The 54,157-nt window shown below is 37.7% G+C and overlaps 4 protein-coding genes across 5 annotated transcripts; 2 read left to right on the forward strand and 2 right to left on the reverse strand.

Moving 5' to 3' along the window:
• Positions 1 to 4,841: 4,841 nt before the first annotated feature.
• On the forward strand, positions 4,842 to 13,525 carry LOC110707822 (VIN3-like protein 1). The gene is made up of 6 exons (XM_021885871.1): positions 4,842 to 4,975; positions 6,343 to 6,488; positions 10,789 to 11,417; positions 11,510 to 11,820; positions 11,934 to 13,118; positions 13,239 to 13,525. The coding sequence occupies exons 3-6, from the start codon at positions 10,960 to 10,962 to the stop codon at positions 13,250 to 13,252; spliced, it is 1,968 nt and encodes a 655-aa protein (XP_021741563.1). The 5' UTR covers positions 4,842 to 4,975; positions 6,343 to 6,488; positions 10,789 to 10,959; the 3' UTR covers positions 13,253 to 13,525.
• Positions 13,526 to 14,314: 789 nt separating this feature from the next.
• On the reverse strand, positions 14,315 to 15,934 carry LOC110707633 (EG45-like domain containing protein). The gene is made up of 3 exons (XM_021885659.1): positions 15,798 to 15,934; positions 14,621 to 14,891; positions 14,315 to 14,514 (listed from the first exon to the last, which is right to left on the reverse strand). The coding sequence occupies exons 1-3, from the start codon at positions 15,892 to 15,894 to the stop codon at positions 14,508 to 14,510; spliced, it is 375 nt and encodes a 124-aa protein (XP_021741351.1). The 5' UTR covers positions 15,895 to 15,934; the 3' UTR covers positions 14,315 to 14,507.
• A 9,601-nt stretch (positions 15,935 to 25,535) lies between these two features.
• LOC110707823 (fe-S cluster assembly factor HCF101, chloroplastic-like) lies at positions 25,536 to 31,933 on the forward strand. Of its 2 annotated transcripts, XM_021885873.1 has the most exons (16): positions 25,536 to 25,732; positions 25,818 to 25,928; positions 27,987 to 28,129; positions 28,206 to 28,256; positions 28,502 to 28,657; positions 28,896 to 29,039; positions 29,114 to 29,256; positions 29,437 to 29,506; positions 29,613 to 29,708; positions 29,846 to 29,935; positions 30,064 to 30,117; positions 30,459 to 30,582; positions 30,684 to 30,808; positions 31,023 to 31,145; positions 31,378 to 31,455; positions 31,543 to 31,933. In XM_021885873.1, exons 1-15 carry the CDS (start codon positions 25,660 to 25,662, stop codon positions 31,444 to 31,446), a joined length of 1,572 nt encoding a protein of 523 aa, XP_021741565.1. In that variant the 5' UTR covers positions 25,536 to 25,659; the 3' UTR covers positions 31,447 to 31,455; positions 31,543 to 31,933. The 2 variants fall into 2 exon arrangements, with proteins under 2 accessions (XP_021741565.1, XP_021741564.1); XM_021885872.1 differs by having other exon boundaries at positions 31,378 to 31,933.
• Positions 31,934 to 32,050: 117 nt separating this feature from the next.
• LOC110707824 (protein ROOT PRIMORDIUM DEFECTIVE 1-like) lies at positions 32,051 to 34,911 on the reverse strand. The gene is made up of 3 exons (XM_021885874.1): positions 34,455 to 34,911; positions 32,560 to 34,161; positions 32,051 to 32,388 (listed from the first exon to the last, which is right to left on the reverse strand). The coding sequence occupies exon 2, from the start codon at positions 34,012 to 34,014 to the stop codon at positions 32,956 to 32,958; it is 1,059 nt and encodes a 352-aa protein (XP_021741566.1). The 5' UTR covers positions 34,015 to 34,161; positions 34,455 to 34,911; the 3' UTR covers positions 32,051 to 32,388; positions 32,560 to 32,955.
• Positions 34,912 to 54,157: the final 19,246 nt, after the last annotated feature.

Raw genomic sequence — 54,157 nt, forward strand, 5'->3', positions numbered from 1 at the left:
ACCATGCATGGAGAAAATTGAAAAATAATAATAATAATAATAAAAAAAAAGGCATAAATAATGCATGTTTATTTTTTTGGTGGCACCAAAAAAAACGTACATAAGAGGACCTCCTTTTAATAATTGATGAGGGCCATCCTTTAATCTGTCAACTATTTATTACTCCACTTGTCCGATTCTTTGATCATTCCCTTTCTGATTAAGGGATAATAACTGTTCAAACTAATCATAATAACAATGTAGAGAAAAATTAGAGAATATGATATAGATTAGACCTCAATATTTGCTAAATAGTTGTGTTGTATTAAGTTCATTGTCTTAGAAGCAAAATTTGTCGTCATTATTATAATAGTCTCCATTTCTCCAAGGGCCGAGTGTATAGGGTTATACACTTCCACAACTTCTTTTAAATTTGTGCTCTTAAACTCAAATGATGGAATTTCTTAGAAAAAAAGCTAAAGTTTTTTTTTATTGAAGATGGGGTTTATGATTTTTTTGTTTAGGGCCTACTATTTCCTAGTAATCAAGATGGTTTAGAATAAAATGAGAGTATTCATATGTTTTATGAAATTAGAAAAAATAAAGGAAAAATTGTCAAAAATAATACAAACTTTGAGCGGTCTGCCAAAAATAAGTCAAACTTTTGATTATTTCTGAAAAATACAACCTTTGGTGAGTATCCGCTTTAAACAAGTTATTTTACCTACAACCTGAATGACCGGTTAAATTATTATTTTAATTAATAAATTTGTTTAACAATGTAATTAACTCTTAATAACAACTTTAATTATGGTTGATTAACGATTAAAACTTTTCAAAAAAAAAAAATTAACAATTAAAATATTTTTTAAAATTTTCTTTAAAAAAAAAAAGCATCTCCTGATTCCTCCACCAGCCACCCACCACCGGAGCCCCCAAACCCTCCCAGTCCCCCGGCGTCGGCCGCTTTCAGATCCCCTTCCTAGAGCCGACGCCGACCATCTCCCCTACGCGTCACCGTACCCCTTCCTTCCTCCCTGGCAACCAACAAAAACCCTCCCTCCCCCGTAAAACCACCAAAAACCCATCCCCCACCCCCGAAAAACCCTATTCGAACCCCTAGCGGTGGCTGGGGAGGTCCGATTAGGATATTTCGAGGGTGGGAGATGGGTTTTTTGTGGTTTTGTGGGGGAGAGAGGGTTTTGGGAAAGGGGGTTCGCTGGTTACCGGGGAAGAGGGAAGGGGGATGACGAGCGGGGGAGGGGGGTCATTGTCGGCGCCGGGGAAAAGGGATCTGGGCGCGGCCGACGCCGGGGGGCTGGGAGGGAGGCTGTGCTGGTGGTGCTGGTGGCTGGTGGAGGAGATGGGTGGAGTTTTTTTTTTTAAAAAATAAAATAATAATAATCTTTAAAAATTAAAAAAAAACAAATTAAATGGTTAAAGCAATAAGATAATGATACGCGTCCCACATAACCTGTTAATTAGGTTATTAACCGGTCATAACTTGTTTAAAGCGGATACTCCCCAAAGTTTGTATTATTTAGAAATAATCAAAAGATTGACTTGTTTTTGGCGGACTGCTCAGAGTTTGTATTGTTTTTGACAATTTTTTCAGAAATAAAATGTGAAACTGGACTTGAATTTGGTGTGAGCAACATTGAATAAGGAGATTGAATTCCGATTTGACAAAGTTGTTTGGTGAAGGTTAAACGATAACAATTTAATTGTGTAAAATTCCAACAATAATTCAATCTTGGAATTGAGTTAAAACTCACAAGCATTCTATAATCTTTTATAGTCCTTGTATATGTAGCGGTATTATTATTTTTCTACATGTAAAAGGTATTATTAAAGACTTTTCGGTCTTTAAAATGATAATAACTCAGCCACTTTCCATTTATCAATTGGTCTGTCCCCTTTAGATGCATAAATTCAATTGGTGCCCTTTTATATTGCACTCGTACAATATAGATAAGATAATACCTTGAAAAATAAGGCCAAACAAGTCACTTCTAAAATGATCTTGAGTAAAAGGACAAATTAGGTCAATTTTTTTTATATTACTGTCTCTTTCTTTGGTAGCTAGCAGGCCAGGCTAGCTTAGACTAGCACATTGGAAAAGGCATTTTATTCTTATTGATTAATTGGTAATTCTTTCCCAAATATTATAAGGTTGGTATTAAAGTTAGTGTGTTAGTGATACTAAATTTGTGCTATTTTGGTGAAAGTGAGGTGTCAAACAATTAGGGCAAATCGAATTACTTTCTACTACTAAAATATACAGTACAATTTAGAGGAATTCAAAGTGTCACAAACTTTAATTTATAGCTAAGGCCTAACATATAAAAATAATAGGCATTACAAGCTTGCTTTGTTTGACCATTAATTCTAAAAATACGATTAAGTTGTTAACTTTCTATTAACATAAGAATATACAACCATACAAGCAAAAATTCCTCCTATATTAAAAAAAAAAGAAAAAAAAAAAAACCTTTTAAACTTCAATTAACCCTTATCATAAATAATTTATGTTAAATCCCATGCTACATTTATTTATTTAGTCATGTGATGAAACTATAATATGAATGTTGTAATTGTCTTTTTATCGTATTATAAAAGTATCTTGCTAACAAGCGTCTCGGGGCGTTAGATAACTACTTAATATATTACTTAAAATAGTATTAAGTTCAGAATGCATGACAAAATCAGGCGTTGATCGGTGTAATGAATGTAAATTTTACTTTAATATTTTTATTTTTAGTTCTCTTACCTAACATCCCGGGGGTGCTTGTTAGCTTTTTCCATTATAAATTATACTCCGTATTTCTTTTAAGATTCAATTCATATTAAATACATCACGTGGATTTATTTGCAAATTGCAATCAAAGGTCAACTAAAAGTGAATATGAGAGTTATTGTTGACGCCAATAATTGATAATTAAGTGCTACTCATTGTTTTGAAAGTAGTATACTGTTTGCATACAAAATGAATTGAAGTTACGTGCTATTTATGCACACTTGAATTGATTAGAAGAAGTGTGAAAAACTTGGAATACGACATATATCTCTAAGTAACTCAATCGGCTAAATAAAGAATGTGATTGAACCAAAACTTTATACTACTAATAGAAGATTCTTATGTGTTGCACCAAGACATATAAGACTCTCTAGTCTCTTGTCTCTATATATAGTATGAACACTACCCGTATCATTTAATTGAAGCAATATAGGTGAACGGATTTTGATCATAATAACTTCTTGAACAGATGTATTGATCGGAGTATATATGAAGACGTAAAGTGGTTTAGTTATTAGCTATTTTCTTTGTTTTATTTTAGTTGGTACACTAAATTATAGTTTAGAGCTCTAATTAAAAGTGTAAATTTTTAGCTGTACTAGTCCTTTGACAATATTCAATCCGTACATTTACACTATTTACTTACAAAACTTATGATTGAAAACGTTGAAACCAAATCAAACCATGTAAACTTTTTATCATTAGAAAAATTTCCAAAATTTTAGCAAAGCTTTTATAATTTTAATTATTGCTTAGCTTTTTCAATGATTACATATTTTTCAAGCTCAAGAAAATCAATAGAAGAAAATATTCACCCCAAAAAAATAAAAATATAGATGGTTACTAATTTATTAACTATGCAATTGATATTCTCAATTGATAGTTGTGTTTATTAGACTTGTAACATTTTTTTTTTTATTTTTACGATTATAAGTAATCTATGCTATATAAAGTCATTTCATGGTTGGTAAGAGAAATATTACATAATGTTGTGTTCTCCTTGATTATTGAGCAAAAAGTTTGTGACTCTAATGCTTTTACCCTTGAATATACGAGTGTGTGAGAGTATTATTAACACTGGGGAGCGAGTCGGCCAAAACGTTTTGTACCTTGAACTAACTTGAACATCGTTTTCAAGGCATCGATTTTTCCTCGCGCGACATCACATATCCAATATCTCAAAATTATACTTGTGATTTCTCCACCATTCCACTCCTTTTATCGGTAACCTTGACTGCCCATATTTCCTACAAGGGGATAACATATCAGTAGGTATAGTATAGTAACATTTAGCAATATGTAGAACTTAATTATAAGAACATTCATCTAGAATTTTAGATGTACTCAATTCCCACTTTTGCCTTTACAAATCTTTCGAGGTCTAAAATGAAACTCGCTGCATCTCAAAATGTTATTCCCATTTTAACTTTGGCCATGTTTGATAAATGGTTTTTTAGTGGCTTTTAGGTTAGCTTTTGGCTTTTGGTTTTTTTTATATAGTTAAACAGCCAAAAAAAGTGTTTGATAATTGACTTTTTATTTAGCGAAAAAGCTGGCTTTTAAGCCAAAATGAAAAAAATGCTATGAGTAGCTTTTTTTGTTGGCTTTTGGCTTGTTGGCCAATAAATTATCTAATAAACAGCCAACAGCCACCGACTAAATTTACCAAACACTTTTATAAACAACTAGCTTAAATAGCCAATTTCAAAAACCATTATAAACAGCCAAAACATTCCAACTGGTCAAACGAGCCAAGTGAACCAGCCAACCGCCAATAGCTATTTGCCAAACAATACCTTTATATAATCCTATATGATCTTAGTTAAAAACTTGAGTACGGAGTAAGAATTTTGAAATGCAATGTCAAAGTAACGAGCCAATCAATGTAAAAAATGTCGTATTTCAATTTACGGAGTAATTTTTCCACTTCAGTATATTTTTAATGCGTGGAACGAGGAAGTACAAAACTTAACTGAAAATTTATGACCGTAATAATACTCCGTATTTAGATCCGACGGTTGACATAAATCTAAATTTATGCGTGTAATTAATTTTCTCGTACGTATTTATTAAATTTCCTTTTGGAGCTTTTCACTTTTACGCTGCACCCTTTCTCTCTCCTCCATTGAAGCGCGTACTCTAAATGCTCCATTGAAGCAGCTTCGGAGCTTCCTCTCCTCCATTGAAGCAGCTTCTGAGGTAACTTATTTATCTCTTTTAATTCATCGAATATCAATTTCACAATCTAGGGTTTAACTTTGATTTAATTGCAGTATAGTCAATTTAGGGATCTTTTATGCTGGAATATTGAAATTTTGGTTGTAATTACTCAATTTATGAAAGATTTTACGATTGAGTTTATTGCTAGAGTTTTGTTATGTGCAATTTACGTTGATATTGTTGAGCGAGATGGAATCAATGTCATTCATGGAGCCTAATTTGGCAATTCAGTCAAATTTGATTGCTAATGTGTTGAAGGGTGTTTTTTTTTTATAATCCTGTATTATATGATGGAAGTATGATAATGGAACTTTTCTTCCCGGACCCAGTCGCCCGCCCCAGCTCCAGGGATGGGTCTTCTTGAGTTTAAGAATTAAGGGTATTATGTGAGATTGTGTTTAAATCGAATTGGGGTTGTGCATTGTTTGACTGTGTCTTGATTTCAGGAGTCTTGTGTTTCTATATTTGACCTGTTTTAGTGGCAAGAAAAAGCTTGAAATTATAGCCTTATGTTTATTTTGTAGCATGAATGCATGAACCAATTATATTGTTAGCATGTATGTTTGTTTCTTATGGAGGTGCATTGGGACGAAGCTTATTTTGTTTCTATGACTGTGATAAATGTTTCCAAGAGACTGCTTTTGCTTGCTAACTATGGTTCAGCTTGATTTGTTTCTAATTTAGTCTTTGGATGGAATAGCATGATCATGTGATGTCTTGGATTTAAGGGTTAGGTCCACTAATTTAAATGGAATTGTACATTTTTATTAGATATTTATTGATCATGCTTTTGAGAAGATAGTCCTTGAGGAAGGAAGGTAGAGGGTTAGTTATTTCTCCTTCTCTGAGATTGAAATTCAAGGGACATGGGAATTTAACAAAATGCTTCCTTAAACTACTTTATTCGATGAGTAATGTTTTTATTTTTTATTTTTTATTTTTTTTTGTGATTTTTCCCTGCTTCATACTTCTATTTTGAGAACCAGAAAATTGTATTCAATTTCTTTTCCCTCAAATCTGAATTGTTTTGTTTTGTGAGTGTCTGATTAATATGTTGGACTTTAATATATACAAAGTTTGTTCTTACTTGTCTGATTTCTAGTGAAATGCTTAACCCATTGTATCTAATGCATGTTTCATGTTGGGATGAATAGTTTATAATGGGAAATATAATAAATTCATCTTCTTTGCTCTCTGTGTTTGTCTTTGCTGCTTGCTGGAACAATATGCAGGCTGTTTTATCATAGTTCTTTCTTTCTAATTAGACTCTCTCCTGTTATAAATTCTTGGATTTGGGTTCAGTTCTTGTGTGGTCACCGCCTTAACACAGTTTTCCGTTCTTGTAGTAAAGAGGAGGAAGGAAAGGAAAAGGAAAGAAGGAATGACTATTGAAGGATATCAAACAGATCCATTATTCAATGGATGGGTATTAGTTGGAGTTGAGAACCTGAAGTCTAGAGCATGAGGTTGGAAGATCAATTCCCTACTCTAGGTACAATGCCTCATTGGTTTTGCTTCATATGATTTATGAATTTTGGAGAGGATGAAGCCACAGAGTAATTTTTTGTTTGTTTTGGTATCCGTAGTCTAGACTCTAGAGATGTGAAAGCACCAACAGGAACAATAAAATGATAAGACGATACTCTTGTTACTCAAATATCTTGTTCTGATAGGGTTGTTTGGAGAGAGAGAGAGAGAGAGAGGGGGGGGGGGAGGCAGTTGGTTACCGAGGGAAAGGAGATGTTGCCACTTATGATTGGAATTCAGCAAGAGCCTCGGTAGGCATGCCTATATCTATGGCCTTGTTCTTCTAACATTAAAAATAAAATAAAATTTCCTTCTATGTTTGTAAGTTCAGATTAGGGATTCTAATTTTTAATTCACAGATAAGTAAGTCCTAACAAAGGTGAATAAGCTCACTTTAGAAATGTTTAGGTAAGGAGTTTAAGTGTTTAGAATGAAGCCTTAGGCCTTGTTTAGTCACCTTAATATTTATTTTAGACTAGATTAGAAAAGATAAGTTCAAGTTAAATCCGAAAAAATAGATTAGATAAAAAAACTTATTTTTACAAAATGGTACTAATAAAAGTATATTGGGAATTTTAGGTGGACACTACTCTCTCCCTCATTCACTTATACGAAGTTATAGTAATGATTTTTATTATTTAAAGTACTCCTTTTATTTCTTTTTGGTGCTATAGTTTGAAAGACACAGAACTTAAGAGTTAAAGTTGAATTTGTTAAAATATTAAGTAGTACTTTTAAATAAGCGGGGTTGGTTTGGAAATTAAAAGTTATAAAATATTGAAAGTGAGTGAATAGTTTATCCAAAAGTAAGGGATGAGATGTGAGAAAAATATCGTAAAAGTGGGGACCTTAAGTGGAGAAAAAAGATATTAAAGAATTATTCTGGATTTCAATTTTTAAAAGTATTGTACTAAAAAAAAATTCCGATTTAGGGAAGTATTGCCTTTAAAAAAAATGGTGGGAGTATTATCTAAATTTTTTGGATAATAATTACTGAGCAAGTTGGTCAAAAACATAACGTCCTCCATTGTGAAGTTCATGTTCTGACGGCAAACACGAAAACAATAAAAAAACTTGCATAAATAGCATTATAAACTTGTTGAACAATGCAGTTTAGGTTGGTTGGTTCATTTGGGACAAGGTTTAAAAGATTTAGTAAAGTGGTTCCCGCAGTATTTGAATTTTTTTTTGCCAATTTTTGCTTTTAAACTTTAGACTAAATTTCTCATAAGTTCAAATAATGTTTCTAAATTTAAATAGGTTCGAAGGTTTATACACACAGTTGAACAAGGCTCACACCATTTGATTTCATTGACGGAATAATAGTTTGCTTTTGAACCTTCACTGTGTGACCACTACTGTGTAAATCCTTCAAACCTATTTAAATTTAGTAACATTGTTTGAACTTATGAGAAATTTAAACTCTAATTTTAAAGCAAAAATTCCTGGAAGAATAAATTCAAATGGTGCAGGGAGCACTTTACTAAGACTTTTGCGTGTTCCAAATGAACTAACCAACCTTCAAACTGCATTACTCAACAAGTTTTTGATTCAGGTCAATCCCGCACTAGATTTCTATTGTTTTCATTTTTTTCGGTCAGAACATGAACGTTGGAGGACGTTTTGGTTTTGACCAACTATTGCCCAATTATTATTATCCAGGTTAAGACACTGATTTTTTAAGTGCAATGTTTCCCTAAGTCGGACTATATTTTATTTATTTATTTATTTATTTTTATATATATTTTTTTTTAATTTTTTTTAAAGTACAACACTTCTAAAAATTAAATTCCTCAACAATTTTAATTATTTCTCTCTCCACTTAAGGCCCCCCAGTCTTACGATCTTTTTTCTCAAATCCCATCTCTTTACTTTTGGATAAACTATTCACTCACTTTCATTATTCTATAGTTTTTAATATTCCAATCAACCCCACTTATATACAAGTACTACTTAATATTTTAATAAATTCAACTTGTAAGTGTTGCTATGTAAAATATATTTTTCCACATATATTTTCATTGTATCAACCTTTTAAATTTCTTATTAATATATAGTTAAGGTTGTGCATTGACACGTTAGTTAGTCAAACTGTTGCGAGTATTATGAAATGGAGGAAATATTACGTTATTCATAAGATCACTTTTAAGAGTCACTGTAAGCATGTGACCCTATATCAGTTTCTCTTTTTCCTTTTCCCACCCTCCTACAAACTAGTCTTGATAGTAAGGCAGTTTTATTAAAAATTTATATATTTTTGCTTTTGTGCACTAGATTTACTTTTGCATAAGCCAGTCACCAATTTTGTTGTCAAAAGTCAATGTCTTAAAACCGTTTTTATTCTTTTAATTTTGGATTACTTTTTTGTTGGTTGTCTACCAAAATATGGAGTAAGAATTAGTCACAAAAACACATATTGAGTACAAGATCAACCGGATTAACCCTAACATGGTGCACAAACATACAAGTTGCACAATATTATACATCAAAATTAATTAAAAAATGCACATAATGAGACATTTTATTTATTTATTTATTTATTTTATTTTATTTTATTTATTTTTTACCTTTTGTTTTATATAAGTGTGAATAGTGTGATGTAACATCCATGACATGTTGCTTCCCCTGTTATTGTGGTCACGTCCTCTACCATGCTCATCCCCTCGCTCTTTGCCCAATTCTCGTGTTTGGACTCATAGGAGGTGACGGGAGGTTTGCAATGAGCTGTCAATTGATTACCTTTAAGATGTTTCAGTATATATATCTTACCTTGTCCAGCCATTTATGCCGTACCAATATTACCAAATCGTCCAATTTGAGTAATGTTGTCTCTTAATTTGATAGTTTCAATTTTCACATGATTTCTCTCTCTCTCTCCTTTAAAAAAAATTCTCATTTTCATCATGTGTCGCATAGTAACATTATTTTTCTTGCAAATTTCGTGATTTGCTAATAATTTTGATTGCTGTAAGGTACATTGTATATGTCCTGTAAAACATAGGAGGATATTTACTGCTTTTTTAAATAAGATATCAGCTAATCATAAAAATCATGACGCTTCAGTTTCTTGGAGTGTCTATAAGAGCCTCGTTTTCTCCGCTATTGCTACCCTGTGAAGAACTTCCATTTTTTAGTGCCTTCTCTGGGGTTGTTTGATTACTGTCATTTCTCTAAATTCCTCTTTCAGGTACACTTTGTTTTTTTTTTTTCTTTCTTTTTTAATCCTGCCTTGCTGAATCTCTGTTTTTTTTGGTTTTCCTTGCTAGAAATACATATGTAAAATTCTTCTTGTCCTTCCTTCTTGTGGAATCTGTTTGTTTTTTCACACTTGTTGCCACCCCCCACACCCCCTCCGCTTTTGGTTTGAGCATCAATTCACCGTTCACAGATATGAAAACGTCAAATTACATTAATCGGAAAATCTCCTTTTCTTTGAGAAGAATTAGATCTGTTTGTATACCAAAAAGATGTGTGCTATTGCTCTCAATTTTTTTAATTTTTTATATATTCTGAACAAATGATTGAGATATGCAGAGCATGTTGGCTAGGTTTTAATGGTTCATTGCTCTTTTGGTTTGGAACTTTTGTGGGTACCACTTGAGTTTGGCCTTATTCTGTGTGACTCCTAGGGGTGTCCATTCGGTTTTTGATTTTCAAATCCTATCCGAATCAAAATTCGGTTATTTGGATCCGATCCGAATCAAATTCGGTTATTTGGATCCGATCCGAAAATCCGAATTAAATGCGTTGCATATTTTTAGGGCCTAATGCGATTGTGAAAATTAAAAAGCAACTATAAAAATTCAAGTTTTGAAAACGTAGTTGTACATGATTAATAAAAACGTTCTTTAATTTGTAAAATCACTGTTTCATATTTCGGTTTTTTGGACCAAACAAGGCCAATCCGATCCGAAAATTGGGATTTTTATAAAAATGCAATCCTATCCGATCTGATTTAAAGTTCGGTTCCGATCCGATTCAGTAATTTGGTTTGAATTGGATTGATTTATCGCCTAACCATGCTTCATTTCTCATAATTATAACAGAAGGTGGCTTGGGCTGAGTGGGTTGATATATAATATTTGTCTCCTCTCTTATCCAGGAGTGGCTTGCCCTGATTAATAGTATAAGTCACATAGGAATGAGGATGCCACATCTGCATATCTTTCTGTTTATGGGAGGAATTATGCATAGTGAATGTTCATTTGTTCCTGTTGCTATTGTTCAAGTTTGACTGACTTCATTTTCCTTTTTTTTGCTCTTAGGTATTAGTCATTCATCTAGTGTGCAAAACACTCCGGTGAAAAAGGGAAATACATGTTATGCTTCTAGAGGCCTAGACCTTCGAAAAGAATATCTGAAATCTGGTTTAAAGAGAGCTATTGAAGACTTGCTTTGACAAAGAATAGAAACTAAGATCCTCTTTGAAAAGCAGTATGATAGAGCAGCAGCTGAAAGCATGCACCAAAAATGTGAAAAATCCAGAGAGCAGGAAGACTGCGTCCACTTCCTATAATTCTGCTTCTAGGAAGCAAAGTAGGAAGGGAGAAAATCCTACTCGATTCATGCCGAAAACAGAGCAATCTTTTGAATTTGGTTGTTCTAGTACTTGGATATGTAAAAATTCTGCGTGTAGAGCTGTTTTGTCCATAGATGATGCGTTCTGTCGGAGGTGCTCTTGCTGCATTTGTCACCAATTTGATGATAATAAAGATCCTAGCCTTTGGTTGGTTTGCGAATCTGAGTCTGGGCAGGGTGATTCTTGTGGATTATCATGCCACATTGAGTGTGCATTTCAACAAGAAAAACTCGGAGTTGTGAACCTTGGGCAATACATGCATTTGGATGGGAGTTACTGCTGTGCTTCTTGCGGCAAAGTCTCTAGGGTACTTGGGTAGGTACTTTGCTTCATTGAGTGAACTTTTAAGTAATTTATTGTTTGCTGGGCTCAGCTCAATTGATATGCTTAAATTTTACTGTTGGCAGGTGTTGGAAAAAGCAATTGGCTATAGCAAAGGATGCTCGACGTGTTGATGTGCTTTGTTATAGAATATACTTGAGCTACAGGCTCCTCAATGGCACAGCTAAGTTTAAGGACCTCCATGATATTGTTGCAGAAGCTAAGTCAAAGTTGGAGGCAGAAGTGGGTCCCATGAATGGAGACTCTGTCAAAATGGCTAGAGGCATAGTTAGCAGGCTTGCAATTGCTGTGGATGTACAAAAACTCTGTTCACATGCAATCGATAAAGCTAATGAATGCCTCTCAAAGGTTTCCAGTATGAGTCCAAATTACAAAGGTCAGAACCCATATAACCTTCATTGTATTCCAATTACTTGGCTGAGGATTGTCCGAAGTCTATCATAATGAATTATTAATTTTTAATTTTTTTTTTTGGGACATACTTGGCAGTGGATTCACTTCCAGCTGCATGCAGGTTCCTTTTTGAAGAAGTTGCTTCTTCTTCACTTGTAATAGTTTTGATTGATATCCCCACACCAATAACTGAGTCCATCAAAGGCTACAAGCTATGGTACTGCAAAAGCAGGCATGGGACATTTTCGAAGGAGCCTCAATCCATCTTTACAAGGGAGAAAAGAAGGATTTCTGTAACACATCTCGAGCCTTGCACTGAGTACACCTTCAGAATAATTTCCTACACGGAGGCTGGTGATCTAGGCCACTCTGAGGCTAAGTGTTTTACCAAGAGTGTAGAGATACTTAATAACAAAAAGAATCCCACCACAGGAGGCTGTAAGAAGGAAAACACCACTGTTGAGGGGAGCTCCTCGACTGCAAAGGACCATCCCAACTCAAATTTGGCTGGGTCATCTTCTGGATTCAAGGTGCGGGATCTTGGGAAAGTCTTGCATCTAGCTTGGGCTCAAGAACAGGGCTATCTTGAAGGCTTCTGCAGTGCTGATGTAGAACAATGTTGTCGAGTGACAAGTTGTGAATCTCCTAAAGATCACCAGTCACCTCCACCCGTCTCTCGTGAGCTTGACCTAAATGTTGTTTCAGTTCCTGATTTAAATGAAGACCTTACCCCACCTCTTGAGTCTTCGAGGGATGAAGATAATGGATGTACGCTGGAGCGTGGTACTGGGCCTGACGATGATGCTGCTTCTCATGATGTTGAAAAGAATGGGCTTGGGCTGGCTAGGTCAAATGGTAGTGGGCCAAGTGATGATTCTCTGGCTTGGGCTACCATTCGAAACGGAGATGTGTGTGCTGTTGATTCCCTGACAGACAATCACCGGAAGAGGGCCTCAAGTGCAAATGAAGAGATCCATGATTGTGACAGCGCTCTGATAAATGGGTCGCCATTTCGGGCCTCTGGAGGGCCTGGTCCCCTGGATGGTAATTTTGAGTATTGCATAAAGACGATGCGGATGTTGGAGTGCCATGGTTACATAAAACCGGAACAGAGATTGAAATTATTGACTTGGTTTAGCTTAAGATCCACCGAACAAGACCGTCGGGTTGTTCACACCTATATTCAAACTATAGTAGATGATCCAAAGAGCTTAGTGGGGCAGCTGTTTGACAGCTTTGGAGATGTCATATTTAGCAAGAAGCCCAGGAATAGTTTTACTAGTAAGTTTATGTCCGACGTTATTCAAAATTAAGATGTTTGAAGCTGTTTTTATTCTTTTAAATTCTCTTTATCCTTGCCTTCATTTGGAGTTTAGACTGATTTTTTCTCGCTCTTTGCAGGCATTCCTCCTTAAATCTTAATTATATGGACCGGAGAATATCTTGGATACATTTCAGATGTTTAGGATACAGTTCTTAGGAAGCAGTACCTGATTTCCTCCAGAAGGGGATTCCATTTCAGTGGATAATTGCACATTTTTAGGAGGTATTTGTTAGATTCTCCTTGACCTCATTTGTAGAAAAATTCACATTGAGATAATTATTATTGCCTTCTCTCATTGAAGGAAGGATGGTTTAATGGATGCGTTAATTCTTGTTCAATTTACTAATTAATTAGTCTGTTTTCACAAGTGTCAGAGAATTATTTTTTTCATTTGCTGGGTTTTGTGAGATTCAGTTTTTGGTACTAAAACCCATAATCTTTCTTTCTGCTCTTTGATACTAAAAATTGTTACGACAAATATTGTTTGCAAAGTTGAATAATTGGTCTGTTCAGCTCATTTTTTTTGGTCATTAGTTTTATTTAGATGGCCGACTCATAAGATTGAACTAATAGCAGCAAGAATGCGTGGCATCCAAGGAGCGATTTCTATTGTAGAGTATGCCATATACAATTTTTAGCTCATTTGGAAGAGATCCAAATGATCAAAGCGCTTATGGGTGTACCGTGTGCATGGAAAAAGGTGAAGGCTACCAGTCACCTAGCACAATGAGCAGTATCTTTGGCAATAACACTTGCCTCCTTTGCTCAGGCCGGGAGCTAAATTTGCTCCGATTCTGTTCATGCTTTCCCACATGCTCCTCGATTGAGTTTTGGTATTCACCCCAGTCATCCATTGTTCGTTAAACTGATTCTCATAGCTTGCGAATTGTCGATGTTGCTCATATAACTTTTAAAGGGTGTCATCTAGTTAATCTACGTGCCTATGTTGGAAGCATCATGCTTTGTGCGCAATCAAGCAGTTAGTGAGACTTATTATTTGGGATAGAACCGATATAATTTAGATGACATAATAGAATAGCTTAGGTTAAAGCTTCTTTGGTATCTTTGGTATCTTTGGTGACTGATACTTCATGTTTTAACATAAGAAATTACAACCATTTTTTTTTATAAATTTGTCATCACACATACTATATAAATTTGAAGTATAACAACGGTTTATAATTTGATTGACATTCACACACTTCAAACATTACCAATATAGCATGCTCTTTGTGTTAAGCTTCTGCATTACATTATTTTTAACCATCATGATTACTGCATTTGATATGTTTGTATGATAATCTCGGTATAGCCTTCCGCCTTCGATAAGCAATGTAAACTTCTAATTACACTCTGCAAATCATTAGACAAAACAAAATTAATCACAGGATATGTGTATATTCCAAAAATTCAATACATATATAAATTGGTTAAGCTGATAGTGTATGTGTATGCTTACGGGTCGTATCGAACACGAACTTTGCCAGCTCTAAGATCAGCAATTGCATTGAAAGCCTCTTGAGAAAGGTTAAGATCACCAGCACAACTAGAGCATAAGTCAGTAACTTTGACAGTAACACTGCCTCGTTTGCAAGGGTGAGGAGCTAGATTTGCTCCTCCTATGCAAGTAACCTTGAAATACCTTCCACATGCTCCTCTATTGTTCCAATGAGCATTACTTACTCCTGTTATCCATGGTCCATTGTCCTGGCTTCCGTAGCATGCCGAGGCTGTTTGTACACATTTCAGAGACCATAAAAATATATTTAAGTTTCACGCTTGCATAGCTTCAATCATTAATATATTTTTAGTCATTGTAAGTAAATGTTACTTATTTATAAATATTGAGAGTTTGGGATGAGTCTATCCCACAGGACTACGTTTTTATGTATAAATTGCCAAAGAGGCAAATATAGTTGAACAATCAAATTAGATTACGTGAATAGTGTAAAAATTGAAACTTTGCAAGTAAAATATTACTCCATCTATTTCGTAATAATTGTAATAGTAGGTTTTGCACCAAGTTTTAGGAAATTTATAGGGTAGGTATCATAGGGTGAATTTAATAATATAAAGTGTAGTTAGCGGGGATATATTTAATTGTTATGAGCAGAGAGATAATAAAAAAAAAGTACTCCCTCCGTCCTCAAAAGTTCGACCCTTTTGGCCTAATTTTAGTCCTAAAATGTTTATCCCATTTCCATTTTAATACCCTCTAATTTGCAATAATATTTGTGCAAAATTAGCTTCCCCATGCAAATTTTGCCTTTTCTATATACTTTTATTACTTTCTCTCTCTACTTTTTGCAATTCCAATGTAAATTTCCCTTTTCAATTTACTTTTCTTAGCTTCCCCATACACTCTTATACTTCCAATAGCTTTCTTAATACCCGCGAAATCAACCCAGAAGAGTCATTCTTTCGGGGACGGAGGGAGTAGTACATATGGGGTTAGTAGGGGAGATAAATAATAAAATATTGATGACGTAAGTGGGGTTAGTGGGAGAGAGATAATAAAATAATAATGGATCCATGCCAAAATAAAAAGTGTTGCAATTATTATAAAACGAATGTAAAAGAAAAGTGTTGCGATTATTACGAAACAAAAGGAATAGAGGAATAGTAAAAATACTTACGAGTACGGTGAGTATGATAAACAGCAAACCCGGTATCAGCATTTGCAACATAGACGATAAGGCTAATCACTAAGCTCACGAATAAAACTGCCTTCATACTCAATTTCTCTCTTATGTTTGTTCGCTTAATTCTAATGCTTTACAATTTGCCAATGGTTCATCCTCTATTTATAGGCAATAGCAAAGTTTGTTTCTTTAGCAAGTCAATGCCCACTATATTACGACCCTCAATAAATTGGACACAATTTTCTCACAAATTAATTAATCATTGGAAAATAATAATGCCATATTGCCAAACATCCATTGCATAAATGAAATTGTTGGTCTTTTGGGTCCTTAATTTCCATTCACCTCCCTTAGTGTAATTGTGTTGTGGAAAAAGAAGCACTTATGTCACCAAAAGCATTTCAATATTTCTACTATGTGAATAGTAAACACATTCAACTTTGTCACATATATTACATCTTTTAAACCATTGTAATATTGACTTTTGAGAAGTTTTCATTTTCCTAAGAAATGCGAAAATCTATATGGTGATCGTCAATAATGGGGGATTCTGAAGGGGTTCGCAAAGAGAAATTTTAAGATATAACTCTGAAAGTCTAACTGGCTAATACAAGAGGGGGGGTGAATTGTATTTGAGGTGAAATCTAAAAACTTTTTGCGGAATTTAACTAAATGAAATAGTGACGAGAGAAGATATAGGCTTTTCTAAATTTCCACTAAGTAATCAAACTCTTTACAAGTGAAGATTCAAACCCGTTAACAAGTTCCACAAATTAGGAACTTGTTCCCAACTCTCACAGAAGACTTCAGCAACGAAGCTTCCTTGACCTCACTTTACAAACTCACAATCCCAACCCCTAAGTACTTGAATACAATCTGTGATTACAAATACCTATTGCACTCAAGAATATATGAAGGAAAATAACTCTCTTTATGTTATTAGATGGCTACTGGAATTTTTATGCTCAAGAGTTATGTTTTTCTGAGATAGTTTGCATGAGTATTTATAGAGAAGGCTTAGTCATTAACCTCCACCATAATCACGTCCACATGTCAACAACCCACTAACAACTTGTGGAGTTATCTTGACAGATTGTGATCATGAAGAGGTTTCCTAGCCTTATCTAATTAAACCACTATCCTAACAACTTGATAACCATTAGCCGTATAAAAGATTTTCTCACAGAAAAACCACTTGCTAACTTTATCAAATATTTTATTTAAAAGATTATCAAAAGTTTGTTTAAAAAGATTTTATTTGAAAAGATAAATTTATTATTTATTAAAACAACTAGATAATTATCTTCGATAATTATCTTTATTAAAACTTTTACAAATTATCTTTTCTTTAAGAAATTATCTTTTAAAACTAACTTTTATTCCAGTAGTCTTTAACATAAGTCATTGAGTTCCTTTCCGACTTTATATTATTGAGTGCTCACAATTAAAACTAGAACGTGAGATTTGCACGAGGCTTTTTAAAGAATGCTACTCCGCATCCAAGTTCCTACTCCGGAACGAACTTTGCTTGAACCCTTTATTCACCAAAGACTCAAAACATTCATTAGTCGAGTTTGTCAATTTGTCCATCAAAATCAAAAGGCTCAACAAATTCCCCCTTTTTGATGATGACAAACATTGACAAACTTAAGTAAATAAAATCATCCAGGCATGCAACAGAAATTTAAAGTAAGACATGAAAACAAAAAAAAACAGAGTAATTAAAGAACTTAAAAAAAAAAGCTAAAAAGTATTTATTTTAAAAAGACTGAGCAAAAGAGAAAAAATTAACAAAGGCTTTAAAATCTTAGAAAAAGTTTAAAAACTTAGATTACTAGGACTTTATTAACTTAGAAAAGTTTGTACCTTCGATGTGTGAGTTCCTTGGTAAACACTTTAGCCGCCATGAAGTTTGTCTTTTCCCCCTTTTGGCATTATCAAAAGATTGAAAAAAAACATTTTGCTATACTCCCACTAGACTACGTAGGGAATAGTGAGCTCAAATAATGCAAGGCAAAAATAAGTTAGGTACTAAATCATCAGCAACCTCACACAATCATATGAAAAATACGAGCCAAGTTCCGATTTAGGAAATAGAAGAGGAACATAGAGAATGTAGCAAAGGATAAAGGCGTACAAACCAAAGTTCAGAGAGATTAAACAAGACCAAAATAAAATTGTTCAACATATGAAATTAGAATAAGTGCAATCAAGGATTTAAAAGGCTGCATTGGTAGGATCAAGGGTTGGATTTGTGGGATCAATAGAGTCTTCCTCGACTTCCTCAAAGGCTACTCTGTTGATAGTTTCCAAGATCTCCTTGTTGCCTTCACTAAACTTGCCTTCAGCCTGTGCAAGCTTTGCCTCTACGCCTGCAAATCCGGTTGCTTGAGAATCTGCCAGAGCCTGCACCTGGCCTTTAAGAGAAAGCAGTTCCGAGGCCATTTCCTCCAGTTTCTTGCTCACCAGAGTAGTCAACTTCTCCATATCTGCTTGAACCTGTTGAAAATCATAAACAGACACACGAGTTCCAGAGAAAGCAGCAAAGCCAGTAGGCTGAAATGGAGGAGGAGAAGGTGAATGAGAAGGCTGCCTAGTAGGTGAGACAGGAATAGAAGAGGGTTCAGTGGAAGAGGGAACTTGGGTAGGTTTGAAGGTGGAATCAGATTTGTCTGAGGAGCTGATGGTTTCTACAGTCACAGGGTGTGTAGTAGAAAGGGCAGGCTTGACCACATTCCTCTTACTCCTTCTAAGGCCCCCTGTAAACACAGGAATGACAGGTGGTCCAGCTGTGCTCTCAGAGTCTGTGGTATGTTCCCTCTCACTTTGATCAGTTCCCTGCCCCTCATGTAAGTCAGATTGTCGAGCTTCCCCCTCAGAAACTTCCATATGTTCCCCCTCAGAATCTTCCTGTTTTTCTCCTTGCACATCTCCCTCAAGTATTTTTTCTTTGTTTTTTCTCTCCGTTAGAACTTTTTTTCTTCTTCCTTATCTCCCTCAGAATCACTGGAGGTGGTAGCACCCTCACTAGCCTCCTCACTACCCTGGTCACTGCTTGCATCACATTCTTCCTTAGCTTCTTTCCCTTTCCCTTTCTTTTTCTCCCCTCCTTTCCGAGGCACAAAACATACTTTGCCATTTGTAAGCCTAAGACTCAGTCTAAGTAATGATTGTTCAGAGAGGATATTATCGGGTTTGAGATATGTTGGGGATTCACATTCAACATCAATACCAAAAGATTTGAACAACACAGTAAGGAAAGAGCCATATGGAATTGTGGTCTTTTGAGCATAAAAATTCAAGTGTTCAATCATTAGAGCAGGGAAATTAATCTGTATTTTGCATGCAAGACAGAATATGAGGGAGGCATCCAAGAGTGATACGGTACTCCGTTTTTGTAAACGGGGTACTATACCCTTCCAGGTGAAGGTAAACAGTAGCTTATGAAGGGGTGTTAGGGCATGATGGTGAGTAGTTTTCACTTTCGGATTTCCTCCAATAAATTGAAGGATTTTGCATTCATCATTATGGCCAATGTTTACAGATTGTTTGTGCTTTAAATAAGAACAATAGCCTTTAACAGGAACTTGAAATAGATTTCCAAGATAATTGGCATCAAACGAAATTGGAATATCATTAACTACGGCCGAGCACACACCATTATCACATTGAAAGGTATTTTTGAACTCATAAATAAATTTAGGATAAACAGGGTAATGAGAACAATTCTGGAACAAGTGAGTCCATTTTTGATAATCAATTAAAGAAGTAAATTCAGTGAACTTACTCGCCACACACCAATCATAGTTGATGTGATATCCGAGAGTGTAATTCCATGATGGGAATTTGGTGGTTGCGCGCCGTTTCCTGTCGCCGCCCTTCACAGCCTTAGCCTTCCTCTTTGGCTGAGCAGATGGATGCACCACCGCAATTGGCACCGGTTGTGGAGACCCCGTGTTTGAGGAGGGTTTGAATGGTGGTGATCGGGTTTTTGGGGTGGTGTTTCGGTTGGTTTTCATGGTGTTGAAGGTAAAATGAAGGGAAGGAGAAGATGAATAGTGTGAATAGGAAGGAGAGAGAGTGAGGCCGGTTATGGGAGTGTATGGGGAATTTAATTGATTTGATAGGTGAAGGTGGAGTGAAAAGAAGAAAAAGAGTTTAATGGGGAGGAGTGAGAAAGAAAAGTGACGGTTTAAACTGTGAGGTAGTGGGGTAGTTTTAGAGGTAGTAGGATTTAATTTGGTGAAATAATTGCACTCATCTAATTCAATGTTGATAAAATAAAATCGTAAGTTAAGAAGTTGATATACATGCTTCTTATCTTACGTAGCAAATAAGATCTTTTTGTATTTTTGAATTCTATGAGGAATAGAAAAATTCATCATGAAAAAATAAGGAAGGAAAAAGATAAGAATAAAAAAAATAAGATAGGAATAAAAGATAAGAAAGAAAATAACAAGAAGAAAAAAAAAACAGATAAATAAAAAATGAAAAGGATAAATAAGAGCAAATTGATTGTAAATTATGATGATAATTTACGTGATCATGATACAGAGAGTAAAGAATGATGAAAAGGGAACTTGAAACAACATGGCTCAATATTTTTAACATATTAAGAGTATGTATACGTGACTTTTCAATACTTCACAAATCTTTCCCCTGGGTAATTTCAGCTGTGTTATGCACACAAGATTGAGCATAGCATCGTTAGTTACATCCGATTTTACCTTAGGGGTTCCAAACAAAAGTCACTTGAGCCGTAGCATCCCCAATTCCACACGCATCTTTTCAACCTTGTCTCTGCTTAAAGGCTTAGTTAATATATCAGCAATTTGTCATTCAGTAGAAATAAAATCTAGCCTAACTAAGCCCTTTTTCAAGAAAGTCATAAACATATCAAAAGTTTCATCTTTACTATGTAAGAATATGACCCATGTAAATCTAGAATAATCATCTACAAGAACTAAGACATATATTTTTCCACTTCTACTTTGAATTCTAACGGGGCCACACAAATCCATATGAATGAGTTCCAATGGTTTTGTGGTGCTTACCATTTTCTTTGATTTAAATGATGATCGAACATGCTTTCCTTTGATGCAAGCTTCACAAATTTTGTCATTTAGGAATTTGATAGAAGGTAATCCGATTACCAAGTCCTTTGACCTTAATTTGTCAAGCAATGAAAGACTAACATGTCCAAAACGTCTATGCCATAGAAGTGGATCATCCTCAATAACACTTAAACAGGATAGATTGTATTTTGGAACTTTGTTAAGATCCACGGTATACGTGTTCCCTTTACGAGTTCCTTCCAAAACGATTTTTCCAGTGTTATTGTTGATGATTTTGCAATTTTCAGAAGAAAAGCTTACAGAGTTTCCTTTATCACAAAGCTGAGATATACTGAGTAGATTATGCTTCAAACCCTCGACTAAAAATACATTGTCAATTGCATGGGAACTTGACCTTCCTACTTTGCCAACAGCAACAATGTTGCCTTTCTTATTGTCTCCAAAGGTCACTGTTCCCCCTGTATAGGCCGTCAGTGAGAGAAATCTGGATTCATCTCCTGTCATGTGCTTAGAACAACCGCTATCGAGGTACCACTGGTTGTTCCCCCTCACTGCGACCTGCAAAAGAAATTAAGGGTTAGTAGCAGGAACCCTTTCATTCATGGGTTCCTGTGTTGACACATTTAAATCAGATTTCTTCTGCCAAACATAGTTCACATTCTTATTGTACAGATTTGCTTTCTTAGTACATTCTTCACTGCGATGTTCCTTTTTACCACAAAAAGAACAAACGGTCTCACTAGGTAAGTTCACATATTTCTTTTTCTTTCCAGTGGACTTCTTCTTATGAACATAGCCTAGACCTTCTGTTCTTTTTGTCTGAGCTTCCTTTACCCACTTGGGAACACCCGTGCTTGCTGTATTTTTACTTTTTCTTGCAATTTCTAGGTCCTTTTCTAGTTTCTCATTTTTATCATTGGTTTCCTTTATCTCTTTCTTAACATGCTCTAGTTCATTATTAAACATGATTAAAGGAACTTCAGTAGACCTGCAAGAATCAATGTTAGTACACAACATTTTATATTGAGTCAATTCAATATTCAGCATGATATTCTCACTCTTGACTCTTTCAAGGGATTCTTTTAGCATAATATTTTTATCTAACAATTCAAAGAATCTGCCTTGAACATCATTTCTTAAGCTATTCAGATACTTAACATGATCTCTACAAATTCCAGTTGCCTTTTCGGCTTGCCTTAGTTTTGCACATAATTCTTTATATTCATCTAAGGTTTCTAACAATAAAGAGATTAATTTATCCTTTGAGAGAGATTTCAAATAATTAGGTTGAATGACTACCTCATCATCATGCTTTGCCATTAGACAGAGATTGGCTACTTCATCGTCTGTGTGTTCCTGTTCCTCTTCTTCGGAACTTGATTCTCCCCACGTGGAAATCATTGCTTTCCTGAAATTTGTTTTAGAAAAGTTAGGCTTGGAATTTCTGCTTTGATCAGCTTCTTTTCCCTTGCCTTTCTCAGATTCCCATAATGGACACTCTTTGATGAAGTGGTTGGTGCTTCCACATTTGTGACAAGAAGACTTGGCTTTGGGTTCCTGATTTCTTTTACTGTATCCTTTCTTCTTGTCTAAAAACTTGTTGTTACGGTAGAATTTTTTCAGCCTTCTCACCAACATTGCAGCTTCTTCTTCATCGATGTCAGACTTCTCTTCGGATTCTTCATTAGCTCTTAATGCTAGCCCTTGACTTTTGACAGTCTCCTGAGTCCGATTGTTCGACTGGATCTCGTGAGTAATGAGGGAACCCGCAAGATGTTCCAGATTGAACTTGGTGAAGTCTTTTGATTCCTGCACCGCTGCAACCTTTGCTCTCCATCTGTCATTGTCTGGAAGACTTCTTAAGACTTTTCTGACCTGCTCATCTATAGGAATTATCTTGCCAAGACACGTTAGTTCGTTAGTAATACCTTTAAATCGAGTAAACATGTCTTTAATGGATTCTTTGTTTCCCATTTCAAAGCGCTCATACTGAGACAAAAGAATGTCTATTTTGGAACGTTTAACATCTGACGTTCCTTCATGTGTAACTTCCAGAAGATCCCAAATTTCCTTTGCGGACTTGCACCCTTTGACACGAGTATGTTCATCGGGTCCAAGTCCCCAAATTAAAAACTTTTTGGCAGTAGCATTCATTTCAAGTTTTTCAAAATCAGTTTTTTCATACTCATCCATAGGTTTAGGGATTACCTCATTATTAGCATTCGTTTTCGTAATTTCGTAATCTCCTACTTGTATAATTCGCCATACCTGATAATTCTCTGCTTGGATAAAGATTTCCATCTTATCCTTCCAATAAGGATAAAATTTGCCGTTGAAGTATGGAGGCCTTTGAATGGATGTACTCCCGAATTCCTTTTCCTCTGTGTAAGCCATTTTCCAGGAACTTACTCAACAGGGTTGCCTGCGTGTTCTGAGTTCCTGCTCTGATACCAACTGAAAGTCTAACTGGCTAATACAAGAGGGGGGGTGAATTGTATTTGAGGTGAAATCTAAAAACTTTTTGCGGAATTTAACTAAATGAAATAGTGACGAGAGAAGATATAGGCTTTTCTAAATTTCCACTAAGTAATCAAACTCTTTACAAGTGAAGATTCAAACCCGTTAACAAGTTCCACAAATTAGGAACTTGTTCCCAACTCTCACAGAAGACTTCAGCAACGAAGCTTCCTTGACCTCACTTTACAAACTCACAATCCCAACCCCTAAGTACTTGAATACAATCTGTGATTACAAATACCTATTGCACTCAAGAATATATGAAGGAAAATAACTCTCTTTATGTTATTAGATGGCTACTGGAATTTTTATGCTCAAGAGTTATGTTTTTCTGAGATAGTTTGCATGAGTATTTATAGAGAAGGCTTAGTCATTAACCTCCACCATAATCACGTCCACATGTCAACAACCCACTAACAACTTGTGGAGTTATCTTGACAGATTGTGATCATGAAGAGGTTTCCTAGCCTTATCTAATTAAACCACTATCCTAACAACTTGATAACCATTAGCCGTATAAAAGATTTTCTCACAGAAAAACCACTTGCTAACTTTATCAAATATTTTATTTAAAAGATTATCAAAAGTTTGTTTAAAAAGATTTTATTTGAAAAGATAAATTTATTATTTATTAAAACAACTAGATAATTATCTTCGATAATTATCTTTATTAAAACTTTTACAAATTATCTTTTCTTTAAGAAATTATCTTTTAAAACTAACTTTTATTCCAGTAGTCTTTAACATAAGTCATTGAGTTCCTTTCCGACTTTATATTATTGAGTGCTCACAATTAAAACTAGAACGTGAGATTTGCACGAGGCTTTTTAAAGAATGCTACTCCGCATCCAAGTTCCTACTCCGGAACGAACTTTGCTTGAACCCTTTATTCACCAAAGACTCAAAACATTCATTAGTCGAGTTTGTCAATTTGTCCATCAAAATCAAAAGGCTCAACAAACTCTTATGTAAGAAATAGAAGTGTCTAATTTGAAGTTTGCAAATGGGAGTGACTTCTGAAATAAGAGATGACTTCTCTTATCAAGAGCTAGTGATGTGTCACCCTAAAATTCATATGGACTTTACATGTGTTTATTTGCTTTAAAAAAAAAAAAAAAAGATTAAGAGACATGGCTCAATAGATAGTGCATTTATTTGATTATGGCCATGTTTGGTAAGGGTAAATTTAAGTTTCTCTTTAAGATAAATTTGTGAATATATCTTCTCTAACAACCAATTTATTTTATTTTTTTAAATGATAAAAGTAAAATAATAAAGTGGCACAGAATTCAATGCATAAAGTTGTGAGAGGAGATAAACTAGAATGTTAATATCTGAGATTAACTAGGGCCCCCTCGTTTGGTAAATGACTTTTTGATTAGCTTTTGGCTTTTGACTTTTTTTTGTGGTCTAACAACCAAAAAAAGTGTTTGATAATTGGCTTTTCATTCAGCGAAAAAGCTGGATTTTAAGCCAAAATGAAAAAGATGCTTTGAGTAGCTTTTTTTGTTGGCTTGTTGGCCCACAAATTATCTAATAAACAGCCAACAACCAACAACTAAATTTACCAAACACTTTTATAAACAGCTAGTTTAAACATCCAATTTCAAAAGCTATTATAAACGGCCAAACATTACAGCTGGTCAAACAAGCCAAGTGAACCAGCCAACCGCCAACCGCCAATCGCCATTTGCCAAACAAGGCCTATATGAATTACTAGCCAATCAATTGGTCATTTGGTCGTTTCGCTTGCATTGCAAAATTATTTACCTAACATGTTTATTATTTCGTATTTGCTTTCTTACATAAAGGAAATACAGATTACCTCTTACACACTATCAGGATAAAAAAAAACTGAACAAGTATCATCTTAAGCCATGATCATACCGAACCTTTTAAATCTGACCCATGATCATGCTGAGCCTTTCCAACCTGGCCCATGATCAACTCTATAAACAAGATGAACTTATCTTAAACAAAATTAAAAAGGCGATTCGTTCTTGATTTAGAAGATGCAAGAAATGTTAGCCACAATTCTATCCCCAAAACCAAAATATGTTAGCCACAAGAAATAGGCGCCGTGGGGCCAACAATATTAACGGCCGATAACGCAAAACAAAACCAAGCCAAACCCAACGATGTCGTTTTATTTGCAACAAAGATTAGATTTTCAGATGATGATTTTTTGACATTTTATTGATTTATGCTCAAACTTCATACTTTCTCAGTCTCCTCTTTGTTCTGCATTTTTTTTTCCTGGAAAAATGCATTTACTTCATGCACCCATTCCTCCTAATCTTTCTTTTCAACCCTCCAAAAATCTTCAGCACAAAAATGGTAATTGTTTAAATCCCACTTCAATTTTCAGTCTTAATTTTATTTCTGCTAAAATAGTTGTTAACTTTTTTATGATTTTTTGCAGGATTAGTATTTAATGGTTTAATTCAACAGCAAAGGCAGATAAAACCTACATGGGTTTTGCATAATCAAGTTAATTTTAGTTCTATTACAGCTAAAGCTTCTTCTGTTGAAGGTATATATGATTTGTTTAGTATTCGATTAATTTCTTGAAATTTGAGAGGTAATATCGAATAAATCATAAGAGTGTTATTGAATTGAGAAATTGGACATTTCGTAGAATTTTAGATGGTTTCAAAGCAATGGAGGGAGTACGGGAGTGATAATTTAAGTTCGTACTTCCTCCATTCCGATATAAGTGTCTTTTAAGATTATGCACATATATTAAGGCGATACTAGCTGTTATATTGGCATTGCAAAAATAAGTTGACAAATAATACTAAAGTAATAGTGCATTAATATTGTTGGTGGCGGATTAGTTAAGTGGTCAAATAATATGGAATAGAGGGACTAATATATACGATGATACAAACTAACCTTTTATTTAAGTACGTGTTAAGTATGGAACGCTTTAGTTTGGTGAAACCTTGTTGATACTTGATAAGTTGATATGCTATGATGTTTGGTTTCTTCCTTTGTATTACACTTGAAAATTGAAATAGGAAAAATATATATATATAAAATACATTTACATGTACAACAAAGGAATCCATCATTGTCCATGAGTCCTGACTTTGGCGTTCATAACGGAATTTCACTTACTTTAAGAATTTTCTTTTTTGGCGCTCTTATCCTAGTGCAAACATCATGGATAGAATGTGTATTGAACATAAATGGACAATCCTTTTTGAGGTTGACATAGAGGCCTTAAATTCAGCTCACAATTTGAAGATTATGAGTTCAACTCCTACACTATCAAAGGGATAAGCCCAAGCTCTAAGAGCTTATGTTCAAGTAATACTTGTTATAGGGGACCGCACGACATTGATATGGTCTATTAGCCTAAGAGGTTGCTTCAAAAGTTAAAACTTAAAAGTATAATTTTTAGGGAGCAGGTCCTACGGAAAAGCAACGGGTGAATAATTAATTTCTCATCCCTAGTGTGCTGCTTCGGAAAGTTGTGTGGGGATGAATGAGTTTGGAGGTAGTGCTTGTATCTTGGTGATATCCTTTGACATAAAATATATTGGTATTTTTTAAAGAATTATTTTTTGCAGGTGTCGTAGTTTATGTAGCAGATGGATTGCATAGTTCTAATAATTTAAAGAGGTATTGGCATAGGGAATGGGTTATTAGAATTTAGAATGTTGGTGGAGTTTAGTGATAGAGGTGCCTGGAACGACAACCTCTGGGATGCCATATGGAGGAAGCTTTGGCTAGGGGTGGCAATTCGGGTTAGCAGGTCGGGTTCGGGTCAATTTCAGGTTGTGCTTAAAAACTATCAATAATAGTGTAAAACTTAATATTATTACGAAATATGAAATTTGGGTCAAATTGGGTCGAATTTGGGTCGTTCGGGTCAGGTTCGGGTCAGGTTAGGGATTGCCAGCTCTAGCTTTGGCATGGTAATGACATGGTTTGATCTAGAGATCGTAGAAATTTTAATTCTCCCTTGTGTATTGGCTATTTCTTTCAGGTTGTAGGTGTTATATGGTGTTTCTTGGCTTGACTTATGGCTATTATGGGGATTGAAGGCTTTTTTCACTAGTTGCCATGTTCTTGGATTTGCCCCGCATACTTTTCAATGAATTGATAGTTTCTTTTGGGTTATTAGGTGTATTGAGTCTCGGCTTCTAGCCTTCTAGGTGTTGTGACATTTTCAGCATCAATTTCTACGGTTGTATTGATTGTGGGTTGTCTTACATGTGTCATTAAGTTTTGTTTCCTATGGATGTATGAGGCTTGTTGTCCTCATGGTGTCTTTGAACACTGGCTAGTTTGGGTGTTTAAGGATTTTTACACTATTTTTCTTGCTATATGATATTTGACATTTGATCTCTGGTTCAATATATGATCAAATGGATATCAGTTATTAATAGACAAAGGTATCCTGTTAGTGAACTGCCTTGCAGCAGCTAAGCTAACTTGCAGTATAATTTCAATTCCCATTTTCAACTCTGAATTAATAGAATGTTCTTTAATTGTCGAGATCAAAAACGTGTGCCTAATACCTCTCTGTCTAGTCACTCATATAGTCATGTATGTCAACATGTCTTTATTTTTTGACACTCAGTGGGCGCTTCAACATCTTCAATTAAAGAAGCTGAGAGTGATGTCCTCAAAGCATTGTCTCAAATCATAGATCCAGACTTTGGAACCGACATTGTTTCTTGTGGCTTTGTGAAGGATTTACAAATTGATGAAACTTCAAGAGAGGTCATCTAAATAATATTGTGCTCTTGTATCTTTGTAATTTATCATTATTCCCTGAGCTGTGAACCTCTGATTTCAGGTGTCATTTCGCTTGGAGCTTACAACCCCAGCCTGTCCAGTCAAGGACATGGTAAATTAATTCCAAGTTACAAATTTGATTGTTGCTGATGTATGTTCTGGTGTCATTTTTTTTCCTTGGAGCATTTTTGTAGATGTTTGATATGTCATGTAGAACTATCATAATTTATTGCCTTAATTCTATACAGTATACACTGTCCTCTGACCGACTCTATACCGCCTATTTCCTTGTAATGTGTATTAGGGCTTCAATCATTATGCATTAATATGGGGTATATAATTGTTGTGTTTTTGCAGTTTGAGCAGAAAGCAAATGAGGTGGTGGCAGCACTTCCTTGGGTTAGAAAAGTGAATGTCACGATGTCTGCCCAACCTGCTAAACCAGTTTTTGGGGGAGATCTTCCAAAGGGCCTGCAGACAATTTCAAACATTGTGGCTGTTTCTAGCTGTAAAGTAAGAGCCTCGTGTTCCTGTCAACTAATGTCTGTCGTGGATTCTTAGACTAGAAAATGTTGTTCACGGAAAGTTGGATCAAGTTATATATTGTTTAACAGCTATCTTGGCTATTAATTTGGGTTGCTGTGAAACACATTTTGTTCAACAAATTATGATGGCTACTATTATATCAAAATTTGTTTTATTTCCTGGGATTTAATTATTCAACATCGTTCTCTTTTCTTGCAATATACAGGGAGGTGTAGGAAAATCGACTGTTGCTGTTAATCTAGCTTATACTCTTGCTGGTATGGGTGCTAGAGTTGGTATTTTCGATGCTGATGTCTATGGTCCCAGTTTGCCAACAATGGTTTCACCAGATAGCAGGCTACTAGAAATGGTGATAGCATTGCCTTTAAACTCATTTTAAGCTGTCTTATTTGAATTGCTTGTTTATGTTATTTGATTGTCCAGATTGCAGAGACGAAAACCATCATCCCAACTGAATACTTGGGTGTCAAACTGGTATCATTTGGATTTGCTGGGCAAGGTCGTGCAATTATGCGGGGCCCAATGGTTTCTGGAGTTATTAATCAACTGCTTACAACAACTGAATGGTATAGTTTTCCCATAAGTATCTAAATATGTTGCTGACAATTAACCAGCTGCTTGCAACAACTGAATCGTATAGTCTTCTCATAAGTATCTATCTAATTTGCTGAACTATATTATAGACAATGGCTCTTTACTATCGTTAGTTGTAAAATTAAGTATATGACAAGTTTCATATTTTGCAGGGGGGAACTTGACTACCTTGTGATTGACATGCCACCGGGGACTGGTGACATTCAGCTAACTTTGTGTCAGGTTCTTGTTGCCTGTGCTTATTCTAGGTTTAAAAGAAACAGTGGAGAAAAATTGGAAATATAGTTCTTCTCTCTTGCAATTGCTGAATTTTGTAGATTTTTGTCAGGTTGTTCCATTAACAGCAGCAGTTATCGTTACAACTCCTCAAAAGCTGGCATTTATTGATGTTGCTAAAGGAGTTCGCATGTTCTCAAAGCTCAAGGTTTGATCTTCAGTGCAGAAACCAATTGTTCAGTTATTTAGCTTCTGCTTTTCTGTTTACAACCTGTGATAGGAAAAATAATTGAACTTTTCGCAAATAACTATAGTGTTTAGTGACTCATTGCATGATATGTCCAGGTACCATGCGTTGCTGTTGTGGAGAATATGTGTCACTTTGATGCTGATGGAAAGCGCTTCTATCCTTTTGGCAGAGGTTCAGGTTCTCAGGCATGCAGCTGATCTCCAGACTTTATTGATTTCAATGGTTGATCATTAAGCTTCCTTAAATGCTGCCTCGATCCTTCAGCATGTCTGAAGAGGAGCTAACACAATCATTGTGGCTATTGTCCTTTCAGGTTGTTCAGCAGTTTGGAATCCCGCATCTATTCGAACTTCCAATCAAGCCAGCTGTATGTGCTCTGTTTGTTTATAAAACCATTTACATCATAAAAATGCCATACATATTCATTTATGAACCAGAAAATCCTGATATCTGCTTTGTGAGTCAATTACTGCCATAGATATCTTACGGACTTGGATCATATTTCGGGTCTAAGTTAAATCAGCTTCTTGTGAAAATTAGTCAAAATTAGGTTTTTTTTTTTTTTTTTTTTTTTTTTTTTAAAAAAGTCGAGTTGATATTTGTTCGGGTCAAATATATTCATGTACACTTTCAGTTTAAGTCAGGTGCAGTCAGTATTTCTTGGTATAAACATTATCCTAACTACATATTTACAATTTACCTCTGCAGTTGTCTGCTTCTGGAGATAGTGGACAACCAGAAGTTGTAGCTGATCCTCTGGGAGAGGTTGCAAAGACGTTTCAAGACCTTGGAGTTTGTGTTGTACAGCAATGTGCCAAGATTCGCCAACAAGGTTTGTATACCATTGGGTTACAGCATTATAAAAGATCCTTGTATTGTTGAATCAACATGATTTATAATTAAGCTACTTCAAATTGTTTTGTATATTTCCAGTATCAACTGCTGTCAGCTATGACAAATCAATGAAAGCAATAAGGGTGAAGGTACCTGATTCAGAAGAAGAGTTCCTTCTACATCCAGCAACTGTGAGACGGAATGATCGGTCAGCGCAGAGTGTGGTAAGCCAAGATAAACTATGTCCTACCCTTTTGAACAACTGAGTGACATCATTTACCCATGGTTCAAATAATTCTGCATCTAACAGAAGGGTGAAATGATGAAGTTGTGTATCTTGTTGTGTGAGCCATTTTAATGAAAGTTTTTATAACAAAAGAAATTCTCAGTCAAATGATCAAGTATAATTTGATAAAATGGTTGTGTTTCCTTTAACAGGATGAATGGACTGGGGAGCAAATGTTGCAGTATTCTGATATTTCTGAAGATATTGAGCCAGAAGAAATCCGACCTATGGGTAATTATGCTGTGCAAATAACATGGCCAGATGGATTTAACCAGGTAATTTTGCTTCATCCTTTCACATATTAATTTGTTACTGTTATTGAGCTTGGATCCCACAAAATTACTCGTCTGACCACTGACGACTCACAGCGTTGAAGCTTGTCTAAAAGCTTAGCTCATTTGGTCTTTTTTTGTTATTAACTTTGGAAATAATGAAACAAACTTCGATGATTTTTTCTACACTGAAGCACAAGCTATAATCTTTTAATTGACTGTTCTCATGGCGCAGATTGCACCATATGATCAACTTCAGACCATGGAGCGATTAGTTGATATTCCTCAGCCAACACCCGCCTAAGGAGACAAGGTTGAAATATTATTTAGTCAGCCTATCAAAAACAACACTTTGAACGGATTTGCTTAAAATTTTCTCCTCCTTTCTGCTTACTGGCAGACTACTAGGAGATGTGCAAATGAATCAGGCATATTCCAGCACAAGTGTACGAGAGGTTGTTTATTTGAGAAAAGAATTATGTGCAGTTCCTAATTCATACAGCCATTTGAAGACCGAATTCCTGGGGTATTGTAATATTGTGCAACTCTTCCCAATACGGAACACTGCGGGGGATATTCAGGATCTCTTTGATAGAAATATATATTTATTCCAGAGGGCTATAGATGGAGATTGTTCACAGAATAGTGATTGAGTTTCTTGATGAAGTTAAGATTAGCAACATGAGATAGTCTTGTAATAGCTAGAATTTAATGTACATATGAGCATTCAAAAATCATTAAAATCATTTTGTATACTTTGAGTATTCAAGTCACAAGTCATCTCTGGTTTATTCTTTCTCCGCAAAGTACCCTAAGCCCTGACAGTCATAATGCCGAAAGGATGCAGACCAAAAGATGATTTTGGGACAGTGATCAAATATCAGACGGATTTTCCCAACAATAAATAATTTTAGATGAACAAAAACTGTCTGTTGGATGTAATGAATTATATACTAGTGTAATGTACAAATCAGAATTTCAGAAATTCGTTGATGTCCTACTTGTGTTTTCACAGCATTCTCTTCATGCAATCAACTTATACTTTAAAGGTCATCCCACATTCCAGTAATGTAATGCAAGGATGTTAACTTCAAGCAAACTTCTTATACCAGCTTGCATAGTTGCATCTCTTATTATTCTGTCTCTGATTCTAGAATCTTTTCATGCGACTTTGTGCCACCATCCTTTTGTGCTCACTAAATCACTTCGAATTATTCTCTGATTCCAGCTGATGATACAAAGACACCTGCATATTTAAAAAAATAAAAAAAAATTGAGTGAATTTAGAAGGAACGGTTCTGGAACTGCCAACTCAACAATTTGCAAGATATTAGGATTACGCATACATAAGTTTGGATTAACTTAATTTTAACAGCTCAAACCAGAACACCAAAGTAAAGTAAGTCGGTGAATTTACCTCCATAATGGAACAAGCTGCAAAGAAGATTCCTCCAAGCTTTGAACAGAATGCATTAGTCGAAGTTTGGCAACTATTATGATCTGATCTCATACTCTGCTGTATGAGATGACACCACAAATGGCATGCACATAGCTGAGTATCTTGACAAAAGCCACAAATGGCTTTCTCATTGAGGCATAGCAGCATATCTGCTACGAGGCTAGGCTTAGCAGCTATAAATCCTTACACACTGCATGCCATCAATTTCCCAGAATGAGCATCGGCATTGGATAGTTTCCAACTGGGTTTCCTAAATGATTGCAACTACCTAGCTTCATTCAAACTCTTGCTCTATGTCCCTAGCTTTCCCGATACAAACCCCGACTCCTATCCAAGAATCCTTGTTTCATCATTTCAGCACAGTCTCCTAATCTCTACTAGTGGATGCTTCTCAAGGAGCTCAGATCCACAGTAGGCCTCCCTAAGGACAACTGTTTGTGTATCACTTTTCTTAGAAATATAAAAGATGCTAGGATGGCGTTCAAACACCTTAGTGAACTTTTGGGGTAAGCGCAATGGACTTCGAAGATTGCTCACATTTTTACGTTCAGTTTGTTTTAAGATTGTGAGGTGTAGAAGCTCATGAAACACCCCAACTATCCGTTTCTCAGATATATCTGTACGGGGATCCAAGTGAGAAGGATCACTGTAAGGTGAAGTATAAGGAAGTCCCTGCCACTCTTCTAACCATTCCATACACTTCCTTTTCAATCCATAACCTCGAGGGAATCCAATAGGAAAGGCTAGACAATCAGAAGATGCACCCTCATTGTTTTTCTGCAAATGAGAAAGTGCAAGGTGACTATCCCATGACAACAGCTTCAATCCAACACGATCATCTTTAAGGTTGACAAAAGAGAAAAGTTCAGGAAAGCGGGGAATCAATGACTGATGGTAATCATGTGGCAAACCAAGATCCCATTTTAACTGGTTAATTGTCTGTAAAGGAAGAGTAATATCCTTAACAAGCATCAACAGCTTTTGAAGCCGAATCACTGTATCCATCTGATTCCGCTGAAGTATTCTAAGTTCTTCCTGATGCAGACTCAATGCTTCAGGGGTCAAGCTAAATAAGGGGACAGGCGTGCCCCCACTATCGAGAAAAGAAGACTCATGAAAGATACTTGGGTATCTCCTTACAAAGCTAGATAGCTTAAGTTCATCAGGAATCCCAAGCTGTCTACTCTGGCGCCTAAGACGGTATATTGGAACACAGTCCTCGGAATCAGAGAAGATGATGGAGACAAGGGTGCAAGCCGCCTTGAGGTCCCTCTGACCCGCCACGGCTTCATCAAGGGTCTTATCTTTAACCCATTTCAGCTTAATGTTTACAAGAGTAAGTTTCTGCGAGTAATCATACCCCTTCTGACTCCTGCAGCATTGCCCAAACCCTCTAACCAGCCACCAAATCATCCTTCATGGATGACAATGAAAGGATATATTACTCATTGTCCAAATTTCTTTACAAGAAACATATTATGTTGTGTACAATGTTTATGAGACAGTTTTGTAAATTAAAGTTGCAACATTGAATTCTCAAAGAGGCAATATATCAAACACCTGGTGTGCACATTCATAAACAATTTCATTCAGCTTAAACAAACCCCAATAATATTTCAATCAAAGAACAACAACCTAACAACATCAATCAACAATTACATAAACCCAAATAAAATCCCACAAATTATAACAATTGAAAGCATCAATTTTTAACAAAATACAAGCAACCCACTTTGATAAAATGAAGTAATTATTTAAACAATGATAAAATCTTGACAGAAATGTGAAAATTCAGAAAAACTCCAACTAATCCACAGGCAATTCTGATACAAAGAAACAGAAACAGAACCAACCTGTTGGAAGTGTGTAATGCAAACGAATTCGAAATCAAGCCTTAGACGAAGAACGCAAGCCTATACTGCTGTGTCTAGCCGCTACGCCTGCCTGCTGCTCGCTGTTTTTCGCGGCTGCTCGCTAGCATGCGGGCTTCCCTTCCAATCGGGTACGGAGTCGGGTGCTCAAAATCAGAATACAGGTGAGTTTTGGGATGAATTTGGGCTATGACAAATTGATAAGGGCTCAATAATAAGGCTCATACATGCCATTTTGACCTAGTTCATTTGGTTGTTTGGTTCCATTGGCCTCTTTGGTAATCTAAAATCCAAACGAGCCTCATACATCCGTTTTATATTATTTGCAACAATGAAATAATTATATGCGAAGTATGATTTATTTGTCCATAAAATAAACCTGATTTGATAGAATAAATACATCACCTTATAATTTTATTGTAAAATTGATTGAAATATAAAGGTGATCATGGACTAGAATTTTGGCAAAAAAAAACAGGGTTTGGTTGTGCAAACGAGATAGAACACATAGTATGCGAGCGTGATTTAATTCTTACCATTTATACATTTACACATATTTGTTGTCACACATTTACATTCTTGAGTGTGTTAGACAAACTATTACTCGTAGATATATCATGACAAGGAGGGAATATTTTTCGCAATACATGTGTGTTTTGGTACTCGTACACTATTCGACATATACCATGGTACATTGGTACGCATACACTATTTGGACTCCAAGAACCCCTAGAGAGATGTTTAAAAGCTAGGAAGACATCCCTACAATTTTTTTAAAGTAGCTATAAGATTTTTGACTGACTTTTGAATGAGATGTTTCAATTTAATGACTTAAGTTTTGTGATCATCACTTTTTGCATTTGACCTGAAATTCCAATATAAAGTGGATGGGGCTAGTATCTTTGCATGTCATTCTAGACTTCTAGTACTCAGTAATAGGCAAGTAATAAGTAAGAGATTTGTACCTCTTTAGTTCTTTTTTTTTTTTACCCTTACCATAAATTTATAGACTTTAGAAAATTATTTTGATTATATGCTCCTACAATTGCTAGAAAAAGGTTTATTGTTTTGAGCTATGAACTTTACAATGGACATTATGTCAATCTGGTTTACGTATTGTAACGATTAAGGGTGAAGCCAAAATTATAGAATTAGGTGTGCTCCCTTTGTTTATAAAAGTTATAATGTTTTGAATGAGCATGTTTGTCATCAATATTCAATACAAATCTTCAACCATTAATATATGATTATGTTTGATTTTTCTCATATATAGCGAATAATATACTTTGTACATAAAATATTCACCCATTTATCTGTAAGTGTAATATTCTAAACATATTGGAAAAAATTATTAAGAGACGAAGGGAGTAATCAATAATTGACGTTACATTTATATTTGAGATGTATGAACATACATGACACCTGAAATGTCACCATGCATTATGATATGCATTAAAGTTGGAAAGATGAAAGATGTTTGAAATATAATCAAAGAGAGAGACAAAGTTGGATAAGTCATTAAAAACCCTAGCTAATTAATAACAATTGTACATCTACTTAGTTAAAAGGGCACATCAAACATTTACTGAGATTTTGAGTTTAGAAAGTAGAAACCGGCCTTTAAATGAACACACCTAACAAACTGTACACATAAATTGAAGCTCGATCAAAAGGGTATTGCTTTCTTCCACTATTTTGCCGTGTGGATTTTTGCCTTCTTTTTTTTTAGGCTATCAATTTATTTTACATGCTTTCTTCTATCCCAAGTATTTAATTTCCTTCGAACCAACTTTTTGGACCTTTTAATTTTCATGAATATCAGAATTATCTTTGATGTAATTAGTGGTGGAGAGGTAGAGTTTTAATCATGAGGGTTCAAGTAGTCCATATTAATTATCTAAAGTTGTTGATAGAATCTTAGCATATGGGAGTATTACACATGTACCTACGTGCTCAAATTTTACATATGTTATGCAATTAGATAAATAAAAAAAAATAAGATATAAGTTTTTCCTAATCTTACGTCAAAGGGTTCATTTAAGGTCTTTATTTTCCACATATATAAATTACATTGTATTATATAGTTAGTTCGGAATATGGTAGATATACAGTCAAATTTCAATAAGAGGAAATCTATGTATATGATTAGGTGTCTATTTAAATTAGGAGGTTACTTCGTCGAGTCAATTTGAATCGTTCGAATTGAGTTTAGTTGATTCATATACAAGTTAGGCTTTTATAAGCTCAGTTGGAGCTTGGAGTGGTATACGATGTGTAGGTCTGGTGAGAAGTGAAGATATACTAGGTCGTTAAATAGATTTATCATCAATTTGTAAATGCAATCATACTTCAATTTTAAGCATGTTAGCAAGCTTAGCTAGGTTCATGCATCATTTGACTTTTAAATAAACTTAGTGTTATATTATGTCATGTTATTTTATGGCATCACTTTCATGGTCTGATTTTTAAATATCGATCTTTTAGTCACTATCTCAAAGAAAGTTGATTATTGTTTTCCAAATGTATTTGGCTACTAACTACTACTCTTTTAAAAAATTAAATTTCTTTTAATGCATGGCTGGTCATCACATCATCCTAGCAAGGTTAATTTTTTGCATTAGATTTAATTTCCACATATATGTGTGATCTACTTTTATTGATTAAAGAGGATGTGACATGCTTATTGTTTCGGTTGAAAACAATGGGACCTTGCCGAAGGTCCGCTGAGATGGAGAAGACTGGATTCGGTCCAAGCTGTGTTGGGCCGAAGGTTTCCTGCACAGTGAACACACGTAAACTAGCCTCGGGGGTGTTTCCGAGGAAGGCCCCTCCGATGCTAAAGTCAGTACAATGTGTAAAAGGAAGACACTATGCAAGAGAGTTTGTAGCTTGAGGCTTTTGTGGAATATTTCTGAATGCAAGAATGAGCATATGAATTGGAATATGAATGTATGTCAATATGATGGCTTTTATACCTCATCATACATGGAGAGGTTGGGCTTTAGCCCAAATTGGCTTACTTTGTGGGCTGACCTTTGACTTTTGAGCAATTGGAGAGTTGAACCTTGACCTTGGGCTTTTAATTGGATCATTTAGTGCTCAGGCCCAATTTTGACTAAATTGGACCCAAACAACTTGCCCCCCAGACCCGATTTGGAAGGATGACGGGTCGGGTTTGATTTAACTCAGAAAAGGAGGGAAGTAAATGATTTAATTGATCCAAAAATTTGAATTTAAACCGTAATTAATGAGATAACAACGGTTAATGATTTGCGGAAGTTGGACGGATAATGGGCAGTTTAATCACAAGACATGTGTTTAATGGTTACTTAGTGGGTATTTAAGAGAAATTAAAGCACAGACTCTTCGTATCCCGTACCTGGAGATATAAACAGAGGCGCGTCATTCTCCTCACTTATTCACCAACACAAACCCAGAATTCTTCGAGAGAGAAACCAAGAACCCGCATCAAAACTTCGCAAATTCCCCGAGCATTGAGCTTAGAAACTGAGACTTGCCACTACGAACTCGTAAATCGGCAACTTTCGCTTCAGATTAAGGTAAATTCCTTTGATTTCAGTTTATTTTTCTTCGAATTCGAACTCCTTCCCCTTTTCTTTCGACTTTTCTCTTCGAAATAATCCATGGCAAGAGGAGTTAGAGGTAGAGCCCGTGCTCCAAGAAGAGCAAGGCCGATTCCCGATCCTAGGAATAGGATTGGGACCTGGAATGGTCAAAGGCCGGAGTCTGACCCTGCTGAAGGGATTAGGGCGACTCCCCTTTCCTCGGCTCCTCCTCAAAGAACGGATGAGCCGAGTGCTTCTGGACGGGACGATGAAATTCCCGCTGTCCTTTGGGATATCCTCCCTGGGTTTTCAGAGTGGGAGAATGCCGAAGTCGCTTCGGCCATGATAAAGAACCGCCCCTACTCATGGTGGGTAGAGAACGCCGATCAATATCGATTTGCTGAGCAAATTGAGTTGCACTACGGCATTTTTGAAGCTGATGGATATTGGTGCCGAATGCCCTCAGCATCCGATAGAATCCATCGTCCACCCCCGGGGTATGTGGGGGTGTACACGAGACAGCTTCAGTATGGGCTGAGGTTCCCTTTGGACGTTTTCGTCCGAGACTTGCTGATCCATTACAACATTTCCCTATGTCAGCTAACCCCCACCAGCATCCGAAGGGTGATGACATACTTATGGGTCTGCAAGTTCTTCAAATACGTGCCGAACCTGCACTGCTTCAGAAAGCTCCATCGGTTAGTGCCAAATATTCAGAGTGGGCACGGAAGCCATGGTTCTGGGTGGTATCGGATTGAGTCCCGGCCCCAATACTTGACCATGTGGCCAAATGACTCTTCAGACAAGGACTGGAGAGGTCAATGGATTTGGGTTAGGGCACCCACAGATCCGGGCCACCCTTGCGTCTTCAGCGCTCCCCGGTACTTAGCTGAGCCTGATCCCGAAATGGGAAGTCTAGGTCCCCCCGCAGATAACGGGGCGGATCCGAACCTGGATCAGCAACATATCTTCGGCAAGCTGCCGAACCCGGGGGGGAGTGGTCGAATGCAGCATATCCCGGAGACTTGGCTCCCCGATACGCATTACGTTTTCCAAGAGAATATGCTAGCAGCTGTTGGCCTCAGCCGAAAGTTTAAGGATGGTAAGCTTCTTCGGCTGGGGCCGAGGCTTTTAACTACCTCTTTTTCTTCTCTCGCTTTGCTTTTTTATGCTGTGCCAACATATCTGAGCTAAACTTTTTCCCTTTCCCTTTTTTCAGAGCGGGACGAGACCAACGTTGGTATTAACTACGCTCGTTTTGGTGTTAACCGAGAGCGAGTTGTAACTGAACGGGCCCCGTCTATCACTGAGCCGAGGCATAGGGAAGTTCATCTGGATTCTTCCCACTTCCAAATTGAGGCTGTTGCTCTGTATCAGAGGCAGAAGCCTTGGTGGAAGAAGAGAGACCCTTGGTTTCAGCTGCTGAACGAAGAAGCTGAAGCTGCCCGCACAGCCGAAGAGGTTGCACGGGTACTTGAGGCTTGCGAAGGAGGAGAAGGGTCCTCCAGAGCTGCTGAGGCCGAAGCTGCAGCTAGAGCAGCTAAAGAAGACGAGGCTTTGCTGAAAACCTCGGTGAGCTTCAGACAACTTTTTTTTCTTTTCATTTTTTTTTTTTTTTTTTTTTTTTTTTTTTTTTTTTTTTAATTACTCACACTCTTCTTCCCCCCTGTCTGTTACAGTCTGAAGAGAGTAACAGACACAGAGAAGGCAAAGCTCCTGTTCGTCCCGAAGATCAAATACAAGAGTCTTCAGACTCAGATATGGACGAGCAGCCCCTTCTGAAAAGGCGCCGAAGGATGGCCATCATCGGCCCTCATGACTTTCAGCAGAGGTCGATGACCATCGGCGTCGCAATAAGGGAACCTGAGGAAGGCAATGGATCGCCGAGGGTTCCCCAGCCAACACCCCAATCTCCTCAAAAGACCCCTCCGCCACCTCCTGAGATGGAGGTGGATCAGAGAACTCCCGAACCTAAGGGAGGGGTCCAAGAAGAAATCAAGAAGGGTGCTGCTGAGCACGAAAATAAAGATGCCGTGATGTCCAGTGCTGAGGGCTTCACGGCAGATATCGCAAGAGAGGTTGAGGCTTTCGTCCTCACCCCTGAAGAAGAGGAGGTCATAGTAATTGACTCCTCTGAGAAGGACGATGCTGAGACAACCAAAGCTAATCAAGCTCCATCGTCGTCCTTCCCTTCTTTCCAGACTCTGCATTCTGGAGAAATGGGTTTCTCGGCCCCCCGAATTCCAATCCCAGATCACATCTGGGACCTCATATGGGGTCAAAACCGAGAAGGAGCTGCAGCCTACTTCGGCAATTTTGCTGGCATGTCCGAAGTAGACAGGGCAAGGATCTGGTCGCTGAAGGCCACTGCTGGGATGGGCGAATCCAGCAGATCAGTTCCTGACCCAGCCAGGTCTAACCAACTGCTGATGATGCAGGTAATTTTCCTTCATTTCCTCCGAAATTCAGCTCTTCATATATATATACATTTTTTTTTTTATTTATTATATTTTTTTTTTTGTCTTCCTGTTTTCAGTTCGTGCACAATCAGACTCTCACTGTAGAGCTGATTGATACCCTACAAGATAGGGTAGACGCTGCTGTGCACGAAAAGAAGGTGGCTGAAGAGGAAGTTAAGCTTGCTAAGCTGAAGCAAGCAGCGGCTGAAGAGAAGCAGCAGGAGGTTGAGGAGTACGGTAAAAAAGCTGCCGAAGCCCTGAAAACCTTCTGCGATGCTATGGAGAAGGAGGTTTTTCCCCCACTGATGGAAGGGGAAAAATTCCTCCAGGAGCATATGGGAGTGGACGTCTCCAAATTCAAGGCTGCCATTGAGAGCCGAATTCAAGAAGGAACTGCTGCACAAGCTGAAGTGCAGCAGCGTCTAGAGGCTCTTGAAACCAGCCGAATGGCTGCTGAAGAGTTGCTCCTGGCCAAAGACGTCCAACTCTCAGAGGCTGCTGCTGCTGCTGAAGCCCAAAGAGCTAAATTCCAAGAGGCTGAGGATCAATTGCTGATCCAGAAAGTTGAAGTGGCCCAGGCTCAGACAAAGGCTTTCCAAATTCAGCAAGAGCTGAATGAGCTGAAGGGTTCCTCCTCCAAAGTCGCTGATGAGCTGAAGAAATCCAAGGAAGACTTGGAGGAGACCCAGAAGAAGCTGGCTGATGCTGAGGCTTTACTCAAAGTCCGTGTTTACACCCAAGAGGAATATGAGATGGGTTTCAGAAACGGATTCCGAGTATGCCGAAGAGTCTGCCTTCATGCTGAGCCGAAACTGGACTGGTCTAAATGTGCTGAGTGGGTCCAGAATCCCGAAGACCCTCACATGAAGTATGCAACTCCAGCTGAAGCTGAAATTCTTAAGGCTGAGGAAGCCGAAGAGGAAGCTGAAAGACTGGAGTTGGAAGCTGAGCAGAGGGAAAGGGAGGCTCGGCAAAGTGCAAAGCCCGCTTCTTCTGCTGCTGGGGCTGAGGCCACCATGGGGCTCAACGCTGATCAGTCTGATCCTCCGGCTGAAGCATAGGAACTCGGGCAGTCGTCTTCAGAATCTTGCGGTTCATCATGCGCTTAACTTTAGACTTGCCGCTTTCTGAGTTTTTTGCCTTGTTTTTTGCTTCAGCTTGCCTTGTCGTACAGCAGTTTTATTTTTTTGCTTATGTACGTATTTCGGCAGCTGTTATTTTCCGCTTGTGGGCGGCTGCCGATACTGAATTATTGAACTTGTAGCTCAATTTTTGAGAAATATTAATCTAATGCTCTTTTCTTCAGTTGCTTTACTTTTGAATGCTTTACTGTTTCTTTTCTTCAACTCTGCCGAACATAGTTGCACTGAGTGCTTCTTGCCCCCACAGAAATTGAAGTATGACTTCAGTTAAATAAGCAATTTCTGAACTTCTTCAAAATGGGTATCCGAAACACAGGGCCAACTGAATGCAATGCTTCTGGGATACAAGTCTTACTGAAGATTGACTGTCTGAAAGTTGGATATCCGAAACACAGGGCCAACTGAAGGCAATGCTTGGGATATTAGCTTTCTGGGACTAACCTCTTTAGAACAAGTCTTACTGAAGTTTGACTTCAGCTGAAAGACCAGCGTTCTTAAAGAAGACGCATATCCGAAACACAGGGCCAACTTAAGGCAATGTTTCGGATAATGGCTCTCTGGGATACAAGGCTCAGTTAAGGCAATATCCCAGAATTGTCCATGGACTCATGTCTTTGGAGAACAGGTCTTACTGATGTTTGATTTCAGCTGAAAGACCAGTGTTCTTTAAAAAGACTGAGTTTTATAAGCCATCTGAAACCCAGTTACCCGAAGGCGAAGGTTTCAGACGAGGCTGATTTAAAAAGGCTGTTATCCTTGATTTTCTGTCTATCTTTGAAAAATGGATACCCGAAACACAGGGCCAACTTAAGGCAATGTTTCGGATAATGGCTCTCTGGGATACAAGGCTCAGTTAAGGCAATATCCCAGAATTGTCCATGGACTCATGTCTTTGGAGAACAAGTCTTACTGAAGTTTGACTTCAGCTGAAAGACCAGTGTTCTTTAAAAAGACGAGTTTTGTCAGCAATCTGAAACCCAGTTACCCGAAGGCGAAGGCTTCAGACGAGGCTGAATAAAAAACCCTTAAAGAGTAGATAGAACAAAGAAAATTTTGAAAGGATAAAAAGTTGTAAATATTTATATAAATGGCGGCTCCAAGGCCTTTCATTAGTTCAAAATGTACTTACAAAGATTGTTCTGCCCCGAAGGGTTTACACATGATATTTTTTCAGTACATCAGCGTTCCAGTGATTTTTCAACTCAGTTCCATCCAACTGCCGAAGTCGGTATGTCCCTGGCTGAAGCTCATCATAAATTTCATAAGGTCCCTCCCATGTAGCTGAGAGCTTCCCATGGATTCGGCCTTTCTGAACTGCAGCAGCATTCCGAAGGACAAGATCTCCAATTTTGAGAGGCCTTGCATGGACCCTTCGGTTATAAAATTTGCTGACTCTCTGCTTATAGGCCGCCATTTTATCTCGAGCTGAGTCTCTTACTTCGTCGAGGAAATCGAGAGATTCCCTCATCAGTCGCTCATTCTCAGTCGAGAAATGGTGCACTCGAAGGCTCTCAGAGCCAATTTCCACTGGAAGGACGGCTTCGGCACCATACACCAATTCAAAAGGTGAGTGGCCCGTTGCCTCTTTTTCAGTTGTCCGAAGGGACCAAAGGGTTCCAGGGAGCTCCTCTAGCCATTTGGACTTTTGATCTTCCACCCTCTTCTTGAGGGCATTTAAGATCTGTTTGTTTGCTGCTTCGGCTTGTCCGTTACTTTGCGGGTGGCATACTGCTGAGTATGCCAGTTTGATGCCGAACTGATCTGTATATCGCTTCAGCGGTAAGTTATCAAATTGCCTCCCATGATCGAAGACAAATACTCTCGGGATGCCAAAGCGAGTGATGATATTCTGCCAGATAAATTTTCTGACAGTTTGCTCTGTAATGTTCGAGGCTGCTTCGGCCTCGATCCATTTACTGAAGTAGTCGACACCAACTATCAGCCATTTTTTCTGGTACACAGCCTCTGGAAATGGTCCCAGTATATCCAGTCCCCATTGGGCAAACGGGAGTGGATTAAGGATCGGCTGAAGATCCCTTGCTGGCTGATGGATAACTGGAGCATATTTTTGACATTTTTCGCATTTCCGAACCAGCTCCTTAGCATCTGCGATCATGGTGGGCCAGTAATATCCAGCCCTCAATGCCTTGTGGGCTAAGGTTCTTCCCCCAATGTGGTTCCCACAGATGCCGAGGTGAATCTCCCGCAGGATATAATCTGCATCTGTTGGTCCCACGCATTTCAGCAATGGGGCTGAGAAGCATTTTTTCAGAAGTTCCCCCCTGAAGACAATGAACCTAGAGCTGGTTCTCTTCATTTTGGAGGCCAAAGCTTTGTCCTCAGGAGTTTCTCCCCGAAGCTTAAAAGCTAAAATGGGTTCCATCCAACTAGGCTCTGGGTCGGCGCAGCACACTTCAGGTGCTTCGTCGACACTTCTTACTCGACGCACTTCTACATATACAGACCTGTTCAGCTCGGTAAAAGATGAACTAGCAAGTTTGGAGAGTGCATCGGCCTGAGTATTCTGACCCCTTGGGATCAGCTGAACCTCAAAAGTTTTCAGCTCTGCAATGACTGATTTGATCTTGGCAAGATAAGCTATCATGGAGGGCTCTTTGGCCTCATAGCTGCCACTGATCTGATATGCAACTAGCTGAGAGTCTGTTTTTAAGCAGACATGATCGGCTTCCAAGGAGATGCATAATTGTAGGCCGGCGATTGCTGCCTCATATTCGGCTTCATTGTTCGAGGCCTTAAAAGAAAATTTTAGTGCATACTCGAAGGATTTGCCTTCGGGAGAAGTTATCACTACTCCTGCCCCCGAACCGTTTTCGGTGGAAGACCCATCCGTAAACACGGTCCAGACTTTCTTTTCACTGTCCAGCACTTCTTGGTATGAGCATTCGGCCAAGAAATCCGCCAGGGCTTGAGCCTTAATGGCAGCCCTCGGACGGTAGCTGATGCTGAATTCGGTGAGCTCAAAAGCCCACTTGGCTAGCCTACCGGATTTTTCAACCTTGCCAAGAACTTTTTCCAACGGCTGATCAGTTAAGACCACTATCTGATGGCAATCAAAATAGGGCCTCAGCTTCCGAGCAGCTACCACTACCGCGAAAGCAACTTTCTCGAGTAGAGGATAGCGGGTCTCGGCATCCGTCAGTGTATGACTGACGAAATAAATCGGTTGCTGACTCTTACTCTCTTCCCTCAGCAATACTGCGCTGATGGTGGCTGGGCTAACGGCCACATATAGGTATAGAGTTTCTCCTTCAACTGGGCTAGCCAGCGTTGGGAGTTGAGCCAGATGCTCCCGAAGCTGTTGAAAGGCGTCTTTTTGCTCTTCCTCCCAAACAAGCTCTTTTGTTTTCGGGAGTTTCAGGGCTTTGAAGAAGGGTAACCCCTTATCCGAAGCTCTGGAAATGAACCTCGAAAGGGCTGCCATTCTTCCGGTGAGCCGCTGAACATCCCTCTTCGTTTTCGGCTCAGGAAGGTCGAGCGCCGCTTTGACTTTAGAGGGATTGGCATCAATCCCCCTTTTGCTGACCATGAAACCCAGGAATTTCCCTGACTTCACGCCGAAGACACACTTCTTCGGATTCAGCTTCATTTGATGCTTTCTCAAGGTGGCGAAAGTTTCAGCCAGGTCCTTTACATGGTCCTCTAGTTTTTTGCTTTTGACGATTGAATCGTCAACATAGACTTCCATGTTTCGGCCCTTTTGATCGGCAAAAACTTGATCCACCAGCCTTTGATAGGTTGCCCCCGCATTTTTCAATCCGAAGGGCATCATTTTGTAATTATACACCCCAGCGTTCGTGACGAATGCTGTCTTGGCTCGATCGTCGGGGTGCATAAAGATCTGATGATACCCCGAGAATGCGTCCATGAAACTAAGCAAGGCATGGCCACTTGTCGAATCGACTAGCTGATCGATTCTTGGCAAGGGATAGAAATCCTTTGGACAAGCCTTATTTAGGTCCGTGAAATCAACGCACATCCTCCAGGTACCATTGGGCTTCTGAACCATCACCACATTTGCCAGCCATTCCGGATATTGGCAAGGTTCAATGAACCCTGCCTCCAATAATTTTTTGACTTCGGCTGCGATGTCTCGGTTCTTATTGGCGGAGTAATTCCGCTTCTTTTGCTTAACTGGTCGACACGCTGGGTCAACATTAAGCTTATGGGAGATGAGGTCTGAACTTATCCCGGGCATATCAGCTGCCGAGAAAGCAAACACATCTCTGTTATCCCGAAGGAGCTGAATAAGTTCACAACGGGTGTTAGGATCAAGGTCCATCCCGATTGTTACACATTTCTCAGCATCTCCTTCGGCCAACTCAACTGTTTCAGTCTGTTGGTCCATGTCCATTGCCGATGGACTGGACTCTTCAGAATCTGGTCTGCTGCCAATGTCAGCAGGTGTCCCAGTCTTTGTGTTCTTCGGCTGGCTCTCTGAGTCTTGCGGCTCAGCTGAAGAGTCAACCTTCTCCCTTTCGGGACCTTTTTCTCTGGGCACGGATCCTTGGGCCGAAGCACTTAGGCCTTTCGGCTTTTTTGTGCTTGGCTCTCTTTCTTTTTCTTTCTCCTCCTCATCCTTGTCGTTATCTGGGCGACTACTGGATGGCTTGAGGTAGTTGCACCTTCGGGCGTCCTTTTGGTTGCCCTGTATCCTTTCGGGGAAGCCGGCATCTGATACGTAAATCATCAGCTGATGATAAGTTGAGACGACCCCTTGGATCTCGTGAATTATGGGTCTCCCCAAAATCACGTTGTACACTGAAGGAGCGTCGATGACCAAAAACTCAATCATGACGTTCCGGGCTGCCTCATCGCAACCGATGGTGACAGGAAGTGTCACCTTCCCATCTGGATAAGTTGAAGCCCCATTAAACCCGGATACCGGATAGGGTACCGGCGTAAGGTGCTTGGGCTTCAGCTTAATTTGGTTGTAGGCCTTTCGGAACAGAATGTTTGCTCCGCTGCCACCGTCAACAAGGACCTTACTGACGTCGTGGTTGGCCACCGTGGCGATGATCACCAACGGATCCTCGTGAGGGAACGTAATCCCCCGGCAGTCGGCGGCTGTGAACGTCATGTTCGGCACCGGCGACTGGGGAGATTGAATGTCAGCGTTGTTCACCTGGTGAGTCAAAGCTCTAAGGTGACGCTTGTGCTCCCTCCGAGAGTATATTCCTCCCGAGATAACATTGATCGGAGGGAATTTCCCCTCCTGTTTTTTACTGTTTTTCCGGGGGAAATCAAGGTCCTGCCGAGGGTCCTTTGCTAACCTCTCGGATTCTTTTTTCTCGCGGTGATCCGCGATGTATTTTTTCAAGTATCCCTTCCGGACCATGTCCTCTATCTGGTCCTTCAGCTGGATACACTCCTCAGTGTTGTGGCCCGCAGACTCGTGGAACTCACACCACTGATTTTTATTTTTTCGCTGATACCACTCTGGGAGTGGTCTCGGCTTTCGGTAACTCTGCTCCTCCTTCGTCACACTGTAAATTTTGGCGCGTGGAAGAGAGAGCGGAGTGTAGGACTCGTATCTGCCTGTGTATGAGGCAAACCTGTCCTTCTTTAGGTCGTTGGCCGGAGATGGCTCCGGAGCCTTTGATTTTCCCTTTGCCTTATGGCCTTGGCCTTCAGACAAGGGTATTTGCCTCTGTTTCCCTCCCCCGGATTGAGGTTGGGTTTTTGCTTTATTCCATTCTTCGGCTCGGATGAACTTATCCGAAGCACTAAGAGCTTCCTCCAAGGTCTGCGGGGTATGCATGACCATGAAGTCTAGGAATTTTCCTGGCTGAAGGCCATTCTGCATTGCAAAAACAGCTAGCCCCTGGTCCAGCTGAGAGACGCTTGATGACTCGTTACTGAAACGGGTCAGGTAGTCTCGGAGGCTTTCGGTTTCCCCCTGTTGCAGACCCATGAGCTCTGCGGTAGTCTTCTCTCGGCGGTTTGCCGTGGAAAACTTGCTCCTGAACTTGGAGGACAGATCATCCCAACCTGTTATGGAGCCTTGCCTTACTCCCTTGGAGATCCACGCTTGCGCGACCCCCTTGAGAGTGGTTGGGAAATATTTGCACCAAGTCGCCTCGGATCTGGGGCAAAGATGCATATGAGTCTCATACGAGGCCACGTGGTCCTTCGGATCCGTGGTCCCGTCATATGTGATATGCGACGGTATTTTAACCGTGGGTACGCGCTCTTCCAGTATCCATTGCTCGAATGGTGAACTAGCGGGAAGCATAATGGCCTTGCCCTTGTTCCTGGCCGAAGGGACCGCGCTCCGCCCTCTTAGAGAGGTAGGAGTGGTTTTCGTCCCTGGCTGGGAAGTCTGGGCCTCGGCTGCAGGGAACGAGAGGCGACTACGCACGCTCGGTTCCTGGCCGCCGAGTCGGTCAAGGACGCTTCTGCGAGCAGTCTCGGGTTCCCGGCGAGTAGATTCTGGCCGAGAAGCTGAGCTGCTGCTCTTATGCGCTGCTGGTCTTGAGGATGAGGATCCTTTAAATAATTGAGAGTTCTTTTTCCTCTGTTTTTCATTTTTCCAAGAATCCTCCTCCCACTCTTCCAGTTCCCGGAAGGAAGGAAGCTTCCCACCGTCATGGTCTAACTTCCTCCGCTGATGCCGGGTATGCGGAGGAGTTTGATCACGAGGCGGTGGCATATTCTGTGCCCTCATTGCCTCCATGAGTACTGCCAGCGCTCTTGCCACCTCTTCCGAACTGGGCCCCGTCAAAGGGGTCCCCGGCCGAGTGTGGTAATGAGGCCGTGCAGCCGATGGTTGGCTTTGGGACACTGAATATGTCCTATGATCAGACTGACCCCTGCTAGACCGAGAGTGGTCCGGCCTATATTGAGAGTCATGCATTATAGGAGATAGGGAATCCTCCTTGTGTGATCCTCCCCCCGAGCCGGCACCCTTGGGAGAGTTCCGGTCCGGCGAGGGCGATGGGGTCTTAGGCTTTTCGCCCGCTCCTTGACGGAGGCTTTTGCTCTTGCGGTTCTTAGCCATGGCTGCTAAGATAATTGCAAGATGATCTTGGTTAGGAATTTGGCTTAAAGATTTTTGAAAGTCTTCCCCACAGACGGCGCCAAATTGTTTCGGTTGAAAACAATGGGACCTTGCCGAAGGTCCGCTGAGATGGAGAAGACTGGATTCGGTCCAAGCTGTGTTGGGCCGAAGGTTTCCTGCACAGTGAACACACGTAAACTAGCCTCGGGGGTGTTTCCGAGGAAGGCCCCTCCGATGCTAAAGTCAGTACAATGTGTAAAAGGAAGACACTATGCAAGAGAGTTTGTAGCTTGAGGCTTTTGTGGAATATTTCTGAATGCAAGAATGAGCATATGAATTGGAATATGAATGTATGTCAATATGATGGCTTTTATACCTCATCATACATGGAGAGGTTGGGCTTTAGCCCAAATTGGCTTACTTTGTGGGCTGACCTTTGACTTTTGAGCAATTGGAGAGTTGAACCTTGACCTTGGGCTTTTAATTGGATCATTTAGTGCTCAGGCCCAAATTGACTAAATTGGACCCAAACACTTATTATTATAAATCATTACTCAAATTAATTATTATGAGCAGGTAATAAATCTCTTTAATTTCATTTGATAATGCATTATCTTAAAATTTCTCAATTGTATATATGTACATATGTATGTTCCTGCTCCAACTAATTTCTGTCTTTTAACAAATTCAGTCCAATTGATATATAATTATCCATTCAAGCACCATTTTATGTTTTCGTTAAAGGATGATTTGTTAAGTTGTTTAGATACCATGACTACTGAATAAGAATATTCCTTTTTTTACAAGTACAAATAAGGAAAAGGATGATTTTGTTTTCTTGCTCCAATCCACATGCTCATGCATGCACAACTCACATGTGGGAAAAAAAGAAAAAAAAATAAAAAATAAAAAAAATAAAAAAAGCACTTCATTCACAATTATTCACAGTTAGGTGACTGCAAGTCCAATCAGGGGCGAAGCTAAGAATAAAAAATTACTGGGGCCGAGATTGCATTCTTCCTTAATTTGTTGGGAAGGTAACAGAATACCAAGTTTTGCCTCCTCCCTTAATTAACTAAAACAAATTAAATATAGAGCAACCTGCTCCCTCATAATTTGTTATATAAATAAAAATTGTCTAATCGTTATAGTAAGTTTATATATGCAAATTATCCACTATAGTAGTCTCGATCAATTTATGGTCTCCATAGATATTCTTCAATAATTTGGAGGATCTCATGGTGAACAAGTATAACTTGGTATAGACAATGTTTTCTTGTCTTAGTGATTTGGTCGTTGAAATGTCCTAGCAATATAAAGTTATGTGTCTTGTTATGTCTGTTTCTTACCTGCCTAAAAGAACAAAATATGCAAAATTATATTACATGCTTGGTCTGTGCAAATTTTACAAAAAAGCTTGCATCACACGTTCATTGGCACCACATATGGTTTAGACTTTTAGCCATGGTCTTTTGAGGCTTTTCCCTCCAAGAAGGGGCAAATGCGGCTAATTGATACGTAAAGTATGTATTTACGTTCAGATATATTTTGTACTACGTACTCTTTCTATCTCTATTTATTCTTCGATATGACTGGACAGTTTTAGCTTGGTGAGTTTGGAGAACTAATATTATATGGATTGGAACAATGGAAGGAGGAGTGGAGGACTATACAATAATACAATTATTAGAAGGCTATATATCCTTATCTTTTACAACATCAAATCGATAACCATCATTAAAAGGCTTATTGCTTAAATACATGGCCAAATATAGTTGGTCAAAAAAATCTAAGACTACAACAATAATACTCGTACAACTGTTTCGACCATAAAGCAAAATTAGTGATCCGTTTTACTTAACAAATGAATAGTTTGTAGTATCTGATTTCCAAAAACAAATTCTAATTAATTAAAAATAGCCGAAGAATGAATATTGACATGTGTGGTCCTCTAATAAAAAGAGAGAATTCAAACACATTTATCGGATTAAAAGATGAAGAAAAATGTCTAATAATAAAAAAATTTGAAAAAACTAGTTTCATATGGTGAAGCTTCTATCATCTTTTGTCATTAGTATGAGTAACAGCTAACAAGTAGCCACACGTCCAATTTTATCACTTTCTATATATTGTATTCCCTTTATTTCTTTTTGTTGTTCTTATCTTAACTTTTTTTTTTTTTTTTTTTTTATTCACTTTTATGTCTCACAAAAATTCTGAACAACATTAAAAAGAAATAGAGATATTATAGTAAATTTAAAAAAGTTTTTCTTTACTTGTAATATGAGATATAATTTGCTAACCATCATTTTTAGATTAAGATCGTACGGAGTATATAGCAAATTGCAACATCATGCCTTAATGAATTTTCATTCATTAATTGAACACTACGATTATGATTCTTGAATGTAATGTTTTGTTGAAGATAGAGGGTAATTGACTTTATGTTGGATTATCTATTGGTGTACATACTCCTCTCTACAAACGGAATTATAAGCTTATCGAATAACTCCCTAGAATCAATGACAATTCTTACATACACTCAAAACCTAAATCTAGCTATTTTGGTCGATTAGAAAAATCAAACGAAGTGCAGCGTCATTCAAATGGTGCAGCATCCACAGATTCCATACTATCTAACTATCTAATTAAAAATAAACATGTTTTAAAGGTAAAACAAAAGGAATTAATAACAAATGCCTTCACTTTAGGGGTTTTCAATATCTATATCAGTTCTTAGCTTTTGATTTTTGGGATTTTTAATGTTATACTTTGTGAGATATAGGTTTTACATCAAATTTAAAACTAATCATAGTTTTTATGTTATGGAAGATAATTGTAAATATAACCAAGAAAATATCCTTTCATCTTTAGGTTTCTGGATAACCTTTTTTTTAAAAAAATTGAAAATATCACAATGATAACAATTGATACATAATTTCGTTGAAAAGGGTGTGGAGTTGTGGACATAAAGTCTTGTTCTTGCCACACCTATCTCTTCCATCTTCATAACTCGCTGACTCGCTCCGTACTTTCTTGCAAATTGTATGAATCTTCTCTTGAAGTAATTTTACACAAGTTATTTACTTTTTTCATCTATAGTATTTTTTTTCCTTTAGTTGTCTGATTTAGTTATTTATATACGTAGTATAAACATCACAATGATAACAATTGATCAAATAATAGTTGTTCAATCATCTTATATTTGATGAAGTGAAATTATTTTCGCTGAACTGATATACATCATAGAGAGTAAAGGTCAAAATGTAGCCGCATAGGGACGAATGGAGTTTTGTCAATAATTGTGGTAATTGATTAATTAATCAAGTAATTGAAGGAGATTCAATCAATTTAATCCGTCATGTCATAGAGTGAAGTTGCGCTACAATGTTGAACGTGGTGGCTCCCATCGCTTTAAATGGAGAAAAAGGTGGACCTTGGAAGTATCTCAATTTTTGAAAAAAAATCTATTTCGTAGAAAAGGCCAATATTAATAGGACAAAAAGGCTCTTTATGTCATTAAATTGTTATTCTGCCAAACGTCACTTTACCTTCTTATAAACCACATTTATGTGATTTGTGTATTTGTGATCCAACTTGTGTTGAACTTAGATTTCTCTAGCTAGCTCTCCAAAATGAGTTGATTATTTTGGTTGCCTTACACCAAGGGCAACTCTTTTATCTTTATGTTTTTCACTTTTTCTCTATATTATACGAGGTACTTAAATGTATTGAAAAGAAATCGGTTTAGCATACATTATTAGATTTTATGAAGTACAAAATAACTACCCTAACATACATACTAGTGTACTACTACCTCTGTTTTGCTAAGTGTTACCTGTACTCACTTGTATTTTACGCGAACTCTAATGTACTACTTTGATCATTAATTTTTGTAATTGTAAATTACTTAAAATTATACGAAGTTGATGTATTAAAAATTCATAACAATATGAATTTAATAAGATCCAACTTGATAATTTTTTTTCTTATAAATACACAATAAACATGATCAGAACTAAAGTTTGACCTTGTGAATAGTAAATGGGTAAAACTCATAAGTATGAAGGTAGTAAATAGTAATGATTTGAATTTTTCATCATTGAAAAATATTACTACGTACTAGTCAAACATACTTGCTAGTTTTCATCATAAACCTAATTGATAATAATATGTGAATTAACTAATTCGTGTTCTACATCCTTTGCTTTACAATGACATGCATCATGTTAACAACATACAACTTTGACTATAAATGGATGTTAAATCAATTATATTTTCTTTATTATTTCACTACTATTCTCCATACAAAGGTTAATGGAATACGTATTGCACCCTGATTTTTGTAATAATTAAAAAAAGGTAATATGTATGTAACTATGTAATAACCATTAATTCGAACAGTACGTTTTCTATGTGCCTGATCATACCGTGTGTCGGGGTTACTTTTTTAGGGGTTACTCGCTCGGCCAAGGATTACTTATTCTGGGAATACTCGGTCAGTTATCGTGTTTTCTGCGTGGCTGGTCACACCGTGTGACCGACTGACACACACCAAAACACTTAACAGGTAACCCCTGACCGATTGAATAACCCGCGAACCGTGACCGACCGAGTAACCCCTAAATAAATAACCCCGGCTACACGGTGTAGCCAGCCACATGAAAATTTAATTTGTGTAATTCGAAACCGGAGGGAGTATAGAATTGTACTTCAAGCAAGCTAAGCTAAGAGGTAAAAGAGGTGGTAGATTTGAAGAGCATAAAGGCAAAATCGGTCATTAAATAGTGTTAGTTGGTGGAAAATGACTGAATCCCTTATTTCGGCTGTTTATAGTATTCATCAGAAAATCAGCGGATAAGATTGCTGTAAAATAAATCCGAAAATAAAGAAGGAGATAGAAATAAAGTTTGTACTATACACATTTTGTGTGTGTGTGTGTAAGTGAGCTAGCTACAATGGACCTTCTGAAACAAATATTAAATCCAAAAAGTCTAAAACAAAAAGGGATGATTTATGACTTCCAACTTTTTTTGAGATTATTATGACCTTTCAATTTTCATGGTCATCTCCAATATCTAACTTTGCTACTCTTTTTCTCTCTCTCGTTTTAGTTAGTGCCGAGATTGGCTCCTTCCATCTCTAAGATCCTAAAGCATTCAACAAATAAAAACTTTTTATGCTATGTCTACTTTTCTAAAAAGTCCTAATCTGCTACTATTTTCGTCTTTGTATGTTCTTTTCACGTTAAATTAATTTATATCTAAAAAGATTTCAATTAGAAAGAAGAACGAAATAGAGATTGACTGATGGAGGGATAGTATGCATAACATATAATCGAGTATAACTTAGCTAGCTAGGTTTAAGTGTTTGCTAACCACTTCATATTAAGTGTATATATTTAAGCGGCTATTTTAGTTTGATTAATTACAATTGCTCTATATTTTGAAGTGGTGAAATGAAATGAACAATAATAATGGTATGAACATGAGGCAACATC

Source organism: Chenopodium quinoa, unplaced genomic scaffold, assembly GCF_001683475.1.
Source record: "Chenopodium quinoa cultivar QQ74 unplaced genomic scaffold, ASM168347v1, whole genome shotgun sequence".
Taxonomy (NCBI): Eukaryota; Viridiplantae; Streptophyta; class Magnoliopsida; order Caryophyllales; family Amaranthaceae; genus Chenopodium; species Chenopodium quinoa.

Excerpts from the sequence above, each read along its gene's own strand:
- LOC110707824 (XM_021885874.1), bottom strand. The coding sequence starts at position 34,014 with ATGATTTGGTGGCTGGTTAGAGGGTTTGGGCAATGCTGCAGGAGTCAG.
- LOC110707633 (XM_021885659.1), bottom strand. The coding sequence starts at position 15,894 with ATGAAGGCAGTTTTATTCGTGAGCTTAGTGATTAGCCTTATCGTCTAT. Across the intron at positions 14,892-15,797 it reads TTATCATACTCACCGTACTC|CCTCGGCATGCTACGGAAGC; the intron begins GTAAGTATTTTT and ends GTGTACAAACAG.
- LOC110707822 (XM_021885871.1), top strand. The coding sequence starts at position 10,960 with ATGATAGAGCAGCAGCTGAAAGCATGCACCAAAAATGTGAAAAATCCA. Across the intron at positions 11,418-11,509 it reads AAAGTCTCTAGGGTACTTGG|GTGTTGGAAAAAGCAATTGG; the intron begins GTAGGTACTTTG and ends TACTGTTGGCAG. Across the intron at positions 11,821-11,933 it reads TATGAGTCCAAATTACAAAG|TGGATTCACTTCCAGCTGCA; the intron begins GTCAGAACCCAT and ends CATACTTGGCAG.
- LOC110707823 (XM_021885872.1), top strand. The coding sequence starts at position 25,660 with ATGCATTTACTTCATGCACCCATTCCTCCTAATCTTTCTTTTCAACCC. Across the intron at positions 29,040-29,113 it reads ATAGCAGGCTACTAGAAATG|ATTGCAGAGACGAAAACCAT; the intron begins GTGATAGCATTG and ends TTGATTGTCCAG. Across the intron at positions 30,118-30,458 it reads AACTTCCAATCAAGCCAGCT|TTGTCTGCTTCTGGAGATAG; the intron begins GTATGTGCTCTG and ends TTACCTCTGCAG.